This window comes from Staurois parvus, unplaced genomic scaffold (genome assembly GCF_062004578.1).
Source record: "Staurois parvus isolate SC_StPar_1 unplaced genomic scaffold, SC_StPar_1.0 ptg000205l, whole genome shotgun sequence".
In the NCBI taxonomy this organism is placed as follows: Eukaryota; Metazoa; Chordata; class Amphibia; order Anura; family Ranidae; genus Staurois; species Staurois parvus.
This window is the reverse complement of record NW_028318001.1, coordinates 2,527,417-2,599,505: the sequence shown is the minus strand read 5'-3', so window position 1 is coordinate 2,599,505 and position 72,089 is coordinate 2,527,417.

Sequence of the window (72,089 nt, the reverse complement as noted above, 5' to 3'; positions counted from 1 at the left end):
AGGAAATAATGGATGGGCAGGAGCTCTGTTGTTCTGGGAGGACGTCATATGATGTTCTCCCACTCTAGCTGTGCATGCGTGCCCCCTGGTTTGTGTGGCGCGGCAATCAGTGGCGCGCTGTGTCCCTAGCAAATCACCAACTGAGCTGATGAAGTAGGGTCTACTATGTGATCAGCTGTGTCCAATCACAGCTAATCACATGCAAACAGGAAAGAGGGGAGGAGAGCCTGTAAGTGGCATTCCTCAGAGGGGACATCTACACTGATAATCAGATCACTGATCAGCATTGCCCTGATTATAAGTGCAGCCCCATCATTGCTGCCTTTCAGTGCCCATCATTGCCACCGATCAGTGTACATCAATGCCACATATCAGTGCTCATCAATGTCACATATAAATGTCCATCAGAGCTTTCTGTGCCCATTAGTTATGCCTGTCAATGCCTGTTAGTGCCACCTATCAGTGCCTCCTCATCAGTGCAGTCTATTAATACCCATCAGTGCCACCTTTCAGTGCCTCCTCATCAGTGCAGTCTATTAATATCCATTAGTGCCACCTTTCAGTGCCAATCAGTGCCACCAATCAGTGCCAGTCAGTGCTGCCTATCAGTGCTCTTCACTGCCGCCTATCAATGCCGATCACTGCGGCCTATCAATGCCGATCACTGCCACCTATCAGTGCCAATCAGTTCCAGTCAGTGCTTCCTATAATTTCCCATCATTGCTTCCTTTCAGTGCCCATCAGTGATTCCTGTCAATGACCATCAGTGCCGCCTATCAGTGCCTCCTCATCAGTGCAGTCTATCAGTACCCATCTGTGCCAATCAGTGGCACCTATCAGTGCCAGTGAGTGCTTCCTATCAGTGCCTATCGGTGCCACCTATCAGTGCCAACCAATTCTACCTATCAGTGCAAGTCAGTGCTGCCTATCAGTGCCAGTCAGTGTTGCCTATCAGTGCCACCTAGCAGTGCCCATCAGTGCTCCCTTTCAGTGTCTATCAGTGCAGCCTATCAGTGCCCATCAATGCCGCCTATCAGTGCATTTTATAACAGAAATTAAGAAAAAACTTTTTTTTTCAGAATTTTGTATTTTTTCATTTGTTTAGCAAAAAATAAAATCCCCAGTGGTGATTAAATACCACCAAAAAAAGCTTTATCTGTCTAAAAAAATGAAAACAATTTGGTTTGGGTACAGTGTTGCATGACTGCGCAATTGTCATTCAAAGTGTGACAGCGCTGAAAACTGAAAATTGGCCTGGGCATGAAGGGGGTGAAAGTACCCAGTAGGCAAGTGGATAAATAAGGTCACTGTTTGTGTTGGGTAGAAATGCTCAATAAGGAAACTATTTTATATTAGTTTATATGCTTCAAAAAAAATCTATAGGCATAATTACATTACATAGAGTACATAACAATACCTGTGAAAATAGAGTTTTATTTATTCTTATCCTAAAAATTGATAAAATATATATCATGAATGAAATGACAATATGGTATACGCATAAGTATCAATGACAAAGGAACATGCTTCATCTGTACTCAGGAGAATTATCTCCAAAATTGGTATAGTCCCAATGTGTTTCAATCCACATCATTTTAACCGCCTCCCGCCCGCCATATAGTACAATGATGGGTGCAAGGTGGTTCTCCTGTTCTGGGAGGACGTCATATGATGTCCACCCATTCTAACCGCGCATGCGTGGCTCCGGGAGCACGCAGTGCGGCGATTGGCGGTGCGCTGTGTCCCCTGGACACAGCGGATCACCAATCAATGGAAAGAGCCAAAGATGTCAGCTCGTTCATGTGATCAGCTGTGTCCAATCACAGCTGATCGCATGTAAATAGGGAAATGCCGGTTATCGGCATTTCTCTGCTCATGAGCTGTCAAACTGACAGCTCGAGAGGAGAGGAGAGCCGGTAATCGGCATCCCTCAGAGGGGACATGTACACTGATCATCAGGGCACTGATGATCAGTGTGCCCTGATGATCTGTGTAGTCCCAACAGTGCCACCTGTCAGTGTCCTTCAGTGCCAGCTGTCAGTGCTCATCCATGCCACCTGCCAGTGCCCATCAGTGCCACATCAATGCCACATTTCAGTGCCTACCAGTGCACATCAATGCCACATAGCTGTGCCCATTTGAGCTGCCTTTCAGTGTCACCCATCAGTGCCAGTCAGTGCCACCTATCAATGCCAGTCAGTGCCACCTATCAGTGCGGCCAATCAGTGCCACCTATCAGTGCCAGTCAGTGCCACCTATCAGTGTGCATCAGTACCACCTATCAGTGCCCGTAAGTGCTGCCTACCAGTGCCACCTAACAGTGCCAGTCAGTGCCACCTATCAATGCCAGTCAGTGCCACCTATCAGTGCCACCTATCAGTGCCAGTCAGTGCCACCTATCAGTGCCGCCTATCAGTGTGCATCAGTGCTGCCTATCAGTGCCCATAAGTGCTGCCTATCAGTGCCGCCTAACAGTGCTAGTCAGTGCCACCTAACAGTGCCAGTCAATGCTGCCTATCAGTGCCAGTCAGTGCTGCCTGTCAGTGCACCTATCAGTGCCGCCTATCAGTGCCATATATGAATGCTGCCTTTCAGTGCCCATCAGTGATGTCTGTCAATGCCCATCAGTGCCACCTGCCAGTGTCTCCTCATTAGTACCCATCAGTGCCACCTATCAGTGTCCATCAGTGCAGCCTATCAGTGCCCATCACTACAGCCTCATTAGCGCACATCAGTGAAGGAGAAAAATCACTTATTTACAAAATTTTATAATAAAAACTAAGAAAAAACGTTTTTTTTTGCAAAATTTTTAGTGGTTTTTGGTTTGTTTAAGAAAAAATAAAAAAAACAGAGGTGATTAAATACCATCGAAAGAAAGCTCTATCTGTCTCAAAAAATTGATAAAAATTTCATATGGGTACAGTGTTGCATAATGGGGCAATTGTCATTCAAAGTGCGACAGTGCTGAAAGCTGAAAACTGGCCTGGGCAGGAAGGGGGTAAAAGTGCCCGGTATTGAAATGGTTAAGGAAATAAGACATTCTTTAAAAGACAGTGAAAGGTAAATTTTGGACAGAGACATAAAAGAAGTCATCTACATCAAAATGGAACAACCATCCCCAAACAGGGATGGGGAATCTCACTCCTAGTCTTCCACATATAATGGCATTTTAGCTCTATCCAGGAGAGGACAACTCATACATTTGGCTGTGCCAGTCTAGGAACAAACACCTATGCAGGCTTTCTGAGTCCAACAGGTTGGTTTCATAATTTTCCCATCTCCCGTTCTATTCTTGAACATCATTGTGTTACCATACTCTCACAGCGCTGTTTTCTTAAGCTAACATACTTCACTCCTCAGTGTTTATCAGCAGCAGCCACAGAGAGTAGTGACCCCTTATGGTTGAACATTTGTGCTTTGACTTTCTGGTGTAATTCCATAATATAGCATGGTTACCTACAGAGCAGAAGATGACTATACTAAGCCCCCTGTGTTGACCAAACAATATGCTCACTATGTTTAGCAAGGGATCTAAAAAAGTCAACTTAAGTAGGTTCCACCAAAAGAGATTCCAAAAAAGATGGCAAAACTTAGTAAGCAAGTTCAATAAAGTATTTTGGTGTAGGGATGTTGTACCTTATGTATTTGAGCCTGAAGACCAGTATTTAAACATTCTCTACAAAAACTCTGGTTAGTTACATAATAAGAGCAAGTAGTGAATGCAGTCACTTGAAGGGCAGTTTAGAGCGAACTGCACTGTTTGGCTTATTACAGTTAGCTAAATAAGAGAACAATGCACTATTCTTCTTATTGATGTTTTAGAAATGGAACAGTAAAGGCTAAGCCTTACAAACATTAAAGTTTTATTAATCTAATCACATGTTGACATTAGGAAAAACTTTTTCTTGTCAAATTTCAAGAGGCAAAAAAACAAATTATTTTCATAGAACTGTTTTTTTATTGCTCACCGCAGAAAGCATTATCTTTTTCTTATGATTCTCTAATGAAAGCTGTAAAAACTCTTTATAGCTTTCAGCTAATGAAACTTAATCAATTTTCAGATCAATGTAGAATACATTTTCTCACCTCTTTCTTCTCTGCTACTCATGAGCTTCACATTAAGGCTACTTAGGCAACTGCAATATTGTGGCGGAAGGTTGTCTCTAAATAATAGTTTAGTCTTCAATAAAAGAATGTCACATGTACCCAAAAGTTTTCACATTTTTACCCAGTTAATTTACCTGATATTACATTAAAAATTCCAAAAGATAATACCATTATAGATTTCAAAGCAATGATACTCTTCAAAACCTTTTGTCTAGGGATAAACAGTTTCATAGATGCCCTATAGTACTTACTGACCCACCAGTATCGACAGATAGATTAAGGTCACAGCAGACACCAGTTGTTGGATAAAAAAAGTAAAAACCACACTCTCCGGCACAATTTATCTCCCCCTGGAAAGATCACATGCAATAGTCAGTGCGAGACTAGAAACAAATTGATGATGATCCGCGCCAACTGGATGTGAAGTGATAAAACTAAGCTGCAGTTACTAAGGACTGGCTCTCTGAGCAATTTTAAAAAATGTAACTGTGCTATTAAACTAACCACATGTGAAGAATGTGATAAATTATATAAAAAATATGTCATCAAAATAAATCCTACTGCATTCCTATAGATCTAAAATATAGTAATACATGTTAGAGCATCAAGAAAATGTCAATTGGAAGTGCTTCAAGCAAAGAATTTCAACTCAGTAGTAATGTTCAAATGTCCATAAAAGTGTCCACGGTTGAAGGATAAGTTCACCTTTTAGACAAAATAATAAATGTAAATGTTTTATGTGGGTAAAAAAAATTTGCATTTATTATACAGTATTTGTCTACAGAAGCCTGGAAAGCATTGCACCAACGATCAGTAGATCGCTGATATCATGCAGGTCTCCTGCAGACCTGACAGAATATTTGCCTGCTGTATGGGATGTACGAGCAGGCAGATATTCTAACAGGAAGCTTCAATTAACTACACGGTGCTCCACAGCACCGTGGCAGTTCACTGAAAACTACAGGCCAACAGCCGCTAAAGCTGTTAGGACTTGCAGTTCATTATTTCACGGAAGTCCATGAATGAATGATGCGCCCGCGTGGGCCGCACTGTTTTCAAATTTGACAGATAGTACGGGGAGACTTCTCCTTGCACTATCTGTCGGGGGGGGGGGCGCCAGGTGGTGGCTGCGGCTAAGGGAACACGTTACATGCTCCTCGATACAAATGGGTGAAACATGTGACGTGCTCCCAAAGGTGAATTTATCTTTTAATTCAATAAATAATCCAGTGATAATCCATAAGGATTATCACTCAACACTTTCCTCTTTTGACTTTGCTACTACTGAAGAGGTCACTAAAGTTTTCTCAGAAGCCCGTCTCACCACGCGCCCCCTGGATCTTGTCCCCTCTCAACTACTACAAGTCCTATGCTTCCTCACTCACATCTTCAATCTCTCCCTCTCTATGGGCGCTTTCTCCACCCCTCTAAAGCATGCACACATACTTAAAAAGCCCTCACTGGACCCCAACAACCTGAACAACTTGAACAACTGGACCCATCTCCCTGCTCCCGATTACCTCTAAACTCTTAAAACGCTTAGTCTACAATCGCCTGAGCTCCTATCTCACTGACAACAATCTTCTTGACCCTTTAGAGTCTGGCTTTCACTCACTCCACTCCACTGAAATTGCCCCACTAAAACTCACTAAAGATTTACTAACTGTTAAAATCAATGGCCACTACTCCATACTCTTACTCCTTGACCTCTCTGCGGCTTTTGATACTGTTGACCATCCCCTCCTCCTCAAAAAACGCCACTGTCTTGGCCTCCAAGGCTCTGCTCTCTCCTGGTTTTCCTCCTACCTATCACGGCGCTCCTTCAGTATTACCTATAATTCTGTCTCCTCCTCTCCACTTCCTCTTTCTGTATGGGTCCCTCAAGGTTCTGTTCCTGGACCAGGGGCAGACTGACCATTTGGAAACTCGGGCAATGCCCGAGGGCCCGGGGTCAGTAGGGGGCCGCCCCATGAGATGCCCCTGGTACCTTTTTTTCATAGGCTTTTTTGAGTTTGGGCAAAGACACAGGGGCCCCATGATCCCCTATTGCCCGGGGGCCCCATGAGTTGTCAGTCCGCCCCTGTCTAGGACCCCTTCTCTTCTCCATCTACATCTCCTCCCTTGGTCACTTGATAAACTCCCATGGCTTTAAGTACTATCTCTATGCTGATGACACACAAATCTATCTTTCTGCTCCTCACCTCTCACCTTCACTCTCCTCTCGTATTAGTAACCTACTAAGTGATATATCAAAGTGGATGTCACTCAACTTCCTCAAACTAAATCTTTCCAAAACTGAGCTCATACTATTCCCTCCAGCCCGTGCCCCCTCCCCTGACTTCTCCATCAAGATCAATAATACTATCATCAGTCCCTCCCCTCATGCCAAGGTACGAGGTGTAACCTAGACTCCCATCTGTCCTTTCAGCCCCAAATCCAATCACTGTCCAAATCTTGTAGACTTCACCTCCACAACATCTCCAAGATACGCCCGTTCTTAACCTCTGAAACCACTAAGCAACTTATTCACTCCCTTGTTATCTCTCGCCTTAGCTATTGTTACTCCCTCCTCATTGGCCTACCTAATCGCAGGCTATCCCCTCTTCAGTCTATCATGAATGCTGCTGCCAGACTCATCCATCTTACTAACCATTCCATATCTGTTGCCCCTCTCTGCCAATCCCTCCACTGGCTTCCCATTGCCCAACGAATACAATTCAAAACATTAACAATAACATATAAAGCCATTTATAGCTCTGCTCCAAATTACATCACCAATCTTTTCTCCAAATATCACCCAAACCGTCCTCTCTGCTAGTCCCACGACCTCCTGCTCTCTAGCTCCCTTGTCTCCTCCAACCATGCTCATCTCCAGGACTTCTCCAGAGCCTCCCCCATCCTCTGGAACTCTTTACCCTAATCTATCTGACTATCGCCTACTCTGACCACTTTTAGGCAATCTCTGAAAACCTTTCTCTTCAGGGAAGCCTATCCTACCCTCAGCTAATAACAGGATCTTCAATTCCTCCCCCACAGTTATTACCTTTTGTACCACCAACCCCTCCCTCTTAGATTGTAAGCTCCAAGGAGCAGGGCCCTCCTAACCCTCTTGTATTGAACTGCATCATTGCTGTATTGTCTCTCTTTATATTGTAAAGAGCTGAGCAAACTGTTGTCGCTATATAAATTTTGTATAATAATAATAAGGATCCACCAATGGGCAGTAAATAACATTCAAAACGTGCAACTGTGCAAAATAAAAACATCCACAATTGTCCATAGCTGCAATCTAAATTAGTTTTGTTCTTAGGGTTAGTTGTACTTTAATATTAAAATCTTAGTGAATTTCCAGAACTCTAGAAAGTTCCTGGACCATTGAATGTGTTACAGCAAAAACAGAATCCAAATACAACATACAAAGGTAGCTCCTAATATTGTTGTTTTGGGGCATGGTCTTATCATATTAACCCCATTATTGTTATAACATTTGCTATTAAAACATTTGGCATTCTAGTGCAGAAAATATTCAAAGTTGGAGCACTTTAGCATATCAAGTCAAATATTTGTTATTAACAAGAGTGAGGTCTACTGTTTGGGAATAAGTGTTCTTACTTGGATTGTTTTCATTTCGTTCACCTCAAATTAAATTAGCATAGAAAGGAACATAATGATCATATAAGCTTTTACAAATGTCACAGTCCATTAAAATTATCCCCAGGATATTTTTAACACCATGGAAGTGTACTTGTCTACTTTATTATCTTTTCATACCAGTCTATTCAACATTAAAGTTAGTTTTCTGCACAGTAATAAAACACAATAAACTATTTTTAAGATCCAAAAGTTAATTCAATTTCAACACATTTCATGATCATTGTTCACCAGCTTTTTATTTTTGCATTCAAGAGTGTAAAAAGAAACATTTCCAAACAGAGCTACCTGTACTTATCTTTCCACTGCCTGTGCCACCAGAACAATGCTCTGTTCAAGAGAAATACTGTACTCCACTGACGTCCACAGAAATCCAACACTTCCAGGAGTGTCAGGCCCCATCCGCATATTGCATAATTTCACTGAACAAAGCAATAAAAAAGTTAACCTTAAAAATTTCAAGCAAAGGTATGTACTATCATATCTGCAGTTATTATTTTATGAGGTAATGTCAGTGGGGTTGTCGGTAAGTAGTACTGGTACACAAGTCACAAAAATGATCCATTCTGCAGGCCCCTACATAAGGATATTGCACTATTATTTTTATTTTAACATATTTACCTTCTAGGGCCCATTCTCAATTGAGGGTAGAGGTAATATGATCTAAAACATGTGTTGCCATAAAGCACCTGCTCTATGTGTGGTGAGTTGCGTTGCCATTGATTGTGAATGGCACCCCAATGCATTGTACAGTACCAGAGCACACCACAATACATACAGTACCTTGAAAAAGTATTCACACCCCTTGAAATTTTCCACATTTTGTCATGTTACAAATAAAAACGTAAATGTATTTTTATTGGGATTTTATGTGATAGACAAAAACAAAGTGGCACATAATTGTGAAGTGGAAGGAAAATGATAAATGGTTTTCAAAATTTTATACAAATTAATATCTGAAAAGTGTGGTGTACATTTGTATTCAGCCACCCCCCCCCCCCGAGTCAATACTTTGTAGAACCACCTTATGCTGCAATTGCAGCTGCAAGTCTTTTTGGGTATGTCTACCAGCTTTGCACATCTAGAGAGTGAAATTTTTGCCCATTCTTCTTTGCAAAATAGCTCAAGCTCTGCCAAATTGGGTGGAGAGTGTCTGTGAACAGCAATTTTCAAGTCTTGCTACAGATTCTCAATTGGATTTAGGTCTTGACTTTGATGGACCATTCTAACACATGAATATGCTTTGATCTAAACCATTCTATTGTGGGTCTGGCTGTATGTTTAGGGTTGTTGTCTTGCTGGAAGGTGAACCTCTGCCCCAGTCTCAAGTCTTTTGCAAGCTCTAACAGGTTTTCTTCTAAGATTGCCCTGTATTTCGCTCCATTCATCTTCTCATCAACTCTGACCAACTTCCCTGGCCCTGCTGAAGAAAAGTATCCCCACAACATGATGCTGCCACCACCATGTTTCACGGTGGGGAAGGTGTGTTAAGGGTGATGCGCAGTGTTAGTTTGCTTGCTTTTAGGCCAAAAAGTTCCATTTTTGCTCATCTGACCAGAGCTCCTTCTTTCACATGTTTGCTGTGTCCCCCAAATGGCTTCTTGCAAACTGCAAATGGGACTTCTTCTTTCTTTCAACAATGGCTTTCTTCTTGCCACTCTTCCATAAAGGCCAGATTTGTGGGGTACACGACTAATAGCTGTCCTGTGGACAGATTCTCCCAACTGAGCTGTGGATATCTGCAGCTCCTCCAGAGTTACCATGGGCCTCTTGGTTGCTTCTCTAATTATTGCTTTCCTTGCCCTGCCAGTCAGTTTAGGTGGACAGCCATGTCTTGGAAAGTATGCAGTTGTGCCATACTCTTTCCATTTTTGGATGATAGATTGAACAAGGCTCCATGAGTTGTACAAAGATTGGGATATTTTTTTATAACCTACCCTGCTTTAAACTTCTTCACAACTTTATCCCTGACCTGTCTGTTGTGTTCCTTGGCCTTCATGATGCTGTTTGTTCACTAATGTTCTCAAACAAATCTCTGAGGCCTTTACAGAACAGCTGTATTTATACTGAGATTAAATTAAAAACAGGTGGACTCTGTTTACTAATTAGGTGACTTCTGAAGGTAATTGGTTCCAGTAGATTTTAGTTGGGGGTATCAGAGTAAAGGGGGCTGAATACAAATGCACGCCACACTTTTGTGATATTTATTTGTAAAAAAATTTGAAAACATTTATCATTTTCCTTCCACTTCACAATTACTGTATGAGCCACTTTGTGTTGGTCTACCACATAAAATCCCAATAAAATACATTTATGTGTTTGGTTGTAACATGACAAAATGTGGAAAATGTCAAGGGGTATGTATACTTTTTCAAGGCACTGTATGTGCATTGCTGTGCGCTGAGTTTTTAAAACAAGGGTCAGTTACTTTTTTCATTCTATTGTGCTGTATTGGCAGCCAATTCTAAATATGTGTTAACACATGTGAATTATTGCACCTCAATGGAACACTTACATGCGCTTGAGCCCTAAAAGCTTAGACTGCAAGATCTTTCCAAGATCAACCTGCTTAACCACTTGCCCTCCTGAGGATTTACCCCCCTTCCTGACCAGGAGATTTTTTGCTATTCGGCACTGCACTATTTCAACTGGTAATTGAGTGGTCATGCAATGCTGTACCCAAATGAATTTTAAGTCCTTTTTTTGCACAAATAGAGCTTTCTTTCTATGGTATTTTGATCACCTGTGCGCTTTTTATTCTTTTGTGCTATAAACAAAAAAAGACCGAAAATTTAGAAAAGAAATTATATTTTTTACTTTCGGCTATAAAAATGATATAGTAAACTCGAAGTTAACCATAAATTTAGGCCAAAATGTATTCTTCTACATGTCTTTGGTAAGAAAAAATCCCATTATGTGTATATTGATTGTTTTGTGTGAAAGTTATAGTGTCTACAATCTATGGTATAAATACTGCAATGTACGTAAATTTTTGCTAAACAGCGCTGAACTAGTTTAACTGACAATTGCGCGGTCATGCAATGCTGTACATAAATGAAATTTAAGTCCTTTTTTTCACACACATAGAGCTTTCTTTTGGTGGTATTTGATCACCTGTGTACTTTTTGTTTATTGCGCTATAAACAAAAAAAGACCAACATTTTTGAAAAATACAATATTTTTTACTTTTGGCTATAAAAAATATATAGTAAACTCAAAGTTAGTCATAAATTTAGACCAAAATGTATTCTGTTACATGTCTTTGGTAAAAAAATCCCAATAAGTGTATATTGATTGCTTTGTGTGAAAGTTATAGTGTCTACAAACTATGGTATATATACTGCAATTCATGTCATTTTATGCTATAAAGCGCTGTGCTAGTTTAACTGACAATTGCACAGTCATGCAAAGCTGTACCCAAATAAAATTAATGTCCTTTCTTTCACACAAATAGAGCTTTCTTTTGGTGGTATTTGATCACTAGAGATGAGCGAATTATTCAAAAATTCGATTCGGCTGATTCGCCGAATTTCAGGAAGAAATTCGATTCGATGCAAATTAATTCGCTACGAAGTTAACTTATAAAAAGGGTTTCTAGGCTTCAGAGAGCCTTTAAATTAGTGCAGAACACTGTACCTTTAATTTAAATGCCCTTGGAGATGAGGAAGGAGAAGGAGAAGGATGAGAAGAAGGAGAAGGAGAAGGATGAGAAGAAGGAGAAGGAGAAGGATGAGAAGAAGGAGAAGGATGAGAAGAAGGAGAAGGAGAAGGATGAGAAGGAGAAGGATGAGAAGAAGGAGAAGGATGAGAAGAAGGAGAAGGAGAAGGAGAAGGATGAGAAGAAGGAGAAGGAGAAGGATGAGAAGATGGAGAAGGAGAAGGATGAGAAGAAGGAGAAGGATGAGAAAAAGGAGAAGGAGAAGGATGAGAAGAAGGAGAAGGATGAGAAGAAGGAGAAGGATGAGAAGAAGGAGAAGGAGAAGGATGAGAAGAAGGAGAAGGATGAGAAGAAGGAGAAGGATGAGAAGAAGAAGAAGGAGAAGGATGAGAAGAAGGAGAAGGATGAGAAGAAGGATGAGAAGAAGGACGAGAAGAAGGAGAAGGATGAGAAGAAGGATGAGAAGAAGGAGAAGGATGAGAAGAAGGAGAAGGATGAGAAGAAGGAGAAGGATGAGAAGAAGGATGAGAAGAAGGAGAAGGATGAGAAGAAGGAGAAGGAGAAGGATGAGAAGAAGGAGAAGGAGAAGGATGAGAAGAAGGAGAAGGAGAAGGATGAGAAGAAGGAGAAGGATGAGAAGAAGGAGAAGGAGAAGGATGAGAAGAAGGAGAAGGATGAGAAGAAGGAGAAGGATGAGAAGAAGGAGAAGGATGAGAAGAAGGATGAGAAGAAGGAGAAGGATGAGAAGAAGAAGGATGAGAAGAAGGAGAAGGATGAGAAGAAGGAGAAGGATGAGAAGAAGGAGAAGGAGAAGGATGAGAAGAAGGAGAAGGATGAGAAGAAGGAGAAGGATGAGAAGAAGGATGAGAAGAAGGAGAAGGATGAGAAGAAGGACAGTTCTGTAACAGTTTCTGTCTATTTCTGACAGTTCTGTGACATTCACTCCATACAGCGGTTTCAACCGCTGTATGGAGTGAATGTCACAGAACTGTCAGAAATAGGCTATTTCTGACAGTTCTTGGACATTCACTCCATACAGCGGTTGAAACATTGTATCTATTTGTTTCCATAAATGGATCCATTTATGGAAACAAATAGATACAATGTTTCAACCGCTGTATGGAGTGAATGTCACAGAACTGTCAGAAATAGCGGAGCTCTGCAGATACACTTAGAGGAGCTCTGCAGATACACTTTTTGCCGGCTTGGAAATATTCTTATTTTCATCCTACTTCTTCTTCTTCTTCATCCTCATCCTCTTCTTCTTCTTCTGAGGATGAGGATAAGGATGAAGAAGAAGAAGAAGAAGAAGTAGGATGAAAATAAGATTAATTCCAAGCCGGCAAAAAGTGTATCTGCAGAGCTCCTCTAAGTGTATCTGCAGAGCTCCTCTAAGTGTATCTGCAGAATAGAGGAGCTCTGCAGATACACTTTTTGCCGGCTTGGAATTATTCTTATTTTCATCCTACTTCTTCTTCTTCTTCTTCATCCTCATCCTCTTCTTCTTCTGAGGATGAAGATGAGGATGAAGAAGAAGAAGTAGGATGAAAATAAGATTAATTCCAAGCCGGCAAAAAGTGTATCTGCAGAGCTCCTCTAAGTGTATCTGCAGAGCTCCTCTAAGTGTATCTGCAGAATAGAGGAGCTCTGCAGATACACTTTTTGCCGGCTTGGAATTATTCTTATTTTCATCCTACTTCTTCTTCTTCTTCTTCTTCTTCATCCTTATCCTCAGAAGAAGAAGAAGAGGATGAGGATGAAGAGGAAGAAGAAGAAGTAGGATGAAAATAAGAATAATTCCAAGCCGGCAAAAAGTGTATCTGCAGAGCTCCTCTATTCTGCAGATACACTTAGAGGAGCTCTGCAGATACACTTTTTGCCGGCTTGGAATTATTCTTATTTTCATCATACTTCTTCTTCTTCTTCTTCATCCTCATCCTCTTCTTCTTCTTCTGAGGATGAGGATGAGGATGAAGAAGAAGAAGAAGAAGAAGAAGAAGAAGAAGTAGGATGAAAATAAGATTAATTCCAAGCCGGCAAAAAGTGTATCTGCAGAGCTCCTCTAAGTGCATCTGCAGAGCTCCTCTAAGTGTATCTGCAGAATAGAGGAGCTCTGCAGATACACTTTTTGCCGGCTTGGAATTCTTCTTATTTTCATCCTACTTCTTCTTCTTCTTCTTCTTCTTCTTCATCCTCATCCTCATCCTCTTCTTCTTCTGAGGATGAGGATGAAGAAGAAGAAGAAGAAGAAGAAGTAGGATGAAAATAAGATTAATTCCAAACCGGCAAAAAGTGTATGTGCAGAGTTCCTCTATTTCTGACAGTTCTCTGACAGCTTCTTCACATGTACAGCGGTTGAAACATCTGTATCCTAAATGGAAACTAATAGATACAATGTTTCAACCGCTGTACATGTGAAGGAACTGTCAGAGAAATGTCAGAAATAGCGGAGCTCTCTGCAGGGACACTTTTGACGGCTGATCGGGAAAAATCCGATTCGCGCACCCGAAGTAGGCAAATATTCGAATTCGACGCGAATCGAATTTTTCCTGAAATTCGTATCGAATTCCGGTTCGCCTGGTTCGATTCGCTCATCTCTATTGATCACCTGTGCACTTTTTATTTTTTGCGCTATAAACAAAAAAAGACCAAAAAGTTTGAAAAAAATTTCTTGAGGTGCTAAAATACCAGGACAGTTCAAACACCCCCAAATGACCCCTTTTTGGAAAGTAGACACCCTAAACTTTTTACACAAAGTTGTCATTTAAATGATATATTGCTCACACAAGCCATGGGTATATGTGGAATTACACACCAAAATACATTCTGCTACTTCTACCAAGTATGGGGATACCACGTGTGAGACTTTTTGGGAGTCTAGCCACATATAGTTTAAATCCAATGACCATTTTGAAAGCCCGAAGGTGCGTAACTTCTTCATTTTACTTCCTCACTACCTATCACAGTTTCAGAGGCCCTGAAATGCCAGGATAGCACCAAACGACCCTCCCTCACAAATGACCCCTTTTTGGAAAGTAGACACCCCAAGGAATTTAAAAAGAGGCATGGTGTGTATTTTGCAGATCTCATTTTTTCTCACAAGGTTTTGAAATATAGAAAAAAGTAAAGAAAAAATATGTTTTTGTTTTCTTTCTTCATTTTCTAAAAATGTGTTGCAACAAATATGATTTTCTCCCCCATCACTCAGCACACAGCACTCTACAGCACTAGATTGTCCTCCCCGGGCCGCCGTACTTCTCTCCTCCCCAATACATTCTGCTAGACTGCAAGCAATCTGTGCCCGGCTGGAGGAGGAGGAATGTGTGCGGGACTCTGCATGGATCTACAGGATGACACACACTGATCGCTCCAGGGCAACACTGGCTACATGCTGTCAGATGTCTGGTGTGTTGTAGTTTTATTAAATCCCTGAAAGAACAAACAGCATCATATCTTGAACAGTTTCAGGAAAACAATCACTGCACTAGCATTTTCTCTAGATGGAAAATTCTTGGTCACAGGAGAGGAGCATTTTGTTTACAGAGCCTGTTTTTGATCCAGTCATCCATCCATCCTTTGAGTCCAGAGAAGGGAGTTCCCTGTAAGCAGGCATCCTCACCCACTCATCCCTTAAAGGGACCTCTGGCTAACTGGATCCACTTACTCTTCGCTGGGCTTATAACACTATTCATTAAGGAGACCCTTGATGTCACATTTAATGCGTACTCAAATTACACATTTGGTGAGTGCGTAATTTTACCACATCTTTTGTAGCAGCACCACGGGATTTTATTACCAATTTGCACCTTATATTCACATAGACTGTCACCAATACTGAACTTTTATATAATTATCAATTATTATTTATTGAATATATCGCTTTATGTGGGATATTTATAATACCATTTATTAATAATCTTAGCGCTGCACTTTCCTATTTTGATGTTTAAGATAAGGTTTTTATTTTGGTTCCCTTGAGTGTTCAGCTGCTGATTGGATAGCGCTCACTTTTACATTTCTTTATTTATTAAGATTTGCAAAATACTCACCATGCTTCTTACCAAATTCCATGGGGTGTCTACTTTCCAAAAAGGGGTCATGGGGGGGGGGGTTGGTGCTATCCCGGCATTTCAGGGTTACTTGTGCTAGGTAGTCAGGAAGTGTAATGAAGAAATAAAGCCCTTTAAAAGCCTGAAGGTGCTTATTGAATTCTGTGGTCCTGTACGCAGCTAGACTGCCAAAAAGTCTCTCGCATGTGATATTCCCTTCCTCGGGAGAAGTAGCAGAATGTATTTTGGGGAGTGATTCCACATATACCCATGGCATGTGTGAGCAATAAATCATTTAGGTGACAATTTTGTATAAAACAAATTATTTTTTTTGTCATTTTCCAAAAACTTGTGGTAAAAAAATTAATTCTTCTATTGACTGAAAATGCCTCTCAGCAAATAGTTTGCGGTGTTTAATTTCCAAAAAGGGCCAATTTTTTGGGGGTGGGGACATTTTATGCCCAGCATTAGAAGTTTATGCCACACATCACTCACTCTTCTATCCACCTGAAGACCAAGCCTTTTCTGACACTTTTTGTTTACATTATCTTTTTTTTTTTATGCAGCCTTTGGGCTGAATGGAAAAACAGAGAAGAAATATCTGCCAGAAAAAGTGTGTGATATGCCCACCATTAGAATATACCACCTGCATCCACCCACGTCTAATGGTGGGCACACATAAAATGTGCCACAAAATATTATGAAATATACTGTATATGCCAAAGCATAGGGGCCATCCATCCACTGGCCACCCCAGGCCCCCATGCTTCAGCATATATGCTCTTTTTTTGAACTGTGGATGAAAAATCTCATCTAACAGCACTGCACACACCTACTTATGTGTATTCTGAGAGCAAGACCCTATTGCTGTCAGAATAAACAAGTCCGTGCTGCAGCTGAATGACATCCCTACATTTAAAACAGCAATGGTTAAAATTAAACAGTAACTCAATAAAACAACTTTTTATTGAAATATCTCTGCCACAAAAAGTGTGTGGTATGCCCACCATTAGAATATACTGCCCTGTATCCACCCACTTCTGTATTCCGCCGTGCTGTACCCTATACTAATACTCCACTAGAGTGTGGTAGCGACGGAAGCAGTCCTTGAGGCAGAGACCAGGTTGGCCAGGACAGGAGGGACAAAAAAGTAGGTGTCATGCCTAATTCCCTGTCTGCTACAGACACGACATCTTTTTTGGGGTGTCCTTTGGGTTGGAGTACCAGGAATGGCATCAGGAAAATACCTCTCATGCAGCCGGCTAACTGCATCTGGGTTGGGGGTTTGGGCCACAGCACCTCCTGGATACAAAAGGCCACGATGATCTCTTCCTGGAATTTTAGGAAGGATCCATTTCATCCAGTTGCTTTGTAAAGCACAAAAGCATTATATAGAGCCAATTGAAATAAATAAACAGACACTTTTTTGTACCAGCATCTGGCTTTTTGGGAAACTAAGTATAGCTTCATCATCTGGTCGCTGAAGTCCACCCCTCCCTTGTTAAGGTTATAGTCATGGACACAGAGGGGCTTCGCAACCACACCAGCTGCCGTGGCATTTTGGATGGTTGTGTCTGCTTGAATGGAAGACAGGACGAAAACATCCCGTTCGTCCTTTCCACTTCACTGCGAGCAATTCATTATTTCTCAAGCAGACTTTTTCCCCCTTTCTAATATGGGTATTTACAAATCAATGGGGAAAGCTCTGGCGATTAGGTCGCACTGTGCCACATGCGCCAATTCCAACATTGTACAATTGTTTAAATAGTTGAGCGCTTGAATAAAAATTGTCCATGTATAAGTGGTACCAAATATAGAAAAAGGATGACACCAATTCCCAAACTATCTTGCCACTGCTCCCCATATAGTCTGGGTATCTGGGGGGCTCCATGTGACTATCTTCTTTTCCCTCGTAAATCCGAGACTTATATGTATAGCCTGTTGACCCCTCACAGGTCTTATACATCTTGACCCCTTATCTGGCACGCTTGCTGGGAAGAAATTGTTTGACTGCAAGGCGGCCAGAAAAATGAATGAGGGACTCATCAACGCAGATGTTTTACTGGGGAGTATAACCATCTGCATATTTTTGGTTAAGGTGATTTACGAGGGGCCAAATTTTGTTGAACCGGTCAAATTAAGGGTCACCCCGAGGACGGCAGGGTTTGCATTAAAAACGCAATATACTCTCATATCTATGCCTGGCCGTGGCAGCAGAGAACATGGGCATATGATGAATCAAGTCTGTGAACCACTGCAACCGCAATTCATTTTTTTACTAATCTACATGTTGAGGGTTAGGCCCACAAAAAGTTTAAATTCAGAAACCGTAATGGGTTTCCATGCGAGTGGTCTGGCAAAGTTTGCAATTGGGTTGGCGGCGATGAACTGTTGTGCATATAAATTGCTTTGATCCACAATCAATGCATCCAGATCTTCCATGAAAAACAGCTCCAAAAAATCAAGGGGAGTAGTTAAATTTGCTGTTTCCACGTGGGCAGTGAATGGGGGAAGTATGGGTGCTGCAGAATTTGTGGGTTGCCAATTGGGATTTGCAAGCACATCTGGAAGGATACTAGGGGCTCTATGGGCCTGTGTGGAAATTCTTAGTGGCTGCTGGACACTACTTGTGCTCCCCACCACACCAGCTTGTACTGCACTTATGCGACTCGCCATGTCACCAAGTGATACCGCAGTGCTGGTATGTGAAAGACCAGGATGTACTAGGCTGCTGGTGCTCGCCAGTTCACCAGAAGGTTGCGCAGTACCAGTGCTGGCACTCTTCTGCATATGAGAGTCATCATGTGATTGTAACATCTCAACAACCTGGGAATAGGGTCGGGTACGCCTGATCTTAGCAGGGACCTATTCTCCATCATCTGAGCTATCTGTCAGGGTGCCGCTGCTGTCTACAATTTTGTATTCTGAGGCTGATTGTGTCAGGGAGCCTGCCCCTTCGCTCTCACCTGACATGTTCAGAATCCTGTAGGCGTCTTCATTAGTGTACCTTTCATTGGACATTTTGGCCACTAAATTTATAGGTACCTAGTGCAACTCACAGAAAAAAGAGCGCCTGGTTGTCAGGGACTGCTTGAACTGTTACAAAATATTTACCGGCAAGTGCTAAAAGAGATCAGGTCTGATACTACGAACACTGCGGTTTTGTGTGTAATGTATCAAGTGACAGTGATCTATTGACACTGCATTTGCTGGGAGGAGAAGGAGGGGGTAAGTGTGGGGGCTAAACGCAGGTGCTGGCAGGTGCCAGGGCTGATCCCGCTAACATTGCATTTTTGGGGACACTATACTAATGTGAAAGCTGGTATAGTGTTGATCTGATCAAAGATATTGATACATTCAGACACTATACTAGCAATGGAGGTTTATTGTGTAAGTGAGACTGTTCCTGGCAATCAAGGAGTTAAATGTGATTACTGGTGTACTGATGGGCAATCTGACGCTATCTGGGAGGGGTGCTATCTGATGCTAACTGACACTAATGCTATCTGAAGTTGCCAGTGACACTAATACAGTGATCAGCAAAAAATCTGTATTAATGAATCTGGTGACAGGGTAGTGAAGGGGTTAACTGGGGGGTGATCAAGGGGTTAAATGTGTCCTGAAGTGTTTTAACTGTGAAAAGTGTGCTGCTTTTACGCACTGTGCCTTGATTCTTCTCTCTCTGGGACAGAATGTGCCCAGAAAAAGAAGATGTCGTCATTTGCTGTACCTGTGTAACTGCAAACACAGGTGCAGGAAGATCCCTGATAGGGCAGGGATCAATCATCCAACTTAGACCAACCATCACTAGCCTAAATTGGATGATTGATCACTTGGGGATCAAATCATGGCACCTGCGGGTCAGCGTGGCCACATGCGCGTCCCCCTGGCCAGCGAAAACCACGTGAGCGTGAATCACGTATATATACGTGATTTTGCACACCCGTGACCCCCTGTAGAAGTATTTTAATCTTCTTTAAATTTACACAGCAGCCCCAGGTGGATGACACCAATTTCTCTGTTATAGTTAAGGAATACAGTGGTGCCATTTCCCCACCCCTAGCCTGATGACTGTAAAGTAAGGGTGCATTTATACCCGCGAATGCACCTTGCCTGCATTTAGATGCAAGAACCCCAGTGGTGATTCCCACAATTAGCTGCAAGTAGGCAGCCCCATTGAAAGCAATGGACAGCCGCTGGTTCTTTCAGCTAATCATGCCCACTCCTATGTAACCTCTGAAGCAGTGATCACATGTGAGCGATCAGCCCTGGATGCAGGCAGTCTGAGTCCAGTGCTGATCACTCGCATTTGATTGTTGCATAAGCTTTTACATGTGAGTCGACGTTATTAATTTTGGCAATCTTCCTATTACTTTCAATGGGGCTGCCTACTCACAAGTAATCGTGGGAACCTCTGCTGAGGTTCTTGCATCTTATTACAGGCAGGGTGTATTCGCAGGTGTGAATGCACCCTAAAGGAGAGGTAGCAAACTGATTATGTTCTTTCTTCACATATTCTGCATTTTTCCCCTTTCAGCATATTACTTGCCAGTATATTAACATACAGCACAACTGATTGGCTCCAAGGTCTTCCCTCTCCCAGTCTGAGTTCTGCTTTAAAGAACTGAAATGTATATATATACATTGTTTGCATTTAAAAAATAAATTGTATGATTTCTTGATGAATACAGTGATGCATTAATTTGTGTCTTTTATATCTGCATGGAGTTCTGCTTTCAGGAGCAGATGAAAAGTTAAAGGAATCATAACGCACAAAATTAGCATTGACAGCCTGTAAAAACAGCTTTGTAAATCAGCCATTAGAGTCACAAAGGAAAAATGTCATGTTTAAAGAACTCATTAAACTTTTCCCACTGAAACTTTAGGCATTGAAACTTTTCCTGTTTTAATGAATCAATCATTGCTATCACATATTTGAAATTCCCTTTAAAGAGGGTTTCAAGATTGCATTTTTTGTTTTGCTAAAATATTAAACATGTTATACTTTCCTGCTCTCTGCAGTGATTTAGCACAGAGCCGTCCATTGGCTGGAGGGAGGAGCGAGCCCCATCCCCACCCCCTACTCCTTCCCCCCTTCAGCCAATGCTGCTGACTCTCCTTTGAGTCTCCTGTGAGAAGAGAGCGATTGGAAGAGAGCTGCTACAGATGGGATCAGGTAAGTGTTTACCCACTTGCCTACTGGACACTTTTACCCCCTTCCTACCCAGGCCAATTATCAGCTTTCAGCGCTGTCGCACTTTGAATGACAATTGCGCGGTCAAGTACTTGCATTTTTTTGAGACATATAGAGATTTCTTTTGGTGGTATTTAATCACCGTTGGGTTTTTAATTTTTTGCTAAACAAACAAAAAAAGACTGAACATTTTTTTAAAAATGTTTTTTTCTTAATTTCTGTTATAAAATTTTGTAAATAAGTAAATTTTCTCTTTCACTAATGTGCGCTAATGAGGCTGCAGTAATGGGCACTGATGGGCACTAATAGGCAGCACTAATGAGGATGCACTGATAGACGGCACTGATGGGCATTGACAGGCATCACTGGTGGGCATTGACAGGCATCACTGATGGGCACTAAAAGGCAGCACTCTTATATGACACTGATAGGTGATACTGATGAGCACTGAGAGGTGGCACTGATAAGTGGCACTGACTGGCACTGATAAGCGGCACTGATTGGAACTGTTAGGCGGCACTGATAGGCAGCACTGACGAACACTGATAGGCGGCACAGACAGGCGGCACAGACAGGCGGCACAGATTGGCGGCATTGATAGGTGGCACTGATAGGTGGCACTGACTGGCACTGATAGTTGCCACTGAAAGGCAGCTCTGATGGGCACTGATATGTGGCATTGATGTGCACTGATATGTGGAATTGATGGGCACTGATATGTGGCATTGTTGGGCACTGACAGGTGGCAATTATGGGCACTGACAGGTGGCACTGATGGGGCTGCACTGATAATCAGGGCACTGATGATCAATGCCCCGATCATCAGTGTACATGTCCCCTTTGAGGAATGCCGCTTACCGGCTCTCCTCTCCTCATGCGCTGTCAGCGTGAGGAGAGGACTGCTGATAACCAGCATTTCCTATTTACATGTGATCTGCTGTGATTGGACACAGCTGATCACATGATAGAGCCTACGTCATTGGCTCTTTACTGAAATCAGTGATCTGCTGTGTTCCAGGGACTCAGCGCACCACCGATCACCTCGCTGCGTGCCCCTGGGGGTGCACATGCGCAGCTAGAGTGGGAGAACTTCATATTATGTTCTCCCAGAACGAGAGAACCGCCGCCCTTCCATCATTTTCTTATATGGCCGGAGGGCGGCAGTTAAGGAGGGTGTGGGGGGAGCAACTATTGAAAGGTTTTTTACCTTAAAAAAGAAGCTGAATTTAAAAAACCATCATACTCACCTGGGTAGATGCAGCATTAGTCTGATGCTGCATCTGTCACTCACCACCTCGAAGACAGAAAACTGAGTGATCAAAGACTGCTGATCTCTCAGTTCTCAGCCTTCAGTGAGCTCACTGGATCACCGGGCTGTGGACGTGATGGCTGGCTCAGGCTCTCAGTGTCATGTTGAGAAGCTGAGCCAGCTGCCAGTAAGGCATCTGAGTGGATCAAAAAATGAAAGTCGAGATCACTCCAGAGTGTGGCCCTAATGAGTGACATCAACCAACAAGAGACTTTGCCCAGCTGAATCTGGGTTGCAAGAATGCAGAACTGTGACCTACAGGAGAACTAGGGTCCAAAAAACTTTGGTCTTACTTCTATTTTAATGCAGAGAAAGCATTAAACGATAAGTTCACCTTTTAACAAAAAATAATAAATGCACATTTTTCTTGCATTAAAAAAATATTAATTTACTATTTGTTATTTCTGGAGCCTCTAAAGCATTACACCAGTTACCAGCAGATCGCTGGTGCCATGCAGGTCTCCTGCAGATCTGTCACTGTATCTGTGCACTCATACATCATACAGGCAAGAAGTTACACTCTGACAGGAAGACTCAATTAACTTCCACAACACTTAACAGCGCTGTGGTAGTTCACTGAGAAGGCGAAGGCTGTCAGAACTTCTTGTTTTCTCATTCACAGAATACTGTGAATGAGTGGAGCAGCTATTTGTGACAGCTATAAGAGAAGAGCTAGCTGTCACAATGGGGGATCCGGGGGTGCGGGGCTGGTCTGTTCATAACATGTTACATGTTGCACCCTGAATATGGGTGTAACATGTTACGAAAGGTGAACTTATCCTTTAAGGCAGTGGTCTCCAAACTGCGGCCCGAGGGTCAGATGCAGCAATTTGCTAGCCTTTATCCGGCCCTTGGGGTAATAGCCCTCCCACTGATATGAGGCACTATTCCTTCCACTGGCACCAGCAGTGGGGCAAAATTCCTGACACTAATAGTGGGGCAGTATTCCTCCCACTGATATCAATGATCGGCCACTATTCCTCCCACTGATATCAATTGTGGAGCACTATTCCTCCCACTGATACCAATGATGGGGACACTATTCCTGCCACTGATATCAATGATGGGGCATTATTCCTCCCACTGATACCAATGACAGGGCATTATTCCTTCCACTGATATCAATGATGGGGCACTATTCCTCCCACTGACACCAATAATAAGGTGCTATTTCTTCCACTGATACCAATGATGGGATACTGTTCCTCCCAGCAATACCCATGGTAGGCCATTATTCCTCCTACTGACCACAGGCACTATGTAACTGACTACCAACCCTGTGGCAATGTTTATTCTCACTGATATTGGGTCCAGGATATTTTCTACTCCCCACTGGCCACAATCTGGCACCCCTGAAGTCTGACGGACAGTAGAATGGCCCTTTGTTTTAAAGTTTGGAGACCCCTGTTTTAAGGTAAAAGAAAATAAAATCCTTTATAACCACTTTAAGCATGTGGTGTGTAACATTGCAGAGTCATGTCTTATGCCAACTAGTCCTTCTCTTGCCTTTTGTTGTTAATCATTACTCAAACTCTGTGACCCTTTGGTCATTAGTGCTAGCCGTATTTGGCACTATCAACTATCTATTCATCGACCTCTATCTTGCTCCTTTCAGTAAGCTCCTTTACCTGCCTCCATTCTACTACATGGCATTAGTGGCCACTTTTGCTGGTTTTCTGCAATAAAATCAATAACTTGTTCTACTGACTTCCTCTTTTGTGTTTCCATTTCATCAAGCTGAAGAGGTCAACAGCAGGGAAATTGAAAAGAAAGATTGATCTGAGACTTAGGCTGCTTCAATTCGGCTGATCAATTAAAGAGCACAGAGGTTAAAGCTCCTAACATTGTGTCTGACAGAATTCACTAACTGTAAAGGTGAAGATCAGTAAGAATGACAAGATTAATCTACAGGTCTGATGACCAGCAAAGCAAGTGCAAGAGGACAGCTGTGCTATGTTTAGGGTATATACTAGGTAACTTATGTCACTATTAGTGGAAACTGTTCTCCAAAGCATTGATGGACTGAATTTAACAAACATAATGACAGACTGAGAGCTGTTATGGGGAGAGGCGTCATACCTTTCTATTGTTACCACGGTAAACCGTGTAGGTTAATTTTTTTGGGGGGGTTTCCTCTACACTGCAAAATATAATGACTCGGTATACATAAGGTGCAATATTTAACTCTGATATTAATGCATGCAGACTATTCTTCTAAGGAAACTACCCAATTAACAAATAGTATTGGTCTATTTGCGTGTTCACCACTTCACAATACAGCTTTCTACTAATTACTGATGACTTTATTGACCCTATTCAATCAAAGTTCTTATTGCTTTTCTAATTAGTTTCCATATAAAAACTGGAGTAATTCAATAAAGTAATGTGTCTTTCTTCTGTTTAAAGTGGCAGTTTGTTCTGCATACATTTTGCCTTCCCTTACTCCTCCTTTTCTCCTTGATCAACATGCCAATGACAATGTTACATAAAGGGCAGCTGCACACTACCCTGCTGCACTTTTGCTAAAGTGGTTTTCGTGTGGTCAGCTGTGCTCTCCCATAGACTCCTATGAGGCCCTGTGGTTTTGGTGCCATTTCAGAAAACACACCAAAACTCCTGCATGTTGCATCTTTGGTGCTCTTTCTGAAACCGCATCAAAACAGCGGGACATCATAGAAGTCTATGTGAAAGTGCAGCTAGCATGTGTGAAACCCATGTAATAGCTGTGCTTTAGAAAAAGCACAGTGGAGCAGTGTGAAACCACCCAAAGCCTTTCAGTTTTCATTACATTACCTTATTTTATTCCCAGTGATGTCATCTTTGTGTTTCTCTATGCAATGCAGGCAGAGACTGGCTAGTGGTCGGGGCCTGCATTGTGGATGTCCATCTGTAACAGTGGGCTTTCATGCAGAAAACAACACAATCAATATACCATGCAGAACACCCTATGTAATGCCCAGATATTGTCAAGGTCCTACCTTTCCTCAGAGCTTGTGCATCTCCATGTGCTGGCATCCATCTTAGGTTTCTGCAAAGCATGGTGGGAACCTTTATGCCTTCAGGCCTCTGCGGCTCCTCCTCAGAAGGGTGTGGCTGATCACATTTAAGCCTGCTGTCTGCAAGTGCTCTCTGCATTCGTGTCCTGTATGTTCCCTTGTCGCAAGCTCTTGTTCTGTTCTCGTTGCTCTCCTGGTAACCGACTCGGCTTGGACAAGACTATTCACTGCTTTAACCCTTTACCTGACCTCCTGTTGCTGAACCCGGCCCGTGACCTGAGTATTCTTTGCCTACCGTCTAGTACTGTCTGCTCCGTTGTTATTGACCCGGCCTGTCTGACTACGCTACACGTGTTTCCATCTAGCTTCCACCAGCTGTACGCCATTGGCGGCAGTCATTACTGCAGCTGGGGTTACTCGGGGGCCGCGACCTGGTCTCAGGCTGCGTCAAGTCCATCCCCACCATCAGGAGCTCTGGTGAAGGGTAGCCTGGGGCTTAGACTCCACGCCCTGAGGGACTCTGGTCTGTGGGTAGTGGCTGTCGTCAGTCGCTGCATGACCTTACCATAGGCCTGCCTGCCCATTCCATCGTTCCTGCCCTGACAGATATAATGCTCAGCCTTCATGACTGAAAGAAACTGAAATCCAATTAATGAAAAGGGAGAGCCATGAGCAGTAAATCTGGAGGGATATTTGATGCTGAACATCCTCCAGTCAGGAAACAAGGTTAGCTCTATCTGACTTGCTACAATTGTCAAAACATGAAAATTATAATTTCACTTTATTGCCTTTAAAGCGGAGCTCCACCCAAAAGAGGAAGTTCAGCTTTAAAGACTGGTCCCCTGCTCCCCATTAAGGATTGACACCTTTGAGAAGCAGGCGGGAGCAGGTACCTCTGAAATTTGGGTACCCGCTCTCCCCTGGGCTGCAGGAGGAGGGGGGGAACACTGGGATTGAGGGACAGGTGAGTGGCTGCTTTTTAAAGGTCAGCAGCTACAGTTTTTGTAACTGCTGACTTCTTTTTTCACAGTGTGACTGGAACTCCACTTTAATGTTTCCAGTATATCATCATCTCGAAACTATAGCCTGTTAGAGTTAAAAGGAAAGTATTGTGTATTTTCAGTGAGTACATACATTGAACTATTATTGCCTTGTTTACCTTAAACTAAATTTTCATATGAAAAAGGCAGAGTAGAGTGGCTACAATTAACAGAAAAATGACTATTCACTGTTGTCAGGTGCCAACATTCCAAACTGGACAGAAACTAATCTGGAAAACTTGTGATGGGTGACATTCAAGGCACACACAAGAGTCAATAACTCCTAAACAACACATACAAGTTCAGAAAGTTTATTAAACAACTTGTTTAAAAAATCATTTAAAAGACAATATGGGCAATGTATAATACTGAAACCCTCATAGTGTATTTTTAGACCACTCCATATTCTACATGGACAGGACAGCAGACCTTGTCATGAAGTTACTGCGTCCATGTAGATAAACCCAGTTGTATATACTTTTGCTCTCTTTCCACACTGAACATATGCAGCAGCCTTTTTGCAATGTCTTATATTTGATCTGAAAGATCTAAATTAAGGACAATTTCTGGAAGCAGTTCTGGTTATCTTTGTACACACCTTTGCTTCATATAGGCCTAGGCATAAAGGCTTTATACCATCTGTAGAACCTCTAGAGAATCTACCACTCTGTTCTCTAAGGAAAATGTAGGTTGAAATGTAATGAGTTTATCTACATGGATGCAATGACTTTATAATAAGATCTGCTGTAATTTCTGGTCTACGTGGATTATAGAGTGGCATAAAATTACACTAAGAGGGTTATAGTATTATATGTCAGCCATACTGTCTTATTAATGATTTTTTTTAAAGCAGTAGTAAACACCACTTGATGAGTTTTACCTACAGGTAGTCTTATAATAAAGCTTATCTGGGTACAATGAAGGTCTCCTAAATGTGCACGGTTTAGAAGATATTCACTATATCTTCAGCTGGTGATATCACTGGCAAAGGCACACTGTGATCTGAACTGAGGGCACCCTGAATGCACTGTTAATCCAGAGCTCTGTGCCACAGTCATGACTCCCATGCTCATACACAAAAATGCCAGCTTGGCCATTCAAACGGTCAGAGCCCGCAAACCTAGAGGGAAAGCACCTAGAGCCATGACATCGCACCGCTGGAAGGCTTCATTTAAAAGGTAAGTCTCTAGCACATTATGACATTAACATACAGGGGAACCTTTTTTTTTTAAACTACCGATTTAAACAAGTTTAATAACTTTTGTGAACTTTTTCTATTTGTCGTTTAAGTTATTCACACTTGTGTGCCTTAAAATATTCCACAACAGTTTTGCCTGTTTGGTAACTATATTATTATAGGTCCATAGGGAGTGTATTGTTTTAACACATCAGCTGACTCGTACATATGCATTGTTAGAAAAAACATTTCCAAGACAATAGTAAGATTCGCACAACCACAAGTAACAGTCTTTGGAATTGCTGATAGGTAGCCTCAGGCTACTTAAAGAATAGTTACCCAGCATTTCATATTCTTGATATGTGCCTACTGTACCTTGTACTTGTATGAAAAATTATCCTTTTCTCTTTGTATTGCTTCCTTTGTTCAAAATCCCTGGTGATCCTTCCAGTCCCCCTGCTTTTCTATTACAAACTGACTACACTAAGCAGAAGAGCACAGTGTGGTCAGTTCTCTAGCTGTGCTGGGAACTCAGCCTGCTCTTCTCCAATGATAAGACTGACACCCCCCTTTCACAGCCATTTACTGGGAAGATCTGTGTCCTGCTGTTTCTCCTCCCTCAGCTCTCTAATCTCCTTATACAGGGTAAGTATCAATTTATTTAAAACAAAATGGAAAAAAAGGTATTTATACTTTTTTCATATGTATACACAAATGTTTGCCTTTCATTTATATTTTAAACTGAATGGGTTGTTTTACATGATGAGGGTTCACATATACTTTGAGCTGGAGGTATGTACTTAAAGCTTCTCTTTTTACCTACGTACTGGTACTGTTGGCTTTGCTGTCTCATTTTACACACAGGTTTGCTTTAAACAGTTGCCAGATTCAGAAAAGTCTATCAACAGCACATACTATCTCAATCAAGGAGTCACAAGACTACCAGTTGTATAATATCATCTTCATCAATCCTTAAATCTAAAAAAAAATCAATTTTATCTCTGACCGGCCTTATGAGCTCCAAATGATTCTATAGCCCTTTCTACTTTTATGTCTGCCTAGAGAGAAATCTGGGTGTCGGATGAATCTTACCTGCAAAGTTCCCTCAAGGCAGCTGATACCTCAGTTGCTGCCCCTCTCCGTAGGCAAAAACATTAGTGTTCAGCAGATGCAAACTTGCATCTTTGTATAAATACTGAAAATGCTTATTCGGTGTCTGAGTTGGTTAATCATTTGTAAGCATCGTAAAATCCAACTCCAGCCAAAGCATTTTTCTTTTTCCTCTTAGGCAGAGTAGGGAAGGCATAAACTGTAAGGTTATTTTTGGTGCTCTGCATCACTGTAGAGGAGATTTCCTCTAGCTTCCCGTAAGGACAGGAAATAATGGTTAATCTCTCTAGTGGAGACAAAGTTACCACTAGATGTTAGAGACTGTTTAGACATGCAATCAAGATGTGATTACCCTAGGGCAGCAAATATTCAGAGCACTGCAGAATATTCTATAATCTTGCATGGACAGCTCTGCAGACTTAAAGCGCAATTCCACCTGGGAAAAAAAAATAAATGTCAGCAGCTACAAAAACTGTAGCTGCTGACTTTTAAAATACAGACACTTACCTGTCCCTCAGTCCAGCGGTGTCCTCACCACCACTGGTTTCACCAGCTGTCTTCTCTCCCTGGCGCTGGCTGTTTGCGGCTGCACAGCCGGGTGCCCACTGCTCATACGCGAGAAGCTCTGCACTTTGTAAATGGCCCCATAGTCTTCTGGAACCTGTCACATGTCCCAGAAGACTACGGGGAGGGAGATTAGGAGGACAACTTCCGCCTAGGCGATCAGAAGTGGGAGCGGATATCTGTCAAATTCGGGTACCCACTCCCCAAATGTGCAAATCCTTAATGGGGAGCAGGGGACAAAGGCTTAAACCGAACCTTCCCCTTTTGGGTGGAGCTCCGCTTTAACAAAGTTTGTGTCAATGGAGATGACACAAGGGAAAAGTACATGGAGCTGGCCACTTGCTGCATTCATATAACAAACACAGCTCAAATAACTCATACATTTTAGTCAATTGACCCTAAAATGAGACAAGTCTATTACACATAAAATGTATAGCCTATAGCAGTGCTTCCTGGCCCTGGAGGGCCAATATGAGGTTATGCTTCCGACCTTCAAGGCATTTACATGATTCATTAATTAGTTACAGTTTAAAAGACACATTTATCATTTCACTTGTAAACCTGCTAGGGAAGCTGGAAAGAAAAACCTGTTAGTTGTCCCCAAGGGCTAGTTTGGTAAACTGCCATATATTACAGAATAAATAAAATGGACCTGTTGTGTCAATAGAACTTATTTTAATCACATACTCATCAGCATTTTGTTCTATAACTATATAAACAACCAGCTACAACTTCAAATTCATTTGCACTCAGGTAATAGGCTGGTTGTCTCTAGTTAGATTAAATGACAGCTGTTTATGGACAATTATTCGACTTTTTTTTTTCACAAAAGGTGAGCTAACAGTGTAAATGCAATCCATGCAAAAAACTTCAATAGAAAGCGTGGCTGCTGGTATCAAAACTAGGGGTTTCAGGCACATTATTGTTTGTGTGTTTTAAATGTGAATTCCCAGTGCGTATGGGAGCATGGAATTGATTTAAAACAGAAAATACAGCATTTTGCCTTCTGGAGGTGCTAAATATCCGAGAAAAACCAAAGATGCTTAGTCTCATTTAGTAGCCAAATATGGCATTTTCAGTTTAAAATGAATTAAAAATATTCATCCAGCACAGAAATTAGCCTAAAGGTATTAATTTTTTCCCTATTAGCAACGAACGAACAAATGTACTGTACATGCGCTGATCAAATTTCCATGCAATTTATTTTATAAATACACCCATTCCTATTTACAATCTGATATCACTGGTTGGCTGGTAAGAAACAAAAAAATAGCCCAAATTTGTGCTTTGTTGGAAATGACCCACAAGGAAAAGCAGCAAACTTGATATCCTGATATACTGTAAGATTTATAAAAATATACTCCAGATGCTGGGCCATTCCTTAAAGTGCTTATGACCAAGCACTAGATTCCTTTTAAGAATTAACATACAGGGGATGGACAAAAAAAATGGAAGCACTACATGATTTGCAGGTGTGAAACTGACAACATGTTTCCCATTGAAAGCAGAAGTGATGTAACACTCTATTGCTTCTATTGGGTGATGAGACACCTGGCTAACAGGTAGGAAGCCTCTTTGTCGTCATTCTCTTTTTATTGAACAAAAATTGGTTGCTTTGCAATGGATATCTTCTCTAGATGAGTGGAAATCCAAAATGAACAATTTTCTGCAATATTGCAGTTTTCTGCAATATGATCTAGTTGGATAGATGTGATGTATTTGAGAAATTTTGAGCCCACTTGCCCTTTGGATATCAATTTGTATTTCTTTGTATTTATAAAACTTAATAAAAAGGCACAGTGGCTAAATGGTTAGCACTTCCACCTAGCAGTACTAGGGTCATTGGTTAGTATCCCAACCACAGCACCACCTGCCTGGAGTGGGATAACTATTAGCCTGCTAAGTATCATGGAGGTATATGGGTGATATATCTTCTCAATAACATCAATTTGTGGGTTTAGTGCTGGATTATGGTTTTTACATGCTTCTTTTTTTCCTTTTTAATTGTTATTTTTTCTTTTTAATTTCACTATTTCGTATTTGAAAAATCTTAAAAAAATGTGAATGAAAAAAAAAATACATGGTCAAACCTATATTTGACAAGGGCATCACCCAGGATCACCAGCCAGCATGTATATGAACAGAAGCCAGCTGGGGATCTGGAATGGGGATTGTGGAATGGGAAACCATTGTCATGTGTCAGAGATGCTGGGAAATGTCAATGTCCAAATATGTTTATAACCATATTTGGACAATGACATCACCCAGGATCCCTGGTTAGTTTGTTTACAAATAGAAGTTGACTTGCAGTGGTAGTACGGCAGGTGAACATTGTCGAGAGGTGAGTTATTCTGGCCGCAATGAAGCATCATAGGGCAGCAGGTAAATGTTGTTGGGTGGCGAATCGTCATGTTGACAAGGCTTTATACTGCTAGATGATGTGATATTAAATTTGTATCAACAAACCTGATTTCATTTTATGAGGAAGTAAGCAAAAAGTTAGAAAAACAAGTGGCTGTGAATATATTATTCTAGGATTTTGCAAACGCTTTTGACACAGTTCCTCACACATGGCTAATGTGTAAGATAAACCCTAGAGGTTTAGACATTTCAGCTTGTAAATACATAGAAAACTGGCTAAAAGACTGTATTCATTGAATAGTGCTTGACAATTCATACTCTGAATGGTCTAGGTTTTTATTGTTGTACCCCAAGGTTTAGTGTTGGTTTTAAAAGTACTATTTCAGTGTTTGCAAATGGCACCAAGCTATGCAGTGGAATAAAAATCCTTTCAGGTTGTCTCCAACTTCGAAGCCAAGCATAGTGCAATATTTATTTGGGCAACTATGTGGCAAATGAGGTTTTATAAAGTAAATGAACATACACCATAGAAAAAGTATTTTATAATAAAAAAAAACATGTCTCACAATGTAAATCCAATATCAATCGCATTGTCCAGTAATGATTCCCCACCAACACAACCTTGATGACAGGTGTTGATAATCCTTTCCCATTGCAAATGAAAGTTGCAGACTTATTGAAAATGGCAGCTCTCCAGCCAGCAGCTGTATATCAGCATCAATGATGTCACCCAGGATCCCCCAGCCACTGTTCAGAAACAGAAGCTGGTAGTGAAGAAATTGTCATGTATTGGCAATTTTTTTTTTAATTTTGTTTTTAATGCCACTTTTACAGGCATACATCCTACAGGTGCACTAATTCACATACAGGTTTAAAGTAGTGTTGAACCCAAAAGCAGAAATGTAATATACTGTAGCTTTCTAGTCCTTAGATGGGGGGCTAAGCAGAGATAACCTATAACAAAACTCAGTACATGTAAGCCCAGGATCATGTGGAACTTTTTGTGTCACTTTATTGCACTCCGTAAGGAAGGGTTTAGGCTCATGGATACTAGGATAAGAAGAAATATTTTCAAAAATGGCACTGTTATTTTCAAACAGGTCTTGGAGAATTGCAGTCATGTAATCACAGCCACAGTAAAATAAAGATTAAAATATTGGGGATGATATGGAGAGTGCAAAATCTGGTGCAGCTGTGCATTGTAGCCAATCAGCTTATAACTTTAGCTTGTTCAATTAAGGTTTGACAAAAAAAAAAACCTGTAAGCTGATTGCAGAGCTGCACCAGATTTTGCACTCTCCAGTTCTAATAAAGCAACCCCATTGTGTTAAAGCTGATGTTTAGAAAAATAGAAAAAAAAATGTCTCGGCTTAGGTCACATCACTTCAGTTATATTCTAAGAAACAGGCATATAAAAGCAACTGATACTTTTCATGTGACATGTTGTGATTCTTGCATTTTGCTTTTTCCATATTACACGCTCATCAAAACCTCCATTTGGTAGCTCAAAATAATAAGATGAGCACCCTAATTTATGTTGGAATTTTAGTTCAGTATTATTTATTACAGGTACTTATATAGCGTGCCAATTTACATATATATATTGTACATTCACATCAGTCCCTAACCCTCAAGGGGCATACAATTTTATTTCCCTAACTTACATTCATACATACACATACTAGGTCCAGTTTAGACAGGAGCCAATTCACCTACCAGCATGTCTCAGGAGGGTGGGAGAAAACCAGAGTACCCAGAGGAAACCCACGCACCAGGCACAGGGAGAATATGCAAACTCCAGGCAGGTGGTGTCATGGTTGGGATACGAACCAATGACCCCAGTACTGCTAGGCAGAAATGCTAACCATTTAGCTACTGTGCTTTTTTATTACGTTTTGTAAATACAAAGAGATACAAATTGATAACCAGAGGGCAAGTGGGCTCACAATTTCTCAAACAGCTACACTTAGAGACAACACGTATAGCCATATAGAGATGAAGTGTTATATAAGACTTCTTTCCAAGAATAATCTGTTTTAATTTCAATACAAAGAACCTACTATTCCTACAAGGTAATTGCTACCGATAACTTACATACAGTATAACTTATACATGTACTCTTTCAGGATGTATGTGATATTTGTGAGAGAAATGGGAAGCTGGAAAATCTTTCAGTGGTGGGGACTTGTAATATCTGTGGCCTGTCTTTCAATGTCAAGATGACATTTAGCTGGAAATATCCTAATCTACCCAAAAATAGAGCTAAGAAAACTTTCCAGCCTCATTCACTTACCTCTCTGCTTGTTCATGTGCATCACATTTAAAAAAATCGAAGCAAATGCAAAAAAGCAGATGAATGGCCTTACAGGATCACATTTGTATTTCAGACCATGGTTGCTCAGATTAAAATAACCTTTAATATTACCTTAAACTAAAGCAATACCGAAATCTAAGCAGATGGATTTCATTGGAAAAAGTTTTAGAGATAATCACGTCTGCGGTATTCACTGTTACATTTCGTGAAATAACCTGATGAATCGTAAACTTGCAGATGGACCCATTATGTGAATGAAGTGGAAAATGCAGATTACTCATTTTCATTTAAAACCATCCTTTTGTGTACTTAGAATTTAAATTAAGCAGCTATAGTACACAATGTTTTGCCTCATTTGCAGCCGCTTAGGAAAAAAAATATTTTTCATGTCACACATTTAATGTGTATTTTGCCGTGCCCCTTTCACAAAGAGTGCATATGAATAATTCATTTGCTTAAAATGCAATATAAAAGGATTAGCCTGGATGTTCTTTCTTGCTGTATAATTGTAACAAATTAGTGAGGTTAAAGCTGATGAGGCTGTTCTCAGGTATCTGGTATATTTTAGATTGTAAAGTTCAATATAACACATAAAGTCCAGACAAAAGGTTATGCATTTTCGGGGAACTTTAAAGCTCGGTTATTACAAAGAAAAAAAGAGCACATTGTGCAAATATGAATATTGCTGCTGTTTGTAGTTTTATGAAAAGTTCAACGAGTACACTATTAAACAATAAGAAAGGGCTGCATTTTCGAAATGGTGTTCAATTTAAATCTGCCTTGTCTAAGATACTGTATATGTGTGCATTCAGCATATTTTAAATTATACTTGACTTCCCATTAGGCACCTGTAGACCCTGTGCTTGGGTGCACCAAATGGTAAGGTCTACAAAGTAGGAAAAAATAAAATGATTGTAAGACAGAGATTTAGTGCAACTAAAATCTAAACCTTACATAAAACATAATTGCAAAAAGCCTTGGCAATGTAAGACTCTTTCTTTGGCTTCCCTTAGCAGAAAAGTCTTTAATATTGTCCTCAGAGAACATATTAGGAATAGCGTCGTCTCAATGGACAAAAAGAGGCTAAGTGATCTTGGCTCATAGCTGAGCTTTCATAGTTCCTAATATGCTTAAGTTCAAAAAGTTCACTTTGTTCATTTGATCATATTTAAATAAATCCTCAATGAAGTATTGACATTTTGTAACAAGCTTATTAGTTTTGCTACCAACTGTTTGTATCTGTACAGAAAAAGAACATCACACACATATGTTCCAACCTGCTATTCCTTCTCTGAGTTCTACTTTTCTTTTTTTCATCATTTTGCAATTCCTGACATTTCTTCATCCATAAATATACTGTACTCTAAATGAGAACATAATTTAAATTATTATTTCCGTGTTTGCCTAAAGAAATTGTGGAAGCCAGTTCCAAAATATAACGTTTGCTCCATTTTTATGTAATATGAAAGCTGAAGTCTGGGCACATAAGATTGCTTAACGTGATTTTGGCTGCAAGCTCTAGTTATCTGTATTAGCCATTCATTTCTTTAAAGCATGTTCCACTCTCCTCCAAACTGACTTCAAAGCTTACCTTCTCACAGCTTGCAGGCACCTACTTCCTCCTGTGTGACCAGTCAACTCAGCCTGCTGTCTATATACTAGATGACAGATCGTCTCACCAACCTCATGTGGCTCTAAGCAATTTTCCTAATGCAGACAGTGCAGACGTGGTTAAAAAGAGGGAACGTTTCATAAACAATTTGCGCTGTCCGCATATCAGCTTTAAAGCGGTATTAAACCCCAAACAAAAAATGTATTATAATTCAGCTTACCAATTATTAGATGTGATGGCTGCCTCAGTTTTCTTCTCTTTGACTTCTTTCCCTTTATTTTCACCTGGTGATCAGGCCAGTAACACACTTCCTGTATTAGTGAGACACATCTCTGGATGAAAGAGCACAGGAAGCAGAGAAGACAGCAGTGTTGTCAATCTGGGGGAAGGGTAATGTAAAGGGGAGGGTAAATGTATTAGCAGATTTAAATACAATAACAAACTGAAGCCAAACTCTAGGTCACACTTTATAATCAGTTACAGCCTGCTTTTTTTCCTTTTGGGATAAAGGTTTCCATGAATAAATAAAAGCTGATCATTTTAATCACCCTTGTCAATGATTTTTTTTTTTTTTTTATTAATCTGTATTATCATTTTCCAAAGTCTAACAAACAGATATTACCAAAACTCTCTTTTAAATTTCACAATTTCCTTTTTTAAAAGCATCAAAATAATACAGCTATAACCACTTTTTTACCACTTGTTCATGTATCTCACAGAATAGGTCCACTGCATTTAGCTTCTAAACAATTCCAAACATAGTAGAAAATAAAAGAATACTAATTGCAGTTCACACTTAGACTATAAATATTTAATAGAGAAAGAAAAAAAAGAAACAGAGATAAGGAAAAAAAACCCACTCCACAAACACTCACAAAAATACATGCACCTCATAGAGCATCTCCTTTAATCACCCTTTTACAAAATTTAGCAATATCAGAGTTCATAAACTCAACCCAAGGGGACCAAACCAACAGATACTTATGATAACATTCATGTATAGTTGATGTCAGTTCTTCCAATCTCTTTAATCTATTTATTTAATCTTTCCACTCCTTAATAAAGGGGAGAACTTGAGTATTCCAATATCTTGGTATTACTATATGTGCCGCAGAAAATAGAGAGTGTAACAGTCCACTTTTTGATGCTCTCTCAGAATCTGAAAATATAGATAATAATGCTATTTCTGTGGACATCTGGTAAGATGTGCCATTCATATATGAGCAAATCCGGAATACTAATTCCCAGAATGGTTGATCCTAGAACAGGACCACCATATATGTGTCATTGTGCCTACATCCTCCCCATAATGACAACATTTTTCCGGATAGGTCGAAATTATCTTATGTATTCCCACTGGACATCTGTACCACCTTGTTAGTATTTTATAATTTTTCTCTTGTATGGCAGTTGAAATATTAGATTTGAATTTTAGCCTAAAATACTTTTTCCGCTCCCTCTCAGTTACTATTTGGCCTAGTTTTCTCTCCCAGTCTCTGGTATAGTAATATCGGTGTGGATATGCATGAGATAATACTATACCATATATTGTTGAAATAGCATGTGAACCCATCAAGCTCCTCATACAGAGTGATTCAAAAGAGTTTAGGTCTCTATGTAATGAACCTTTTTTAGATAAATATTTATAAAAATGTTGAAATTGAAAATAATGAAGTCAATGGCCAGTATACAAATTATCTACAGATGACAATTCATTAAGTGGTAAAAGTCCCTCAACAGCAAGAGCCCGTTTAATCTGAGAAGGGGCCACAGACATCCAGCATAAAAATCTAGCTACCGTTAGCCCTTGCTCAAATTCTGGGTTCTCCATAATTGAGGTAAGAGGGTCAGGTATTGTAGAAATACCTAATTTTTGGACAGTCCCATCCCAGGTTTTCAACACAGATTGTGTCAAAAATTACATCTTTTGTCTGAGAGGATGCAACCTAAGCTTGATCCATGGCAGGAAGGTCAATTGAATTGGGGACATTAGTTGTTCAATAGATACCCACTATTTTGAGTGGCTATAAAACCAGTCGAGAATCCTGGTAAGTATAGATGCTATATGATAATATTTCTTATGTGGTAATCCTCCCTCCATCTCCTTCATGACCAAAATATAATTTTCTAACTGAAGTATATGACCAGATATATCGAAGTAAGCTAGACAGCAAGGAATGAAAGAACATCCGTGGAAGAAAGATAGGAAGTGTTTGGTATAGGTAGAGAAAACGACGGAGAACATCCATCTTAAAAATTGCCATTCTCCCAAACCATGAATGTTTTCCCTTTGTACTATACTGCAACTCACTAATTATGGAATTTAATAAGGGTAAGTAATTTAATTCATATATTTTTTCCTCTAAAGGAGTTATATTTACACCTAGATATTTAAGGCATTGTGCTTCCCAATGAAATGGAAATTTGGCTTCTATCTTTTCTTTCTCAGTAACTGCCAAGTTTATATTTAAACATCAAGTTTTTGTTACATTAACTTTAAAATTACTGAAAATGCCAAATTGTTCCAGTTCTTTGAGCATATTTGAAAAAGCTATTTTTGGATTAGACATATTAAAAGTAAATCATCAGCAAAAATACTCAATTTATATTCCCTATCATCCATTCATACTCCCTGAATAGTATTTTTTGACCGAAGGGCCGTCGCCAAGTGCTCCATAGCCAGAATATATATATAGTTATGGAGAAAAAGGACACCCCTGTCTGGTCCTGTTTGAGATTTTAACAGGTGAGATAAAATGACATTAACCCTTATCCTAGCAGATGGGGCATTGTACAATGCCATTATTTTGTGTTAAAATTCTTTTGCGAAACCATCTTGCTCCAAAGTTGATACCATAAACCTCCAAACTAAGTGGTGAAAAGCCTTCTCCGCATCTAATGATAATAGGCATAAGGGAATCCAATGTTTCCGAGCCTATTGCATTAGTAAATTTGTTTTTAAAATATTATCACGTGCCTCTCTATTGGGGTCAAATCCCACTTGATCTAGTCCTATTAGAGAGGGAATTACTTTTTGTAAACATAAAGCCAAGAGTTTAGAAAATATTTTTAGATCCACATTTATTAAAGAAATGGACCGATAGCTAGAGAACAAAGTAGGATCCTTTTGCTCTTTAACTATTAATACAATATGTGCCTCTTGTGACTGTTGGGGCAGAGGGCAGATTGATGAGATCTCATTATACATATTGCCCAGAAAAGGAGTAAGAGAATTCACAATTAGTTTATAGAAGGTTCCCGTAAATCCATCAGGTACTGGACTTTTGCCATGCTTTAAAGATCAAATAACCAATATAACTTCCTCCAGTGAAAAAGGTTTTGAGATACTTTCTACCTGTTTCTCTGACAACCTAGTTAAAGCCGTCCATATTATATAATCACTAAATTGAGAGGGACTAGTGTTGTCTAAAAAAGATTCTGTTGTACTTCTAATATTATATAATGAAAAATAGTAATCATAAAAGGTTGAAGCTATTTGCTCTGATGCATGTACAAGACCCTGCCTTGGGCTTCTCATCTTCGATATAAGCCATTTAGAATATTTTTATGAGATTGTACGTGCTAGAGCCCTACTGCTTTTATCACCATATTCATAAAGGACACGTTGCACGCATTCTCTATGCTTTAAATATGCTGTATCAACTTACGTTTTTTTGTTGTAATCTTTGAAAAATAGAGGCTTCCGCCCTATGCTTATGATTATTTTCTAACTCATATATTTCCTCAATACAGCTTTAAATATAGGATTTTGTGGATTAGCCTCAAGGAGGAGTCATTTAGTCACTTAAATCAATGTACTATAGCTGGTAGCAGTAGTGTATTTACCACAAGGCAAACAAGGCATTTTTCTAGGGTGGCATTTTTCAGGGGTACAGTACCGCTCCCCAAAAGAAGGGACAGAAAAAAGGACACACGCGGCATGGGGACCAGGTGGGGAGGCTGCGGGTTGCTTGATGGTGTATGCAGAGCCTGACTCTCATTCCAGGGGATGTCTGGAGGTGTGTCTTTCTCTCTCTCATTGGGGTGGGGTGGCCATTGTATGGACGGTGGTGGTAGCAGAAGGCTCTCTCGGATGGGGGGGTTGGTGTTGGTTGGTGTCAGGCTTTCTCTGCGGGGGGGGGGGGTGATTTTTGTGTTGCCTAGGGCAGCACAAGACCTAAATACACCACTGGCTAGTAGTAGTTAGTTACATTCAACTGGACTTGTTCTATAATGTTGAAATCATTTTGTAACATATCCAAATCACTTCTTCAGTTCTAATAAGTGTCAGGAAGATTCTCCAGCATTTATACCTACACTTATAGGGTAACTTCACTTTCGTAGGAAAAAAAAATGAGCAAATAAAAAAAGTTAATATAGCATTGACAATTGCAACTCAATTCATATTGTAGTTGAATGGTATTAAAAATTCACTTTCCTTTTCAACCTGCAGCACTGTAATTTTCTGTAAAATGTAATGCAATAAGGCTACCTGGAAGTGTTCTCTACACTGAGTACGTACAGAATGCCCCCTGACAATGTCATTTCCTGCTTGTGTGATTGGCTTACTGATTTTCCCAGAAGTCTGCACCAAGATACAAGTCAGATTTTTGGCATCCCATGCAACAAAAATGTAATTTTTGTTAACATACTCCCTATGGGAAATTACATCTAAAGGGATGCAGACCCTGCAGTTTTCCTCATTAGTGCCCTGCAGGTGCTGCAGCTGATTTATAATTAATCAATCACTCCCATGCACATTCACTCTGCACATGAACACAGACAAACATCTACTTCTTCAGAATAACAAAAGGTAAGACTCTGCAATGACATTTCTTAAAATCCTTGCAATACACATAGATCACCCAAAGGGGAATGTTTTTTTCTCAAAAAAAGTGGAGTTACTCTTTAAAGTATATGTAAACCCACCACTTCATATTCCTGATATATGCCCTGTACCATGTACTTGCATGTAAAAGTATTCTGTTCTCTCTGTATTGCTTCCTTTGAGTGAAATCCCTGGTGTTCCTGCCAGTCCCTCTAGTTCCTATTAATAGCTTATCACACTAGGCAGGAGTGCACAGCGTAGTCAGTTCTCTAGTTATGCTGGGAATTAAGTCTCCTCCAATGATCAGACTTGTCCTGACATCCCCCCCTTCTTGCACAGCCATTCACTGGGAAGATTATTGTTCTGCTGTTTCTCCTCCCCCAGCTCTTGTGCAGCTGAGAACAGAGGGAATGTGATAACTTATTAAAAAAAGAGGGAAAAAGGTGTACTTTTTTATATCTATACACAAATGTTTTCCATTTTATTTCTATTTTAAACTTAATGGGCTGTTTTCAAAGGTGAGGATTTACAATCACTTTAAGACATCTTAATCTAGTCACCATGGAATGTGTAGATATTGATTGTCCAACAACTAAATAGGGAGTATCGGAATTAATGGAACCACCCTTTCTCCTGAACTAAATCCCTTTGTTAGTGTCAGAAAGCCTAGTGTCAGTGTAGTGAGGAATGAAAAGACCTGTCCATTAGAGAGACAAAATAATATCTCACCAAATAAATGGCCCAACATAAGCGGACAACTTCTGCAGGCCAAAGTCAAAATCTTGTTATACTTTAACACCTTCCCGCCCGGCCTATAACAGATTGATGGCCGGGTGGGACACTCATCGTTGTGACTGGGCATCATATAACGTCCTGTCAAAACGAGCAGCTCACGTGGCCACGGAAACCACGCGGTGGCGTGATCTGTAACCCGCTGTGTCCACGGGACACAGCCAATGGCATATCACTACACTGGCCCGTTGCCTGTCACATGTGTCCGCTGTGACCAATCACAGTAGATCACATGTCAATTGTATTCAATGGATGGCTTCCTGTTATTCCATCCATTGTATACAATTATGTTGTTAACTGTCAAGGCAGTCACATGATACAGACAGGGCCAATCACAGCCCATCTGTATCATGTGATCAGCTTTGCCCAATCACAGCTAATCACAACAAAAGACTGAATGAATCAGTTTCATTCGGTAACAATGATTGCAAATATTAATGAAATATATAGGTATTAGCAATCATAATGTGATAAAAAAATAAATCCTGATCACTTGCACAGAGTATTTCAGTGTTACTATGGTAACATTATATTGCTTTGGTCACAGTGTGCTAAAAAAGAAAATAGTAAAAAAAAGAAAAAAACATTTAATAAAAAATAAAAAAAATAATAGAAACATTTGAAAAAAATAAAAATTCAATTATTGTTATTATTTTTACCAAAGAAATGTAGCAGAATACGTTTAGACCTAAATTTATGAAGAAATGTTATTTATTTGCAAAATTTTATAACAGAAACTAAGAAAAGTGTATTTTTCAAAAGTTTCAGGTGTTTTTTGTTTTATTTAGCAAAAAATAAAACTCAGTGGTGATTAAATACCACCAAAAGAAAGCTATATTTGTGTGAAAAAAATGATAAAAATATTATATGGGTACAGTGTTGCATGACCGTGCAATTGTCATTCAAAGTGCGACAGCGCTGAAAGCTGAAAACTGGCCTGGGCAGGAAGGGCGTAAAAGTGCCCGGTATTGAAATGGGTAAGGAAATAAGACATTCTTTAAAAGACAGTCAAAGGTAAATTTTGGACAGAGACATAAAAGAGGTCATCTACATCAAAATGGAACAACCATCCCCGAACAGGGATGGGGAATGTCACTCCTAGTCTTCCACATATAACGGCATTTTAGCTCTATCCAGGTTAAAGGTCAACAACTCATACACTTGGCTGTGCCAGTCTAGGAACTAACACCTACTCAGGCTTTCTGAGTCCAACAGGTTGGTTTCATAATTTTCCCATCTCCCGTTCTATTCTTGAACATCAGTATCTCCATATGCCTGTTGATTGGGTTAAGGTGTCTTAAAGTGTTGATAGAAAAATGAGGGCATCTTCCTGAAACTCATTGGAATTGAAGAAATGGTTTGAATAAGCCACAAAACTTCTTCCGCATTACAGAACAAGTCCAGTTGATTACAACCACTACTAGCTATACCAAGACCAAGAAAAATGAGAACTTTCACAGACTTAAATCAACTTGCCTGTCTGCTTAAAGTGGACTCTCTGTCAACATTGACTATTTCTAATCGTTATGCTGCTAGCATTAGTAAATAGGAAAGCACTGTATATCATATTTACTTGTTTTATACAATGCCTTAGATACTTCCTAGCTTCCAGGCCTAGCCAAATCATGTCATACATTCCAAGAGTCTTTCCAAGAGTCTTCAGAAGGGGAGGAGCACTTAAGCATACCCTCCTGCTTGCATGCCTCAGCTAGAGACAGGTGGATTCCAGGAAGTAATTGCTGTATGAATCATCTGCCCTTACTCAAGATAGCCGTGGACAGAAATGCTAGGGGGGATGTTTCTAAGTGATTTATCAGCAAAATAAAGCAAAAAGACATGGATAGATGAGTGAGTTTGTTTTGAATATTAAAAATGAAATGACTTAGTGCTTTTGGTTTGTGGTGTTCAGATACAGTGAAGTTCCACTTTAATGACTGATAAAATATCTGCCACACAGGGAGGGTATGGTTTTCAGTGGTGTGACAAAATCCCTGTTATTGATTTACTAGAGGAATAGAGACTGTTCACCGTATTGCCTAAAGTTAAGCCATGTTAACCTCAAACACCCAATCATGTACAAATGAAAATCTAGTATTTTTTTTTACTAATGATTGGTTATTCAAAGCATACATAGCTTAGCATTATTTACCTATCTAGGTGAACTGTTTAAGACAGCTTCTCACAGCATGAATTAGAACTTGCAGAAAGTCATACATGACTGGCCTCCTGGCTAGAGGACATCCAGCATTATCTAGTCCTTTCCTCCATTCCTTCCATTTCATTCATTAGATTTCAGTTCTTCCAATTTTGCATGCCCTGCATCACTTGTGGGTATAACCTAATGTGGTTGTATGCAAATGCAAAGAAATGCCAAGCCCTCCAGACTTAAAGGCTTCCATGAAGACATTATGATATTTACATAACCCCAGGAGCCAATTCATTGCTTGCATTAGGGTTGGGGGCTGTTGAAAGGAATGCTGAGGCAGGGTGTTATGATATTTTCAGGATACTATGGACAGCACACTGCCAGTCCGTTCCAAAAGTAATGGTACGCCTGATAGAGAATCACAGAGACCCAGTCTAAAGTAAGGTATGCAATGAAAACGTAAATGTTTTATTTAAAATGTTATTTATTAGTATATTGATGGGGGGTGGAATCAGGGAAGGCAATTTGCTAGTATTTTAAAGTCATCCTTCTTCAAACAATAATGAGATCTTGTTCTGAATATAACAGGTTAACTTCACTGCATTTATATATAATATCAAAGTGTGTAACCACTGTCAATGTCAGGCAGCAGCAACAAAGACCTGTAGCATATTATCATGCATAGGAAGAGATATGAATATACAAGAAGACAACATCATTCTGCCACTACATTAATCTTTGGTAACACTTCACCTTGAATGTGGATTATCATTTTGGCAGTGGTCCATAAAAAGATCTATTATGGGACTAGGAAGAGTTCAGAGAACAGTAACAACAAAGTTAATAAAGGTAATGACACATTTAAGACAAGACTTGCCAAAGTAAATCGGTTGACATTAAAAAACATTGTATGCATATTTTATACAAATATAGTTAAACTAATATATATATATATATATATATATATATATATATATATATATGTATATGAGAGTTAATAATTAGACAAGGTGACCTTTGGAATACAGAGTATTTAAGAAGCAAATAAGTTTTTGCAGATCTTTTAAATTGAAAAACTGTACTTTTAATAGCAGCTATATTTTGTGTTGTGACCTATAAATAATTATTCAGTAATATCATATCTTTCAGGGTTCAAACATCAAAAATTATCCGAAGGGACAAGCACAAAGATTTTTCTTGTACAATTCCAGAACAAACTATTTTTATTTAACTAGCAGTATCACTGCCTGCTAGGAGCCTGATGGCTGTGAAGCATCCTTGACAACCAGTATCAGGTGAGGAAGGGATGGCGTAGCAGATGTAAACAGGCAGCCCTGGTACATGTCATACAGAGAGAGGCACTCTACAGTTGGTCTTAACTCTGTTTTGTTAGTTTCATTATCTATGAACTGGATGTAATTATTTTTTAATTTGGGGCTATTATCAACTTTGTAAAAGTGGCTCTATTACAAACTATCTGAATCTGCTGCAGTTGTTGATAAAGCTACCGAAAATGGTTCAGGACCTTTTAACCACTTCTGGACTGCCCACCCACAATGTACTGTGGATGGCGGCCATGAAGGCAAAGCACCGTACTGGCACGTTGCTGTCTGCTTCTTGATGTAGCGCGTCCACACATGCCCCCCCCCCCTTTTCCCGCTGACACCCACTGTGATTGTACACAGTGGGAGTCTGTCAGCAGACCCTGAGAGGGATGAGAAAAAAGATTCTATTAGTAAAAGCAGCACACAATACACACATTGTTAGGCACAACTTTAACCCCTTGAGTGCCCTAGATGTTAACCCCTTCCCAGCCAGTGTCATTAGTACAGTGACAGTATATAATATTATCACTGATCACGATATTGGTGTCACTGAAGATGTCAGTGGAAGTTAGTCAAGGGATAAAGTCACCAGCACACTGAGGATCACCAATATGGGCCAAAAGTTTTAATAAACGATCACATAGTTACAGCAAGGCAATGTTTCAGAGTCTCGCAGGACCCCTTCATCATCACATGGCTGATGAAGAGGTCCCACAAGACTCCGAAACGTTGCCTTGCTGTAACTACTATGTGATCATTTATTAAAACTTTTGGACCCATATTGGTGATCCTCGGTGTGCTGGTGACATTCTCCCTTGCTGATTCTGTTCAGTTCCAGCCGACAGTCGCTGCAGCACTCACTTATACACACAGCCATTTTTAACGCAAGAATGTGTGCGTTTGGATTGTACGCTTGCATTCTGAAAGTTAGTCAATTCCCCTCAGCATCAGTTAGTGTCAGATTGCCCAGTCACAATCCCATTATAAGTCACTGATCACCGCCGTTAGTAGTATAAAATAAATATATAGAATTCCAATATATATCCCATAGTTGGTAGATGCTATAACTTTCATGCAAACCAATTAATTATATACTTATTGGGATTTTTTTTACCAAAAGATGTATAGCAGAATACATTTTTCCCAAAATTAATAAATTTGATTTTTTTATTTGGTTTTTGGAGTTATATAACAGAAAGTAAAAAATGTATTCTTTTTTTCCGGGTTTTTTTTTTGCAAAAAATAAAAAAACAAGTGGTTATCAAATACCACCAAAAGAAAGCTTTATTTGTATGGAAAAAAATGGCCTGCTCATGAAGGGGGTAAAACCTTTGAGAGTCTAAGTGGTTTAAAGGCCGTACCACCAGAAAAATGGTGCTAATGCTTTATTGAATATCCAGGGAATACAGCTACAGTAGGTATTTACTGACAAATTATTACATTATTATTTTTTTAAAGTAAACTTCCCATCCAGCGTATGTACAGTATATCCACATTTTAACTTTATAAAGCTCCATGGATAAATGTTTGATAGGTCCAACATACATCAACAGTATAATTTTCCAAACAAGTTTTATCCATAATCATGAAAAAAGCTCTCCTTGAGCTCCAGACAAGTGACTTTGACTAGGTTGAGATTATACCATAAGTCTGCTGCAGGCAGGAGAAAGCATTTCCCCAGTCTCCTCTCCCTCAGTGATCAGATAGCACAAATAAAACTAAGTAGCAATGTGAGAGGCAGCAGAAGAAATCTGTATTAGACATTTGTGAACATGACCAAGAACTGCACAGACACCAAGATTTACATCATAGTATATTATATTTGGGCCAACATCTTCTTGGACAGGAAGTAGATGCTGACCCTGGAAAATACCTGAACAAAGATGGTTCCATCCTTTTGGAGAGTAAAACAAATAAAGGCATGATTATGGAGAGTACTATAATCTCTATGAGAGGTAATAAATACATTTAAACTATATATTTGCATACTACTTGGCATGCATGCAGTTAACATGAAATTTCCCTTTCAGATTGAAAACTACCGTAGCGTCCTGTAGTTTTAAGTAGGCTTTTGTCTGCTAGTCAGAGGCTTGTTAGGAGCCTGGAATGAGTCAGCTTGGAAATGACGCAGTGAGGTTACCTCTACAGGTCAGGGCTTCTGGAGCTCTCCCTTCTAGAAACTGTTGGGCCTTTCTAGAAGAGGGGCGGAGGAGGAAAGGAGGTCTGGATTTGCATGTTTGAGGGAACCTGGTCAATCCCCAGGCAGAAGGTTTGGCATGGTGGCTAGGACAACCCTTACATATGAGAGAGCCTGAACAACAGAAGAATCGGTGGAAGATATATTGAAGGACGGTGCTGGTGTGTGGAACCTGGGGAGGGGGCCCAGCAGAGGGGGGCTAACTACATGCTGGAGCTGGACAAAAGGATCTCCACTGCCCTACAGTCTGCTTGGGAGAGACAGCCTGTCAGCAGGGAAGAAGCCAGCCCAGCATAAGCAGCTGCAACCCATTAAACTACAGGACAGGATAGTGTGCGTACTTCTACACCCTCTGGGCCACAGAAGGGAGAGGGAAGTCAGGTGCAATATCCAAGTATTTCTCATCTAGGAGTACTCCACGGTAGATCTTGGAATCCCTTGCCCAGGGATATCCTCAGGACAGAGGGAATGAGGGGTGTTTCATCTGGGGTCTGAGGAGGTTCACTAAAGTAAACTCAGTGCTCCTTACTAAGACTGTTGCTGATTCTTGCCCACATTTTTGTACATTTTTGCTAAGCAGTTGTCCTCTAAAGTTCTGCAGTTCCTTGGGCATACCATATACCACTAGACCCAATCTGCATATCCAGACTGTTAACCCCTAATAAAAACAACAACAAGCTCAAGGACTGTTTTCTGACTTTGAGAAAGTGTGGAAAATGCATGTTGCCTGGCTGTACAGAGCTTAGGAGGACCTAGTAAAACTCAGCGGCCCTCAAGGGGGTAGCACTACTTACCCTCCCTTTTAGATTATAAGCTCTAATGAGCAGGGCCCAAGCTCTAATCCTGAATAATAATAATAAAACTACATTTGATATTAAATTGCCTTTAATTGGCATATAGAAAACCTAAGGACTCGTTCATACTGATAATTTATACTGTACCTTTAGCTAAATATTTTATTGCCTCATTGATGTTTTTTTTTATTGTGCATGTTATGAATTTTGCAAAGCATGATTTCATCTCTTGCCCCAGCAGAAGGTTTAGGTATTTCTTTCCTTTGAAGGATAGACCTTTGCATATATTCAGAGCAGAAATTTTCCTAGTCATGCTTGATAAGTTGACAAGATTTGATGTATATTTTAAACACATTCGTAATTACCATCATTGAGCAGACTTCACCATTTGTTTCTGTATTTAAATGTCCTTCTTTTATAGGGAACTATTGTTATGCAGTGGGAAAGTTTTATTTATTTGCTTTTGTAATTCATTTTATTAACCACTTAACGACCACCAGCCCAAAATGTACTGTGGATTTTTGGCCCATGCACATCCCACACACACACACACACACACACATACACCTGCTGGGATTGGATTGTACACAGAGGGAGTCTATCAGCAAGTCCCTGCCAATGATTCAGGCCCGGGACCTGCTGATCGGCTGTGACTAATCACAGCCCTGTGTTGACAATCAACACAAGGCTCTGTACAGAGGGAACGATTTCTGTGTTTTTTATTCCCTCAAAGCAGCAATAAGAAATAAAGAGGTCTGTTAGTAAAAACAGCACACATGACATTGTTAGGCAAACATTTTACCCCTAGATGTTAACCCCTTTCCAGTCAGTGTCATTAGTACAGTGACAGTGTATAGTATTATCACTGGTCATTATATTAATGTCACTGGTGATGTCCGTGGCATTTAGTTTTCCCCAAGCGACAGTGTCAGATTGCCTGCCTCCCCTTATAAGTTGATCACTGCCATTAAACAAAAAAATACTATATATTTTATATATATTGTTTGGTTACAGTGTTGTATGACCGCTCAATTACCAGTTAATGTAAAGTAATGCTAAATAGCAAAAAATGGCCTGGTCATGAAGGGGGTAAAACCTTCCAGAGCTGAAATGGTTAATTTTCTAACATTTTGACTAAAACTGCAGATAGCAAGGAGTTAAAAATAATCTATAAGGGTATTCACTAAAGATTTTCCCAAAAACTTAGTGAATCAGATGAAGCTGTGCTGACTTCCGTCATCCAGTCATGCACTCTAAAAAAATAATGTTTTGGCTCAACAAAAAAAATTAACGCAACAGTTTGCATCAAGCTTTTTAAGTTATGACAATGTCTGGTGAAATTAGGTTGAAGCAACAAACTACATTGCATTGAGGTAATTAGCTTTTCTGATAGAAATGAATGCATTTTTATTTACCGCCAACTTAATTACTGGCATTATAAACACATGTTTTTAAGTTGAGTACTTAAACATATTAAGTTAATTCAAATAGTTTTTCCAGTTTTTATAAGAAACCTTCAAGTCACGTGTACTTAATTGCTACAATTATGAGCAAGTTTTTTAAAGTTAAAAAGCAGTTAAAAATCAAGTTGATCCAAATTGATTTTCTGTATTAGTTTTTAGCTTTGTTTTTTTTATACTAGCTTTCAAAAATGAATTAATCAGTTTAGGCTTACACTAGAATGTGTTGCAGAAACCCCGCAATCTGTGTGCATTTTGCGCACCGCATTCAAATCGCACTACCCTTGCAGTCTGCAGTGGATGTCAGTGTTGCAAACACAGTGCATTTGCCGGCACCAGATTGCATGGTACAAAACAAAACATGCAATCTGGTTGCACTGTGGTTCAAAAATTGGTGCATGCATGTCTTTGGTGCGATGTGGTGTGATTTGAGCTCATTCAAAATGAATGGGCTCAAATTGCATTACACTGAACCACATGTGAATTGCATAGGAATGTGTTGCAGTTCCTTTGTGATTCACATGCACTTCATTGTGTGAACCAAGGCCCAACAATCCAATTGTTAAACAATTGACATTTTTTGCACACCAAAATCAAATTCTTAAAGTTGTACTGATGAATGAGTAAGCACTTTGCATTAAGATTTTTTTAATATTGTCTGTCTGGTGCAGCAACTGTTTCTCTACAAGACCTTTGCTATATTGTGCAACAAATTGTGGCAATATAGTGAAGCTATTGGAGGATATTGAAAGTTGATATTTTGTGAGCTTTCTTACAATTTGCTATATTCTTTCCGCATTATCCTGCGACAACCATTTTGTGAACTGAAATAAAAGTGAAAAATGTCATCTGAGTATGACTGTGCTATGGAACACATACGTTCTTCAGAGAATACTGTACTTGAGACCCATTAATTTAGCACTGGCTTTCAGCCCATCAAGTTCAAGGAACAGTTTTTGAAACAACTGAGACTTGATTTGTGTTAAGTGAATGGGGGTGGAGACTTGCAATGCAGCTCTCAATGTAGAGCAAAATTAAGTTACCAAGTCAAATTTATTAAGGTACCTTAACTTAAATTTCATTGTACAACAAGGAATGCAGAAATGTAACTGTACATGACACACAATATTAGGTTGATGTAATTTCCAACATTATCATTTCAACACAACTTATGAAAGTAGGTTTTTAAATGAAAAAGTTTATTTAAACCAATAAATTAGGATTTTTATTTTGGAAATACACATTTAATTAAGTGGTGGTAACAGGTCGCTTGAGTTATTTTTTAGAGTGTGTGTAAGTAAAAATGCTGTTTTTTTTTTTATATATGCTTGCACATGATTGGATATTCTCTGCAAGGTGAAATTTCACCACATTCACTAAGCTCTGACGAATTCCTCTGCAAAGTGAATAGTCTGTTTGCCTTTAATAAATCAACCCCATAGGGTCTTTTACATCAGAACTGAAGAAAAAAAAAGTAAGAGTAACTTTGGCATTGTTGCCAATCACAAACAGACTTCTTGTGTAATTTTTTCCATAATATTCAAAACCTGACTGGTTGTTATTGGTAACAGCATCAGTTTTGTTTTGATAAATCTGCTCTGTTCAGCATTGACAATTTTCCATGTTAAAATTAAATATGATCACTGTTTTTTTATTTTTCTCTCTTGAATACATTTTCCTTACTCTTTGCCCTGGTGATCATTCAGTAAGTGACAAGAAACCTTTCCAATGTGATCATAATTAACAAGAAAAACTTCACAGAGGTAGTAACATTTTCCATCCTCTTTTCAAAACATAGAAAAAGTTTTGGCTAGAGCTGGGCTTTAATTTAGGTAATTAATACATAAATAGAGCTCTGGGACATGTTGGGTCTTTTCCTTTAGCTTTACAGACAAGCAGTGAAGTATTAGGATATGCTGTATATAGTACAAAGACAAAAGAAAATACGGGGGGGGGCTTTAGGGAAAAATAAAGAGGTTTCATATCCCTCAAAGTTTAAAAAGGATCAATATTCCCCCAATTTTGTGAAATACATTGATGTCAATAGAGAAGGTGAAATTGTAATGGACTTTGAATGGCTTCTAAGGTTTATGGAAGCTCCTTTCAACTATTCTGGACCTGTTCTTTTCAAAAGAGGAAAAAAAACCCCAACAAAATAAAAAATCTAAAGCAATAGTGCACAAATAAAAATCAAATATATCTAAAAGAATAATTAATTAATTCTAATTATAAATACAGAAAACACTTAATTAAATGACAAATATATTTTATGTATAGTCAAAATAACCCTCTAAATAAAGAAAAGAAAAGAGCAGATTCAAGAAAATTCATCTAAGCAGCTGAATAATTCAAACTGAGAGTTTCTGCTTCTTGCTTTGGTGAGATTTTACTGATGGTGAATTCCGATAGGAACTTGTATTTCTGTAACTGCCAAACTGACCAACTCTGTAATAGAAACATGAAAATGCACAGTCTCTGAAATCTCCAGTGCATAGACTGGCATGTACTTTCAGCAGCTGGTGAAGGCTGATCAATTTTAGTTTTCCTTTTCATATCTACCCGGTGTGATCATTATCTGACAGGTCAGACAAACATGGCTATTTGCACTGTGAGTGTCCTTCTGTGGCCCCAGGCAGGAAGAAAGCTATTACATTTTTTGGAGTGGCTATTTTCAAACTTTTTCTAGTGATAGAGGAAATAATAAAAATATATGCTGTTAACGATCTCCCAATATGCCTGTTTTCACTAGAGCTAATTTAAATACAGTGACCATATTTTTGTAGACAGAGAAAGTTACAGTACTAAATTTAAGCCAGCCATACATGGATTGAAATTCAACCAGTTCAGCAGGGACCAGCCAAACGTTGATGAGCTAGCTGGTTGTATATAAGTAGATCTATCAATTGAGTTGTGTACAACCAGCTTGTCAAGTTCTTCCCAAATCACTGCTGCTCGTTGTAGGCAACACTGATCATTTTATTCTGCCGGTGGGGAAAGATCCCCACTGTCAGAATACAATAGCACAGTGGTGATCAAATGTGTGGATGGGGGAATCAGTTCATTTTTCAAACAGTGGGCTGAAAAATGAATCATGTATGGTCAGCTTTACCTGCAGCTCTTTCACAATATGGCTGCCTTTACAGCTTACATGAACTCAAGGAAATTTGTGAAATTTTTTTTTTTTGGATAGAGTATGGAAGAGTTAAAACTCTTGTCAGGATTTTTCTGTTAGAAAAAAAGGAGAACGCCAATCCACTGTCCACATGATCCACATGTCCAGAATGATTTTATTATAGGCTGCCAACCTGTGAGCAAAACAGATGCTTTTAGCAAATAGTTTGAATTTCTCCCAATATTCACCAAAAATGGCTCTCTGTCCAGCTCTACTGCATTCCAGCCCAGATGAAGGGGGCCTCCTGAACCCCAGAAACAGGTTTACCATTTTTACTGAGTGAAATCAGTCTGGGCAGACACTTTGATGGGTTGGTGTTCTCATTTTTATATTTTTCTTCTACATCAGGTTACATAGAGTTACCTAAGGCTCCCACAGATTAAAAACCTACCTGTGGGTATGATATACAGTATACACATCCAACTACTATAATAACAGATTTATTACAGTGGCTAAATGGTTTGCACTTCTGCCTGGCAGTACTAGGGTTTAAATCTCAACCACGTCACCACCTGCCTGGAGCTTGTACATTCTCCCTGTGCCTGCTTGGTCTTCCTCTACCACTTTCCTTCCTCCACTTTCCACCCACGCTTCAAAGACATGCTGGTAGGTTAACTGGATCCTGTCTAAATTGGCCTGTGTATATATATGTATGAATGTGAGTTAGGGACCTTAGACTGTACACCCCTTGAGGGTTAGGGATTGATGTGAATGTACTACAGTATATGCAAAGTGCTGTGTAAATTGACAGTGATATATAAGTACTTGTAATAAATAATAATAATACATTTCTGACTGGGAGATGTTCCCTCACTTCCTGTCCCTTGAACACCCATAGAAGAAATGTGGGTGCAGTTGTCAAAGGGGAAGGAATGTATGGACAACAATAACATTGTCAGAAGATCTAACTCTTTTTTGTGGCACCTTGAAATGTGCATTGTTGTGGATTTGGCAGCAGACATTTTGGTGTTAAATTGGCACCAAGGCACATTCATTTCTGCTTTAACCCAAACAAAAGTACTAATATGATTAAACAAGCACAATCAGCGCTCAAGTCCACAGTAAATAAATCCATAGAGTTCACAAAGCAGGTGGACAGATGGCTGGAAAGGTGGATGAGAGAAACACACTCTGTCTGGCAGCACCTAGCCAGTGGATCTGGGTAATCCCTCAGGAGCATACAAAGGAAATGGAGTAGGGTTCCAGTTTAGTGTATGACAACACTTTAATTTCATTTCTCATTTACATCTGAAAAACCTGTAGACTGCTCCAGGTGTCAGAGTGGTGGTGCGATATATAGCTCACTGCAATCTGGATGGACTGATAGGGCTACAGGGCACAAGCAGGGATGATAAATCGGTGGCGTCTCCCCTCTCACTCACAGGACTTACAGGAAGGCAGACAGGAGAACATGACAGGCCGGGGAGGGGCGGCTTTACCTTACTATTGTAAAACATGATGGGACTCGGGAGCCCTTTGTATATTGGGGTAGACTCTTTATATTATATTGATTCCTCTGCAATATAAGAATTGTGAGAGGGTGTACTAATAAGGCTAACCAGCATGAGAGAAAGTAAGACTAAAGAAGTTGAATAGAGATCAGGAAAAGAGAGAGTATAAAGTTAACAGACAAAAAAAAAACAGGAGAAAAAATTATTGGTCACATAGGAGGAGATTTACTAAAACTGGAGCACTCAGAATCTGGTGTAGCTGTGCATGGTAGCCAATCAGCTTCTAACTTCAGCTTGTTCAATTAAGCATTGACAATAAAACCTGGAAGCTGATGGGTTTCTATGCAGAGCTCCACCAGATTTTGCCCTTTCCAGCTTTAGTAAATAACCCCCATAATATGGAAGAAATATAGTGGTAGAAAATTGAAAGAGATGAGAAAAGCTAAGACCATTAGAAAGAAAGAAAGGCCAAGCAGATAGCAAGGAATAAGGAAAAAATGTAGGGAAGATAAAACGAGGTGCAAAAGATAGAAAACTTAATTTGAACAGGAAGAAAAATAGCTAATAGAAATAAAGTATTGTTGTCTCTGTGCTACCCAGTAATAGTGCAACTTATTAACACAAAAAAAAATTATTGCAGCCAGTACTGACGTGTTCCAGCACCAGTGATAATATTATTGCTTGAAAAAACACAGCAGAATCACAATATAATCAAAAGAAACACACTACTGACATGTTTTAATGAGCAAATCCAATTTCAGTGCAATATGACCTAATGGTTTAGAGTGAAATTATATGAATTCATGTGCAAACAAATGACATGCCTTAACTTGTATCAAAAAATCATGCTAACTAAATTCCAATGTAAAGTACATATATAAACGTGAATAAAATATATATGTACAAAAGTCCAATCCACAGTACAGATGATGTACTCTAAAGGTGCTCAATGTCCCAAAAAAATCTTCAGTGATAATGGTTCACGATAAATTATTGTGTGCTCCCAGTGTAATCCACCACCAATTATATTAGCTGCTCACCTCCATCATGTATATACAAGTGCCTTGCCCTTTAACCAGGCAACAATAGCTCTCCAGACCTCTCCAGATATACTGATGAACTTAATCACCACAAGGGATTTCTGAAATGGTGCTTTAAAAGAATGAATGGTGGGGGGTGGGGCATGCAAATGTCCCCTACACCACCACCTATGGGATTGTGGCAGACAAAAGACTATATGTAGATGTTTTTTAAAATTGGAATACTTATGGTGATTGGTAAATGGGCTGCCACACATCATCTAACGGGCCTCCAGCACGAGCTGTCACCTGTGAAAAAGTGCAGGACCACCGTAGTCATAGCAACCAATGATGTTACATGTGCATCCTACCCTGCACGCTTCTCCTCCCAGGCCTCCCAGCTCCCACCATCTACCTGCTGAGCTCCATGGAGTGAGTCTACTGGTATGGGGGATCTGATAGGGAATTTAATGTATTAGGAGGCTCTCATGGGGGATATGATGTAAGGGGGCTCTGAAGGGGGATCTGATGTATGGGGGGCTCTGATGGGGGAATCTAATGTATTGGGGGGCTCTGATGTGGGAATCTAATGTATGGGGGGCTCTGATATAGGAATCTGATGTTTGGGGGGCTCTGATGGAAGAATCTGATGTATGGGTGCTCTTATGGGGGAATCTGATGAAGGAGGTGTGGTGCTTGGTGTCGATGGCAGCAGGTGTGCTGGTCCTCCCTGCAAGGGATACCGAGGATTTGCTGGGTAGTGGGACCTCAAAACAGTACTGTGTGGTGCTGGCAAGAGCCCTGATCAACCTAATGATGGAGGACATGGAGAGGTGAGGAGGATCCACCAGTCTACATTGTACTGTGTGTGGGGGCTGTACTTAAGGATAGAGATCACTTCCCAGCAGATGTGCAGGACTTTCCAGTCAGAGTTAGTAGGAGTCAGGTAGGTCAGTGTAGTAATCAGGTAGGTCAGTCATTGTAGGAGTCAGATAGGTCAGTGTAGGAGTCAGATAGGTCAGTTTCCCACAATGCTCCTGTGTGAATCCAGGCTTGTCATAGTGACAACAGCCTGGCTTCACAGAGAAGTGGTGCGGAAAACCGCACTTGATTTGTCCAGGAATCACACTGCATTCCTGTTCAAATCACTTGCAATTCTTTGTCGTGTAAATTGAGCCCATTCTTTTTGTATGGGCTCAACCTGCACCGCACTGCTTGAAAAATAGGTAGCGGTAATTGGTATTGGAGAGTACCTGATAAAAAGTATTGGTGCTCGTACTCGTTCTTAAAAAACTGGTATTGGTGCAACCCTACTTAATTCCTACATGTTACATGGCCCTCTTTATTAGTATCAATTTGTAAGACAGATGGGAAAAATAATAAAATAATAAATATGTGAAATAAGTTTTAATGATATTAAATAAAAGTTGCAATTTAGTATCTTGGGTTTAGATGCCCAGGAAATAAAAGAGCATCTATTTCCACCATTTCCCTCTTTAAATTCAACAACAGCAGACAGAACTCAAACATTGCAACATTCTCTGCATATTCATATGCTGCAACCTTGACATCCTCCATAGAATTCACTGGCATTCACCACCTGACTCCATCACTGAGGAAATTTATCAGGTAAGGCTGGTGAATTCAGGCTAATCTTGTGGCCCAATTCATGCAAGTAGTGGGATTTTTTCCAGCATCCCTTGCAATGATCATGCCATGTAGTTCTTTTGAAGTTAGTGATAAGAAGTACTTCTGACCCCTAAAAGATTTTTACATAGCACATAGACACTGGTAAAAAGAGAAACACCCATTTTGTGCATTAATAGTACTAAACCTTATCGGTCAAGTCTATGAAGTTGTTTCAGTACAGCAATGAGTTCCAACATTGGCAGATGTCTCCCCACATGTTTGTGGCTAGCCTAACACATCTAGCTGAAACAGTTTTGTTTTTAAAGCCAATTACTTAACAGCAGCATGGCTAAACTCATTCACAGCATACACAACAGACATATTCATCTTAGTACTGAAACTTAATGTTTGTTTTGACATTTTTATGATTAAACAATTTATCACACTACATGCTTACATGATTTTAAAGATACTCTCCCAAGTGACATTATTCCTGGATTTTTTTTCTTTCATACTTCTTTGCTTTCATTCACGTCTTTCTTTACAGCATTTTGCTCCATTGAAAATGACACTTTAAACCATCATTAACTTTGCACTGCCATCACAGAATGTTTGTAACACCACACAGGAATTGGTATGAAAACAAAAATAAGATGTTTTAAGTATGGTATTTATAACAAAGTATTTTTCTTAAAGTCTAATGAGGGACATAGGAATATTTCCCGCTACTTCAAGAAGTCTGAGACACTGGCAAACAAGTAATGTTAATCCATCCACCTGTAACAACCAACCTCCACCTGTAATATCTCAATTTTGTGAGCAAGTAATACACAAGGCCAAACACATAGAAGGGTTAGACCAGAGGTTTTCAATAGACTTCAAGAAAAAGATTAAACGGTAAGTACAAAAATTTTATTTTCTTTATCAACCATTGAGGGACATATTAATAGTATATAATCTTAGACCAGTGGTACGTCTGAAAGCAGAGGTGGGCATTAGATTGTAAGCTCTCACGAGCAGGGCCCTCTGTTTCCTCTTGTACCAAATTGTATTGTAACTGTAATGTCTACCTTCATTTTGTAAAGAGCTGCGCAAACTGTTGGCGCTATATAAATCCTGTATAATAATAATTAGCCACAGAGAGATTCAGTGATGCAGAGGAAATGAACGTCTGAATGTTAGGCCTATAAGAAAGGAAAATATGCACTAGATAATTCTGTGCTAGAAAATTCAATCTAAGTAATCTTCAGATGTGAACCAAAAAGTAGCCAGTCTTCTCAATATAGCACATTTATTTTTTGCAGCTTTCCCAAAAACCCATGGGGGCAAGAATCCACACACCGGTGTCCATTTTCATCAGACAAACAGATATAAACTTTGGCAATATCTTCCTAAGTTTCATGCGAATGCAACTTTTGTGTTACTTTCCATTTTATTAAAATGATTTAATGTGCAAGATCCTTGCACTTCCCTCTCTTTTATTTTCTGGGAGGGATAATCTAAAGTGAGAGCTGTACATAAGAATTATGGGATTTAAAGTGTTACTAAACCCACAAAAGTAATATCAGTCTGTATATGCAGTAAAGCATGCTTGTTATACTCATTGTGGAACCTAAGGGGTTAATCCTCCGCATTGTGTAAAATGGCTGTATGATCCTGTCTTCTCTGATCTTCCCTTTCTTCTACTGTCCCCATTCCATCTGCTGATATAACAGAGCTCTAGAAGTCACTCTGCACATGTTCAGTTTAGTGTGTATTGCTAGAGAGTTTTTTTTTCTCTTTGGGAGGGTATATTTGATCAGCACAGGGCCAATCAGCACTGTCCAGACAGAGGGTGTGGGGTTATGCAGCCTCATAGGACAGTCAGAGCAGAATGAAAACTCCTCCCACAAGCTTTAATCAGTTCTCGACACCGGACACTGATAGAAGTCACAAGACTGCTATATACTGCTGATGAGAAAGGGTGTTTAGCAGTTTATATAAAATACTGAGCACCTTCTTCTCTCTAAAATAAATATACCTGTATAGTATGACTAATTTTTAATAAACCTGCTACGCTATATGAGTTTTCTTTTCTGACCTATATGGATCTGAAACTGCGGATTTAATGGGAGAATGTAGAAAATAATTCTAATGACAAAACTAATTAGATAGTATAATCTATCTTGCTGCAGATATGTAATACAGGTACACTCATCCACGGACTTAAATGTCAGCCTCTCATTTTAGATTCATAAATTGGCCAGATAGTGCATAGGGAAACACACCCTTGTCCAGTATAGATTCACCTGCATAGGTAGGTCAGACTGCGCGTTTGGTGCCTCATACACTCCTCTCATGGAGAGGCTGACATTTATGCCCGTGGATGAGTGTACCCATATTACATATCTAACCAAGATAGTTTATACTGTCTAATTAGTTTTGTCCATGGGGTAATGCAGGCCATAGACGGGTCGTTTATCGGCCGAATTTTCGTCCACGTGAAACATCGGCCGATATTCACACCGTTAGTGGGGCAATGCCGTCAGCCATTTTTCGTGGATCTTCGCCTTTCTTTTTATTAGTCATGCTGGAAAATCGACGAAAAAAGTCAGTTTTCGTAGACATTGGTGGCAGCAACGACAATGACCAATTTTTCATTTATCAGCCGATAATTCGGCCGATAAACGGCCCGTCTATGGCCAGCCTTACTCCATTTCCTTAACAGAGATTATATATTCAAGCTGATAGGCTTATGATCAAACTACAGTGCCACTTTGTATGCCGTCACTTCATCTAAAATGGTATGGTATTTGATTTGGTCTGGTGTTATTAACCATTTGGATGTAAGGTAAATAATTGGAATGGTATCCAGTCATATTGTTGTGCGCAGTACATTCCACTCCAATAGGCAATAATTACAGCTGAGCATACTTTTTATATTATTGAATAAAGGTTATATATTTTAGATTCATCAATTGGCCAGATGGTGCGTAGGGAAACGCACCCTCGTCCAGTATGCATTCCCCTACATAGGTAGGTCAGACTGCACGTTTGGTGCTTCAGCACACTCCTGCAGCAATCGGCTGTCTGTATGATCTTGATGCATCTATCTACTAATTACGGACTTCATATGTAAAAAAAACTCTATACCATCCACAATACTCCTCCACCGCCATAAAAACATCAAAGGAAAACTTCCATAGCGTAATACTGTATTTATTGAGTAAAAAACACTTACAAAATGCACTTACATATAAAACATGTATATGGCACTTTAAATCCTAGGACACAGTAATCCTCTGTGTTCACTCTCCAGAGACAAAAGTGGCACTGTTAAGTCCTGCCCAATGCGTTTCGTCATAGGATGTCATCAAGCTCGTGAGCATCACCTAGTTTCACATGTGATGGGGGAAAGTTTCTCACATTGGGACTTTATGTATTTGAATGAACTTGCCTTCAGTGCACTGTGTTTATGTATATTTATAGTTTGATATTTTTGAACGCCACTGATTTATACTGGAAATATTGATGTTCATGATTGGTACACTAATTGAACAATATTTCACTCATTTAACACTATTGACAGCACTGGACTAAGCACGTAGGGCATTTAACCAATTTCTTTATTACAAGGTTGTATTAAGACCTTGAGGTGGAGGGACACATTTTAAGTTCAGAGGTATATGTTTATGTGTGGGCCAATATCATGAACGTAGTGTGGCACATTCACTCATTAGTGGCAGCGCTGCAATTATTTATGTTTGTATTTACACATTTGTTTGTATTTCACACATTTGTGGTATTGCTAGCAGTTCATTTCCACATTAACCACATTCCTTCACTATATATACAAGGCAAGAAATAAGCAAGGAGTGAATACGCTGTTTTGTTCTGGTGTGGTTAGTCAGGAGGCGCAAATTCTGGAAATGTTGCAGAGGTTAATGTGGCAAGATTTAATCAGTGATTGGATGTGGGGGCTAAAGGAGAGGTCAGAGTCTAAGATTACAACTAGCACTCTGGCATGTGTGGAGGAACCAATGGTTGTGATGTTGATCTCAATGGTAAAGTCATGCGGAGGGGATCAGGGAGGAGGAAATATTACAAGCCCAGTTTTAGAAGGATTGAGTTTGAGGAAATGGTTTGACATCCATACTGATATGTCACTCATTAAATTTGTGATATGTAAGGAGATTGAGGGGGTGAGTTGAGGAGTAAAGAGATAGATCTGGGTGTCATTTTCTAAACTGAATATCTCTTTTACTAATCTGCACCTAAAGAAATCTCTTAGAAATGCCTATGGCTTAAATACATTGTTCATGAAAGCAATGTGATTGCATTATATTGTAATGTATTGATGTTGGAGATGTTGGTGGACTTTGAAGTCTTTGTGTGATGTCTGGTGACAGCACAGACAGTCATTTATGAAAAAAATATAGAGGGTTATTTAATGAAACTGAAGTGTGCAAAATTGGGTGCAACTTTGCATAGAAACTAATCAGCCTCTAGATTTTATTGTCAAAGCCTAATTGAACAAGCTGAAGTTAGAGGTTGATTGGCTACCATGCACAGCTGCACCAGATTCTGAGTGCTCCAGTTTTAGTTTTGGTATACTTTGTAAAGTGGAATGAGTTTTTGTCAAATAATAACTAACACCCATAGTCCTTTTAAATGCTTTGCGTTCTCACATTAAAGTGTATTGGATCAAAATGGTGACGGTTTACAACCCGTCACAATTTTATATCTGTCTGTGCCTCTGCTGGGAAGAGTCATCCTTTCTATTTGTAATGAGGTCCACTGTAACAGGACTAAAAGTGAAGAAAAATTCTAAATTCTGAGTTGTGACCAAACAGAAATATAAAAGAAACTTTACAAAGAAGGAACAGTCATGTGATCATGCCTTTTAATCATCTTTTTAAGGCATGTATTAAAAGAGTTTTTTCATTGTGCTTATATAAATAATTATTGAGAGAAAAAACTATAGAGTTTAAAACTATATCGCTCACATGAGCATTGTTTAACCTCTTCACGCCGTCACCTCCTGGCCCTTTAAGGGGTTTCAGATGTCGGGAGGCGGGGCAGGTTTTTGGGGTCATGTGACCACCGTGATTCACTGTCACGGCAGTCACATGATTGGAAAAGGTCCCAATCGCAAGGGGAGAACAGGACCTTTCCGTGAAACACCAAAATGTGTGCTGGGATCACGCAGGGCGTGCGCTCTCAGCACATATGTGTTTTCAAATGGTACGCAAATATGCGGCCGCTCGGTGTCAAGGCCCAGCTGCCGAGAGGCCGCATATTTGCGTACGGTCGGCGTCAAGGGGTTTATTAAGACAATTTCCATCTGCATACTACCTAAGTAGGTTCTAATTATGGATGAGCTTCAGATTTTGGTCAATCATAATTTGGACTCAAATCCAAGCTGTTCACAGTTCACCCAATGGGTGAACTTGGTGAACAGTTTTGCCAGTTTGCCCACCTGCCAATATCCTCCAGCTATTTTATTCATTTAGTATTTGTGCTGCCGCTAAATGACAGCTTCTTTCCAGCTGCCAGCTTGTGCAAAATTGTAAACGAGTCAGCAGGGCATCTGGGCTGACATCACTGACCAAATGTGCTCATAACCAAGTTCCCCAATACTGATGAATTGTAAATTGTCATTTGCGATAGGAGTCTGGCAGGAAAGGATAGAATATCGCTGGATGTCATATTTGCAGATGCGGTAGTAATGGATCTACATTAATGGACAACATAACTGACCTAGAATTTACATTGTGGGGCATGTTTTCTTTTTTTTTTTTCAAAGACTTTTTCTATGGTGTGAATGTTATATCTTATTTACATCTTTTTGGTGAGTTAGCAACAAGGGGAACTTGCTAAGGGGTCCTTGATCCAGCTGCCATACACGGCAGTGGTGTTTGCATGCTACAGGATTTTGCAGATTTTTTCAAATGTTCAGTGAACATCCAGCAAATTGAACTTCTATCGGTTTACTCATCACTAGTTCTAATCATTGGTGTCTAATCTGGAACACCTGAATATGGTGGTCATTGTAGCAATGTACTTTTTTCAAGGTGGAAAATCTGCATTTTTATTAATTTAGATTATGTAAGTGAAAATAGAAGTGAAATATCTGCGTGGTGTATTTATGCATATAGTAGTTGCTGACACTATACCTAGATACTTTTCACAACAGATATAGGTATATGACAAGTGCAGCACTCACAAACTCAAAACCAAAATTATACAAATAAATAGTAGTGAAAAATAATTTTATGAATCACCAAGATCTTAACCCCAAAGTCTCTCATCCAAGCACTACTCAGGCCCAACACTGCTTAGCTTCCAAGATCAGATGAGAGCAGACACATTCAGGGTGGTGTGGCTATAGACCAGTACCCCAATGTCTATTGTTAACAGCAATAAGTGTAATCAAAACGCTTTACATAAACTGTGAAATTACTGTAATAAAACAAAAGCATAAATCAAGAAAGTGCTTAAATTCAGGAATTATTATGGAGGAATATACAGCAGAAGATACGCTAGGACAGATTAAAAAGAGTCCCACAAGTCGTGATGAGAAAAACAGGATGAGCTGCTCAGGCTGTCACCATTAAGCACTTTCAAAAGTCTCCCAGGTGTCATTGATCACACCCAAGGCTTACCAATAATGTGACCCTCCATAGAGTGGTCACATGCGCATAAGGACATTTCCCCAAGGAAAGGACGCTCTCTCCAGCCTCTACTCATCCACAGGGACACCAGGAATTTGCTGTCAGTTGTCACCATATACATTCACAACACGTAGGGAACTGTTGCACCACTTGGAATTAGCTCAGCAGGACCAATGCATATATGATAAAAGAGACACTCCACATAGTGTAAAACCACCCATAAAAAGAAATGTTTTTAAGTCTAAACACTTAGAAAAGTCCAAAAGTAACACAGCATATCGCATGGTACAACAACATGGAATTCCAGCAGCAAAGATGACCGCTGTTCCTTTGCACATGCTCAGTAGCGTGTAACCAGGTCTGCCCTACCGCTTTGGTCACAAATTTGGTCAGGGGCACTTTTTATCATTTTGGTTTTGAGTTTGTGAGTGTTGCACTTGTTATACATCTAATTTAGATTATGTGAATGAATACATTATGCCAATTTTATGTCATTTGTCTAGGCATATCACCTTATTCTGCAAGCACTGTTTGAATAAATATATAATGTTTGTCTGTTCAAATATGTTAAAAAAGTCAACAATTACCATACAGTGGACTTACTTTTTCACTTGACTGTAGTGCTTATTAGGCATGCCTGCTTTCTAATCTAATCTTTCTGAAAGCAAAAACAACTCTTTAGTGAATATTAGTACTCTCAAGCCATATTCTTCAGATTTCAGTTTGAGAGTTTTTGTCTTTTTTCAGCTCAGCTGCATGTCTTTATCAAACTTGACAATTCTGAATAAATATAGGGTCATTTTCTTTCCATTGCAAGGTTGGTTTTTGCTCACAGCTGAGGCTGGTTTTACATTTTATATGTACAGTAAATGACAACATAGCTATGTATATATGTGTGACTTGCAGCAAGCCTTAGTACTTCAACTGACTCTACAAAATTGCTATTAATATAAACCTACAGCTGATATTTTATTGATAGTCATAATAGTCCCAATTTGCTAGATTTAAAGTGTACAAACTTGCTGCAATAAAATAAATTGTTAAACATAAGTAGTAACATTTACACTCATGGTTGCATGTTTATGAGTTGCTTTTATTTATCTAACCATGGAGGAAACCGCTCTGATCCCTGATCTTGTATTATACCTAGTCAAGAGATGAATGAGAGGTGTAACTGAACAATGAGCAGACATTGGATCCTGGAAGAAGATAGACATAAACCACTTGACCTCCGGAAGGTTTTACTCCCTTCATGGCCAGAGCATTTTTTTTGCTGTTCAGCACTGCGTTACTTTAACTGGTGATTGCGCAAATAAAATTTATATCATTTTTTCACACAAATAGAGCTTTTCTTTTGGAGGTATTCGATTATCACAGTGTTTTTTATTTTGTAATATATAAATGACCAAAAATTATCTAAAAGACCAAACATTTTGGAGAAAAATTATATTTTCTACTTTCTGTTATGAAACATATCCAATTTAAAAAAACTGAAAAAATTACATTTCTTCATAAATTTAGGCCAAAATGTGTTTTCCCTTACCTCATTTTAAAATCAATGAAGTGCATTGCTCAGCAGTCTAGGTGCAACAAAAATGCCAAACTGCCTGTTTATGCAGCCTGTGGAAATGGGGCCTGAGGCCTTGCTCTGAATACCTTCTATACCCCTTATAAGGGATTCCTACTCTCCCTGCTGGGAAGTCTTTGCATTATGCAAAATGGAATACGCAGTATTGACAATTGTACAGGTACAGAGCCAAGAATGATGGCAGGGAGATCTATAACATAAAAAGGCAAGAACTGATTTAGCAAGGTAACAATTCTGAGTTGACTAAACCTTTAAAATTCATATTTAATTTTGTTTATATTAGTGCCCCTTTATGATACAAGTGTTTTACCATGTTGCCATCTACCATTTTAGAAAGAAAACCTTGCAGAGCCAATGCTAGCTGATACTACAGTGGACGTTCTGACACAATCAAATTTTAAAAGAGCAATCAAGTATGCTCTTAAATGTCAAATTACTACTAACGCCTCACTTCCGTGATTGAAATGCCACCTTTGCATGTATACCATTGTATTATGTTGAAATTGCCTGGAGAGTCTATGGCAATATAGTTATCTCTTGTGCTACGCATGTTGCTGCAATAAACAGACTTCAGAAATTCAATGTTTACTCACATATTACCTGCAGGCATGGTTAAGAAAACAGATAACCTCACACATGCAGCATGATTAGATTACATTGGAAAGTACAATGTATTCAACTAAATATTTCACCGAAATGCTTATTAATTGCACAGATCTGCATAGCTTTTGATGAATGCCACATTTTCATTTTTTCCCGTACAGCAAAAACATCTGCAATACACTGATAAGCATGGCCTCTCCTACTATATGACAAACTCAGAGAATGCTGATCCACATAATAACAATTTTAGGTGCAGCAATACGTCCACAGGAGATGCTTGGTAATTTGGGTTCTTTGTTCTGCGCTTCAAATCAAAGAACAGCCCCAGCCCCCTCTGACACACCTAGTTGAATGAAAGTTACTGCAAGCACTTACAAGGACACAAGTATAGATACCTTTAACTTGGCTGTGAATTTGTACCAAGAAACAAAACAGTTGATCAGACAGAAAGTAGATTCTGACACAGTCCACTATACAGTATATTCACTAAGCCAAAGTAACTTAGAAAAGCGTTCTGTATTACTAGAACAGAATCAAATCATTAATCACCAAAGTCAGCAATAAACAATGCATATATACTTCAATGTATATAATAGTACTATCACTAGTTTAGAATACACTCTAGGAGAATGGCTAGCATATAGTGCAATGTCCCCTGAGAGATACCTCTTAGTATAAGCAATAGGTAAAAGTTTTTGTATATCAACTGTAAAGGGGCAGTCTTTAGTCCTAACTCTTCAGCCTGCTAGCGTTGGGGCCTAATTGTACCATTGGTGCACATGTGAATAGCCCTGTAAAGCCTGCAGGCAGCAAATAAGGCTATTAGATGGCTCTATGACCAGTTTCTAAAGGGCTTAGTCTCTCTAGCAGCAGATAGTAAATCCCCACAGCAACAGCTCACCAGTCCCAGCGATATTGCAGCACACCATCCGGTTACAAAGAGCGATTAGTCCACTCTCTGCTCTGCAGCTAGGTGACTCTAGTTGTCAGCATATGTAGACTCAGTATTCCAGATCTTGCTCAGGCCACCGTTATACAGCAGTGATGGTGCACACTGGACAGCAATGTGCACTCGCTGGAAAGAGAGAGTTATGTTCTGTATAGCCTGGGAAAATACAGCTCCTCCTGGCAATCTCTCTCTCTGGGGAATGTAGTTTAAAAGCTCTTGATTACACAGTAGAGTCTCAGTCTCTCTCCTCTGGACTATAGTTCCCACAGTGTAGTGCTGCCTCACTCAGTCTATTGAATTCTCCCTGCTCAGCAGCTCCTCCTCTTGCTTAAACAGTTGTTAACCAGTTCAGTACAACAGTGAAGCAGCTACAGAAAGCAACTTCAACCAGTGTTTCTCTCACTCTCATTCTTAGCCAAGCACCTGGCTACATAAGGCAATTTCAACCACTAGCCAGACTTTGATCCCAAGACCAGCAAACAGTGGCATGCAATTTATCAGCTGTGTGGACACAACACGTGTCTGAAGAGCCAGGATATTTATTATGAAAGTATAGCAAACAGTAATTACAACAGTGTAAGAATGTCTTGATGTGTTTCATGTCCAGATGAGAACAAACCACCACCAACAGTTTATATCATTACTCTAAAATTATCTTGAAGAGACTCTGCTAAAAAATGAAAAAGCAAGACATGGCCTAATACTTACCAGTCCTACCTGTAACTCCAAATTGCAGAGCTAAGCAGTCTGGTGAGATCTTCATATTTGAAATGTCTGGATTTTTCAAATGCCTGCACTGCTGACTCTATGCTATGGTTTTACCAGCTGACCATTATTATTATATTTTTATTTCAGGTACTTATAAAGCGCTGTCAATTTGCGCAGCGCTTTACATATATATATTATACATTCACATCAGTCCCTAACCCTCAAGGGGTGTACAATCTAAGGTCCCTAACTTACATTCATACATACACATACTAGGGTCAATTTAGACAGGAGCCAATCAACCTACCAGCATGTCTTTGGAGTGTGGGAGGAAACTGGAGTACCCAGAGGAAACCCACACAGGCACAGGGAGAACATGCAAACTCCAGGCAGGTGGTGCTGTGGCTGGGATTCAACCCAACGACCCTAGTGCTGCCTGGCAGAAGTGCTAACCATTTAGCCACTGTGCTGCCCTATGTCCCTAAGTGTGTCCCTGCAGAACACAATGGAAGCATTTGACTTGTATTTCTGACAGGTAAAAGATGTAAAAATCTGTGTGACTACAGTTGGAATAGTTACAAGATAATGCAAGTGTTTTCATCATTTTATAAAACTATTGTTTTTTGCTAGCAGCACTGAATAGATCATTTTAATAACTTACACTACAAAATACTTATGTAGCTATATTACTTTTTTATTGAAACTAGAAAATTTCTTTCATCATCCATCCACTTTGTAAGTTGTCTAAGGGACAATCTACATCCATGTGTTGAGGGAATGCATGCATTAATGTGTGCATTCCACAACAAACAACATCACACCTTTTAAATATCACCGTGATTCACTAAGGAACTGCACATGCTTTGCAACTTGCTACAACACATTGCAAACCACCACAATGCATTATGACAAAAGTGTTTTGAACTGTCCAATTTTTGGGGATGTTTTTGTGTATTAGAAATCCACTGATTTCAGCACAATAATATTTTCCATTAACCTCCCTGGAGGTATGATTATTTCAGATTTTTGGTGCTGAAAGCGGTACCATTATTTTGCATGGAAATTTGGCATTTTATATTGTAGGCCTGTAATTCTTAGGAATAACTCACTGAAATCTGTCCGAACAAGAGTCTAGTAAACATCCCGGGTAGGATAAAACTTGAAACACGAAATCATAAATTATAATTTAATAAATAATCATTAAAAATAATATAGTAATAATACATTTAATTCAATAATATAATCAAACCAAAAACACTGAAATTTGAAATATAGCGCCAGTTCGCACATCACTGAGCAAAGTCGCAAAATCGTTTTCAGTGTCTGAGGACGAATTTCCCCACGAATCATTATCACTCAATTCTGCAAGTGGTTCTAATTTACTATCGCTGTTCTCTAGCTGGTCTAAAACCGCTTTTGACCTAAAGGGACGCTTTTTGGACGCCATGGATATTTCTCAGTTTCCAGGCAGAAAGAACAGTAAAAATGCAGGCAGGGCACAGGACACAGCACTAGGGACAAAATGTATGTGAAATGGTTTGGTACAGTAATGTTTTACTATGTGATTTTAGTGATTTTTTTGAATGTCACTTTTTTTCATTTTCACATTTCCCGCCGTTCCGTCCCCCGTACGTCCCGACGCTTGCAGAGGACGGAACCCAGATGACAGATGCCGGCATCTGCCAGATTACATTGCCGGGGACACTGCAGGAGGGACAACGTGAGAGCGCAGGACAAGGTAAGTGATCGAGGGATCGCAGAGCAGCGCCGCAGGGTAAGCCCGAGTGTAGCTCAGGGTTACCGCTTGTGGTACTGAAACTTTACCCCGAGCTACACTCAGGAATACCGCCAGGGAGGCTACGGCACCACACAAGTGTAAATGGGCCCTCGGAGATTAAACATGAATCTTGATGATCATGATCAATATGCACTCACAGTTGTTCTAATTTTCTGTCACTCCTTCCAAAGCTGAGAAGCCAGTGTACATCAACCACATTCCTGATCCCTGACACACAAATACAGTGTCACTAGACCAGAATAAGCCATGCCAGTGTCTCTGATTTTTTTTTTTTTTATTTAAATATTTATTCATTTTTCAAGTAAAACAATACACATTTCCATAACGGAATATATAACATAACAAATCTCATAAAACACTAATTTCGTATCATTTTCTCCCCATAACTCCCTTCCTTTCAACCCTCCCACCCCGCTTCAATATAACCCTGACATCTATCTGATCGACTTGTATCTCACATCCTCTGGATACCGAGGTTTGAAAAAGGAAAAGAAAGAAAGGCTAATTACTATATTTTCTCCTTTTCCTTATCCTTTCCCCTTCCTTTCTTCTTGTCCTCTCTTTCCCTTTTCTTTATGCTTACTTACTCAGTACCTTCCTTTACCTTTACTTTGAACTCCTCCGATTTCTCCCATTTCATATGATATGTCACCATCCTATCTTCCTGTATATAATAAATTTTTTCCAATCTAGCAATCTGGTCCACTCTATTCATCCAATCCTCTTCCCTCGGTGCCTCAACTTTACGCCAAAACCTAGGAATCAGACTTTTTGCTGCATTTAGGTAGCACAATATACCCAGTTCTTTATATTTATTTCCAGATAATATTGAGTTATGAAAAAGACAGGTTTCAGGGTCCAGTCCTATCTCCATTCCAGTGATAATCGTGATTTGATTTATAACTTTTTCCCAATATACTTGTATTTTTGAACATTCCCACCATATGTGATACATCGTGCCCAACCCTCCACACCCTCGCCAACACCAAGGTTGCTTCTCCTCACTCATCTTGTGCTCTATCACCGGTGTAACATACCACCTTGTCAAACATTTAAAATTAATTTCCACCTCACGCATGCTAATATTTTCGTGTACCATTCTATATATTTTCCTCTGTGTGTGCTCTTCCCACTCCACTCCTAAATCCTTTTTCCATTTTTCTATATACTTTAATTTAAACTTACTATCTAAATCCGTGAGAGCTTTATATGCTTTAGCAGTGCTGTGTTTCCCATCACCTCGGTCTTCTAAGTATTTCTCAAATTCATTCCACTCTTTCCTAGTTCTAAGGGGCTTCGTCAATTTCTCCACAAATTGTTTCAATTGATTATATCTCCATATATCTATCCTAGTGAAAATCCTTCCCTCTTCCCTTTTCAAATCCTCCAGTGTTCTTAAGTTTACCCCCTCCATTACATCTCTCAGCTGAGCGTCTTCCTTCACAATCCATCTACCTGAGATTTCCTCTTTACCTGGGGGGAAAAACTCTGAATTTCTTAGTGACATTAATAGTGAATTAAAATCCCATTTCCTCTGTTTGTGCATTTTATCCCACTCCCTTATTACAATCCTCGTGTATATACTCGTGCTCTCCTCTAATTCTCTGAACTGTGGTGGCACCCATACACTCCTACCCAGATCCTTTCTACTAAGTGTATTTTCAATTGTGACCCAATGTTTACTCTTTGAGTTATGTGTCCAGTCAAAAATTCTTGCTAAGATGACTGCCCTATGGTATCTTTTAAAGTCCGGTACTCCCAACCCCCCTTTTTCTTTATTTCTGCTAAGCACTTCATATGATATCCTAGGTTTTTTATTTTTCCATATATATTTAGTTACCATTCGCTTAATTGTCCTAAAATACACCTCTGGAAGATTAATGGGAATCATCTGGAATTTATACAGTATCTTAGGGAGAATTACCATTTTTATCAGGTTAATACGACCCAGCCAGGAAGGATTTCCTCCACCCATTTTCCTCAATTCCTCTCTGATTTCGTTTAACATTGGGATATAATTAGCTTTATAAAGATTTTTCTGTGAGGGAGTAAGTTTTACTCCCAGGTACTTTATTTCCCTATCTTTCCATATAAAGGGAAACTCTCTCTGTATATTTTCTTTTTCGCTCTTTGGAAGATTTATATTTAATATCTCTGTTTTGCTCGGGTTAATTTTTAGATTTGACATTTCCCCATATTCCTTCAGTGTTTTCATTAGGTTAGGAATTGTTATCCTCGGGTTTCCAACATAGAATAATAAATCGTCCGCAAAAGCGGCTATCTTATGTTCTGTCTTTCCAACATTTATTCCCCTTATATCTATATTTTTCCTAATTGTTGATAACAGGGGTTCCAATGATAGAACAAACAACAGTGGGGAAAGTGGGCATCCCTGTCTGGTTCCATTTGACATAGAAAAAGTCTCTGATCTCTCTCCGTTTACCATTACCATCGCGGACGGTCCTTCATACAACTTTCCAATCCACTTTCTCATCCTACTACCCAATCCCAGGACCTCCAATGTGTCCATCATAAAACTCCAGTTAACCCTGTCGAACGCCTTCTCCGCATCTATCGAGAGCAGCACTACTGGATTTTTTTCCGTTTTACTTTTCTGTATAAGCATCAGGGATCTCAACCCATTATCTCGACCCTCTCTTCCTCTAACAAAGCCCACCTGGTCTCCATGTATCCAATCTGGCATCAGATCTCTTAACCTATTCGCCAATACTTTTGCATACAACTTCGTGTCTACGTTCAATAGCGATATCGGTCTATAACTTGAGCAGTGGGTGATATCTTTACCTTCCTTATGTATTAAAACCACCTGTGTCAGAAGGGATTCCTGTCTTATCTCCATCTCTCCCCCCAACGCCTCCATATATCTCTTTAACTTAGGTAACAGTAAATCACTATATTTTTTATAATACCTCACGGTATACCCATCTGGGCCTGGGCTTTTTCCCGTCTTAAAGTTTTTTAATGCTATTTTTAGTTCTTCCTGTGTGATTTCATATTCTAAGGAGTTTAATAGTTCTTCACTTAATTTTGGTAATCCTGCATTTCTTAAATAATCCCTTCTTTTTTCAATATTTATGATTTTATCTTTATTTATAACATCCTTGGGGGCAATATTATATAATTTACTGTAGTAATCTTTAAATACCTTTGCAATGTCTTTGGTTGAATGGACTAACTCTCCCTTGGAGTTTTTTTATTTTATCTATATAGTTCCTATTCTTCTTTCTCCTCAAGGCTCTCATCAGATATTTTCCTGATCTATCTCCCCATCTATATCTTTCCCCAATGATCTTATTAAAAGTTCTCATTTTTTCTTCCTCCATTACTTTCTCTAGTTCTTCCCTCTTTTTTATCACTCTTTGCTCTATCTCTTTCCTTATGTTATTTTTATGTAGGAGTTCCATCTCAGCTATTTCCTTCAAAAGCCCACTAATCTTCTCTCGTCTTTCCCTTTTTTTCTTTGCCCCAATCGCAATAAGGATTCCTCTTACATATGCTTTATGTGCCTCCCACACTGTAGCTAGTGATACATCCCGTTTCATTTTCCTCAAAGAACCTCTCTATCTCCTCCCTGATCTTCCGGTCAGTATCTGGATCCATGAGGAGTGTCTCATTCAACCTCCATGATAGGCCTCCTGACAACTTCCCTCCCCATCTTAATTCCATTACTACAGGTGCATGGTCCGAGAAAGTTATTGCTTCTATTTTTACTTTAACCAAATCCTCAACGAGTCGATGGTCCACCAAAATATAGTCCAATCTAGAGTATGTCCTATGTACACTAGAGAAGAAAGTGTAATCTCTATCTCTCATG